The sequence below is a fragment of the Thermobia domestica genome, chromosome 10 (genome assembly GCF_964235325.1).
Source record: "Thermobia domestica chromosome 10, izTheDome1.hap1.1, whole genome shotgun sequence".
Lineage (NCBI taxonomy): Eukaryota > Metazoa > Arthropoda > Insecta > Zygentoma > Lepismatidae > Thermobia > Thermobia domestica.
In genome coordinates this window covers 208,057,395-208,129,483 of record NC_137463.1, presented here as the reverse complement: position 1 = coordinate 208,129,483, position 72,089 = coordinate 208,057,395, and the positions used below count along the sequence as shown (strand labels likewise).

The following is a 72,089-nucleotide window of genomic DNA, read 5'->3' as shown; positions in this document are numbered from 1 at the left end:
CACAGAAAGCGAAAAAATATTGATACCATCCGAGTGGGAACCCTAGCTGTCCGACTAATAGCAAATATAATTGCAGTCCATATCCTTCTAACACTGATTTAAAGTGCTGGATCTGTAGTATACAACGAAAGCATTAAACCATCTAAGATTAGTTTGCACATCTTCTTACGGTTGTTTAAAGTTTTTCGGTTCTACTATTGTCAACATACCATACTATCTTTCGTTGATCTGTTTAATCCATTTCTTAATGTTGGTACATGCACGCAAATTATGTCAATAATAGCGATAGCTGTGTATCGTTTCGCCTCATGATAGTAACACCAGATTTATGATAATTTACCCAGCAACACCAAACGGATAACATAACTTTACTGAACATTACTTATGGTACTTTATTATGTTAGCAATACAATTATTTTTGTTTAATATGTACAAATTCTAAAAGTTCAAATCTCTTACATTTACGAGTGCAGGGATCAATTAATACGATCAACAGGGTAAGTCAAAAGTCAAATGCCTAATGCATTTACATTAGTGCAAATATACCTCTTAATATACAGCATTTAGAGTATTGTGGAAGATTTTTTTATCTGTACATATTATTGATTTTTCACTTAAGAAACTTATTGTATTATTGTACTAACAGAATGAAATTTCACAAACTAGTGACCAAATGAAATGCTTATTTATCATTAACGGACGAAATGTAGTAATAGTATTTTTTCAACTTATTGTGGAGAACAACGTCGAGCAACTTATTTTCTTCTGAATATTTGACACTGTTTATTGTCCATGAACAGAACTTGTAACGTCCTATTACGATTCCTAGATAAAGGCTCATCAGAACATAGTCTTTGATTCCTAAATTCGACAAAAATCTAAAGTTGAATTCTGAAGTCTGACGTTATGTATTACTCATCCATCTCTCTTAAATTAAATAGCCCAAACACATGCCCTGTACGTGACTGGAATGTACCAAAAGTGCTGTGGAAGATATTCTCTTCTGCCAAGAACATACTAGGCACATTTCCCAGGTATACGTTAGGCATGTGTCGAGAGGCGGACATAGACTGTGACTATCACTTGCCATCCATGTGATTTCTCTCTCATAGGTACATAAGGCACATACTGGGCACATTTCCATGTACCTGAGGGAACATAAATGTCCGCTATGTAATTGTGCTGTTAGGGAACTGCGAGGATCACATTAGGCAGTTGTCAAATTAAGATTGAGAACTCTTTCTAGAGCATCAGATGATTGCGAAGGAAGAGAAAGATCTGGGATAGTAAGAATTTATAAAATAAATCTTTAGCTTCCGAGACGCGTTTCGAACCACGAACATTTTAGCTATTGAATCATGTATTTATCCATTCAGCCACGGAGACCTCCATGCAGTAATTCATATAGCTTAGGTACAGAGTGCACAATGAACTTTCCTCTTTTTAGAAACACGTTTTAAGACAGCAAAAGTTTGTTACTACTGAGTTAATTGAGTTATATTTGATAGAACCCTCTGATAAAGTAGTGTCAAATACTTAGACATAAGTCACCTTTTGCGAAGCTTTAGTGTAAAATGAAACAAATCGTCGTAAACTTGTTGGACTTTTGAAACATAAAAGTTTTAAAAAGCAATGGAAATGCGCAATAGTGTGCCATTTAGATGCGAACTTACAACTTTAAAAAGAAGCGTGTTTACTACATTGTTAGATGAATAGTTAACTCTAACATCACAAGATGTGCTAAGCATGTGCCATTTAGTGTCCCAGCTACTTTCTACGTGCTCGACACTTGGTACATATGGTATTCATGGATGCTAAGTATGTACTTCATCTACCTAAAGTTTTAGGTGCTTGTTACACCTAATGGATATTTGCGACTATGTACCATGAATGTAGCATTTATATACCTGGATCAGTTCCGCACTGTGATGGTCATTTGTTTTATGTCGTCGCTTGGGACATATATCTTCCATGTTCGAGGTACTTTTAGGTTGACAGTAATTATTTTACCTTGTAGAGATGGATCGTTTAGCAGTATACGTGATGTGTGAGGATTAGCAATCGTACACAACACACACTTAGTAAACGAGCTCTGGTAACGATAACGCGCATATAAGTGCAGTCATGCACACAGATTATAAGTGCTAATAAAAGAACGTAGGATTTACACGGGAATGTATTTAAATATTGTCAATATTGTAACATTGTTAGGGTCGTCAAGTCTAGGAGGCTTAGGTGGGCAGGTCATGTAGCTAGAATGGAAGAAAGTAGAAACGCTTTCAAAGTCTTGACTGGTAGACCCATAGGAAAACGACCATTAGGAAGACCTAGGCGCAGATGGGAGGATAATATTAAGATGGATCTCGCAGAGATAGGAATACAAAGTAGAAACTGGATCCAATTAGCTAAGGATAGAAGTCAGTGGAGAGCTTTTGTGAACGCGGTACTGAACCTCCGGGTTCCATAGGCCATAGAGTTAGTTAGTTAGTTAGTTATGTATTTAAATATATTTGGACTATGCAATATAACATAAGAACACTTAGAATACAGAATGACTTGTATTTTAGCCTATGACAATGGATACCTTTCGCCAATCACACATACTGTATAGCCATCCGTTTGTACTATTACAATTTCCAGTAATATATAACATCAATTGTATATTATAAACCATTAGGCACAATATATTCACACTTGGGTCTTGGATTATCACTTACTATGTCTGATGATAGTAGATAAATACAGCGCTACACTGAAAACAAATTCACTGCACCATATGTTTTCCGTGAATACTTCATGAATTATAACTGCTCATGTATAGTTATATCATAAAAATATATGCATATGTTAATAACCTTTGTAACTGAAGGAATACTATATCACACTCCTATAAACACTCGCTAATACGGATTGATCCAGATAACCAATATTTTATCTTCGCACATAAAGTTTCCCGGACGCAGCACATTTGTTTCTCTTCCATCATACACAGACTATTCGCTGTTTGCAGTGTTGCCAATTCGGAGACATCTTTGCAGAATGAGCAGCGTGACCAAAGTTGGTCACGACATGGCTTTTCAGCGTGGGCGAGTTTAATTAGGTCGATCATATAGATCACTAAGCTCCAGAACCCATTGTGGTATCATCTGTATGTTGATATCGTTTGTGTGAGCATGTTTACTAGGTTAGCAACACTGCTAGTTAGTCGCTCGTGTTTCACCTGCTGTGGCTAAGTTACTTCTTGAATTCTTGTTTAGGATCTCAACTTTCCATTTCCTACAATTTTTTGGAAATGTCTCGCTGAACAAATCTTGGTATTTCATTAGTAGGTCTTGGAGTTGGTTTTGCTCCAACCCGTTCAGAACATCCGCGCTCCTGGTCGCATCATGGATTCTTGCACATATGTGTTTGTCACCTTCCCCTTCCTAGGCACACACCCTACTGAGCTAGTTTATACAAGTTCCTTCCTGTCCTTTGCTCACCTCCATCTCTGGTGGAAGCGGTAGCATACAGAGAATTCTCCTTACTTTACCATCACCCCAACTCACCGTACGTGATTGGAAATCTATCAGGACTCCTAATTCGTTCAGCACGTCTATGCCTAATATCAACTCTTCTGACAAGTGCTCTACTATGTACACCTTAACAGAGCTCTCGACATAGCACATTATTAACAGAAGCACAGCACTGCCTCGAACTCCAGATGTCTTCCGTCCAGTAAAGTCAATCAGCACCACACCATCTGCCTTCTCAATTCTACAAATCAGGCGTGACTTTTCTCCATGTGTCATAACTTAGGAGGGACGCTTCACTTCCAGTGTCGAGTAGAGCCATTACCATTACGTCATTGGCGTGTATTTTAATTCTAGCGTGCGAATGCGTCAGTTTGCACTTTTCATTTCCAGCTTGGTTGTCATTGGTTGAGTGGTGTTCTTGGCAGGAAGTACTAGAAATTCCACACATTAAATATTCTTGAACAGGCCCCCCAGTTTGCTTTACTGGTCCAAGATGGGAGGTCTTGGCCAGGACCTGTTAGTTTTCCTGTCAAGGTGTGGACGTACAGACGTCATAACTATCGCGTGGTGAACATTGGTTTTCTCCTTAGTTCGGTTTACCTTTCTCCTCTTCTGCTTGTTTTGTTCTGGATCCACCATCTATCCCTAAGTCGTTCTCACTCCCTTCGTGGCACTCGCAATATTAAATCAGTGATAATTAATTTCTCCGGTACAGTCAGTAAAATTTCCTTCAGTCTGGAATTGTATTAACAAAATTTCACGCACACTACTATGTAGTGGAGGATCGAACACCGTATTCTTACAAGTTACCAGTCGGTTCGCGGTTATCCGACTCGAAAGTAGAAAGTAATGCAGTCTCAAAATCTGCAAAAGTTTTAAATGGTTGTGCTTGTAACTTTAGCCAACTATAAGCCGAGTGAGTTAACAGTATAGGTAATATTGGTAGTAAATAGTCGGTGGTAACACCAAATGCGTTAGCTTCATCTTTCAGATGTTGTAAAAATGTTGAAGCACTAATACTACTAGACTCATCTGAATACCTTGCAAATAATTGTGTCCTTAGGGTTTAGACTTACTGCATCACGACCTGACTTGCACTTTGAAGAATTTCCTAACCCGCGTATCCTACAGTGTGGTTTCTTTCCCCTAGGTAGGATGCTCTTCACTCCTTCCGTGCCCTGAAGAAGCTAACCTCTTTTTTTCGGTGTTTCTGAGGACCCTTGTTATAATCATCACCTACATCGCTGCTCCCTGAACCGATATGTTTATGTTTGTTGCAGGGCTTGCGTCTTTCTCTTCTTTTACATCCGTTCTCATTCTCCTTATCGGTTAGTTCACCTCTTGTTCTAGGCTTAAGAAGCTCGCTGTCTTCTGATAAGTCCTCTCGCATGCTGGACGACTGCGACGCCAAGTGATATACTCAGATGCTCATGCGTACGATTCGTTGCATCTTTGGTTCAAATTACTAGTTCCGTACCTGCTTGCCTGCACTGCTCTTTTGCGTGTTTTCACCTCTGCTGCTTGTCCCCTTATTTCTGCTTTCACGAGCTTCTTAACAGCTTTCGAGTTCTTCTTCATCATATAGAACTTGCACTCGATGGTATCTTGCTTTGCCTCTATATGTCCAAATTTGGTTTCACAGCTTTTCCATATCTTATATTAGCTCCTGTCGTACACCATTCGTTGCTACTTCTGTTTCCTGTCTTACCTCTCGCACTTCCTTATTGATGTAGAAAATGTCTGCTGTACTTCTTTTTTAAGCTGTCTCACTTCCTCAATAGCCTGGTTAAGGTTGTTCTTTATTGTTTGTATTTCTCCACACATTTCCGTGACATGTACCCACATATTTCCAATACTTTCTGTAAGTTTTTCCATCCGGGTATCTGCTTTCTTCTGCTGCGCCGTCATGGTTTCTTTGAGATCTTTCACACTTTTCAATAGTTCTAACATCACGTCTTGTCTGTCCATTGGTTCTACTGTGTATGACACCGACTCACTATCATTCATTTTGATGGATCCCATAAAGTATTCCTGACCGAACTGTGTTTTTTACTATTTCGTTTGTTCTTGTCTGCACTTGTAACTGCTTGTACTTTCAACTTAGTTTCTAAGTCTATATAATCTTGTATGTGACGGTAATTACTTTGCCTTGTAGAGATGGATCGTTTAGCAGTATATGTGATGTGTGAGGATTGGCAATCGTACACAACACACACTTAGTAAACGAGCTCTGGTAACGATAACGCGCATATAAGTGTAGTCATGCACACAGATTATAAGTGCTAATAAAAGAACATAGGATTTACACTGGAATGTATTTAAATATATTTGGACTATTCAAAAATATAACATAAGAACACTTAGAATACAGGATGACTTATATTTTGGCCTATGACAATGGATACCTTTTGCCAATCACACATACTGTATAGCCATCCGTTTGTACTATTACAATTTCCAGTAACATATAACATCAATTGTATATTATAAACTATTAGGCACAATATTTACACTTGAGTCTTGGATTATCACTTACTATGCCTGATGATAATAGATAAATACAGCGCTACACTAAAAACAAATTCACTGCACCATATGTTTTCCGTGAATACCTCAAGAATTATAACTGCTCATGTATAGTTATATGATAAAAATATATGCATATGTTAATAACCTTTGTAACTCAAGGAATACTATATCACACTCGTATAAACACTCGTTAATACAGATTGATCCGGATAACCAATATTCTATCTTCGCACATAAAGTTTCCCGGACGCAGCACATTTGTTTCTCTTCCATCATACACAGACTATTCGCTGTTTGCAGTGTTGCCAACTCGGAAATATCTTTGCGGGATGAGCAGCGTGACGAAGGTTGGTCACAAGGCGCATACTTTTTCAGATACTTATGACACATAATTGATATCTGCAGCGACTAAGGAATGACAGTCAGCTGTTTGTATTTGCTCATGCACAGTAACATGCAACGATTTCTCGCGCTTTCTGCTCCACTTTCTGTTCTTCTATTCCACAATCGCTTAAAAAAGAAGCAACAAATGCATCAAATTTTGGAGATTAATTTAGAAGAAATAAGATAACTGATGAATAAAAATTAAGATGAATCTTTCATACACGTGTGAACAGTTAATTATTTACGTAGTTAGGGATAAAAAATTGTATATTTTAGATGGCAACTGTCACCGATCATTTGAAAGTGAATATGGAAGAACCATGAAATAAAGTAAAAAACGCGCGTCATTTTGTTATAAAATTACATGGCGAGCGGATTTTATCTGATCCCAAACGGTTACCGTCGAATATGCAGGGCTACAAGAGCACTCTGATTAGCCAAATTAAAAAAAAATCAAGGATTTATCCCTCTACAAGTGACGTTTTCTTCATTGCCTTCGTGGCCAAGTAGGAGCACTGGTCTAGTAAGAAAAGGGTTAGTGGTTTGCGCCTACCCACGGGTACTTTTATTTACTTTTCTTAAGTGTTTTAGACTCATCTTAATGTAAACAAATTACGCATAAAAGAGATTTAACATATTTTGGGGGAGTAATTTTCGCTTATGGTATGGGGAAGAACATATCTAGCGCGTACTAGGTAAGTTTCCACGTACATGTCAGGCATGTGCCTAGGGGTGGACATAGACCGTGACTATCACTTTCCATTCATGTGATTTCTCTCTCATAAGTACATAAGGCACATACTGGGCACATTCTCATGTATCTGAAGGAACATGATAGGCATATGCCTGGTATGTAATTGTGCTGTTAGGGAATGTAATTGACTCCTACGTGGATGCTCGTAAAATCGAATCCTAGCTGTTCTTATTGTTTTTTTTCTTTTCGCTCTGATTGAATACCAAAAGTAACTAATCGATCGAGATATGTGTTTCTGAATGCAGGAAAAAGGGGAAAAGTTTGTTATTAGTTTGGACTTAGAATTTTTGTAACGATTTCTAAGCCGCGATCCGTAGCATGTGGAGGAGTTTGAGCGACTTTCTCAATAAATATTGAAACCGGTATGATAGCAGATTTAACAATTTCCGATGTTAGTATAGATATTAGAGTGGAGATTAAATATATTATGAGACGCTTACTAACACTATCCGCTTTCATTATCGTTGATACACTATAGTGATCAATGTTAAAACCGGAATTGCTTGATTTGTACCACTTCCGGTTTGAATAACATCTGCACCAACGAAGTCAAATTCGAATTGTTGACCTTTTACATCCTTGCTAAAATTGATGGTTATACATCGAGTAGTTCTTGATATTTTTTGTCTTCCGCACAGACAGATATTATGTTGTCTCCCGGATGTACAGATACAGCTAGAGACATGATAAATATGTAAAAGCAATTATTTAAATTATGAAAATATGTAAAAGAAACCAAACTCCTTAAAAAAATTAACTGTGCTTCTGCAAAAAAAAACTTATCCACCAACAATTAGAATAAAAATATCTTCGCCGGCTTATTGCAACAATAATTTATGCAATATAATTTGCCACTATAAATCTCCAAGCAACATATGAACGAATGAAGTGTAAATAGGTAAACGTGAAAATTTGTTGAGCGATAACTATAATGACCTCATGCACATCTAATTTATTCACTTCGGTGAAATTAAGACAATTAAAGATTCTCTTGGTCTCTCCCACATCAGCCTCTATGTGTTTGCCATCGAATCGATCTTTAACATCGTTGAAATACGAAGAAACCGCCGCCTCTTCTTAGCCATTGAATAGGGCTGGAACTGAACATAGAACAACACTCTTCTCTTGTCGCCGCTGCTTGCCACGGTTCACAACTTGGATACGAAGGTTGTTTTATCATCCAAGAACGGTTAATGAACCTATCAGTACAACAGCGTACGATCATGAAATGATTGCTTTTACATCAGAACAGTGCCATCTTCTACTAAACAGTAGCTTCATGACACAAAGTAAAAGAAGACTCTTCATGAAGATTGTGCAGCGTTTACGATATTCCTTTGTATATAAACTGTTATCCTCGAGTCAGTATTTCATGACTGTCCGTGGTGAAACATTACTGCATGGAATGGGAACGCTTTCTGTTTTGCCCACATTTTCAGCCGGCCAGTTTGAAGACCAAGGCATTCCTTTTGTGATCAGCAGTACGTTTATTACAACAAAAACGAACACTGTGTTGTTATACTTGGCAGCAACTGGAGTGGTATTTGATACCGTGTCCCTTTTTAATATACAGGATTTCAAAGTTACTATTGGATGCTCAATCGTCAACTGAAGTCTCGCTGCAGAAAACAATGTAAGTACCAAACACAGAACTTACTGTAACAGAGACAAAAGATTGTAAATTATGTCCAAGCGTCAGGAAAATAGAAAATACTATTGCTTAGAACTACAACCTAGCATATAACAAGTATGAAAATCTAATTAAGGAGTAAACGTATTCAAAAAATAAGTGAAACAATTTCAATGTGGCAATTACATTGTTTTCTACAGCGAGTCTTCAATTATGGGCCAGTTTCACTGTTTACTTTCATGGAGTGGTCAATATCCAATCAGCTGCTCGGAATCAAAATGCACCCAATCACTAGGGATTTTGATGAAATTTGTTACTGGACTGCTATTGTTCTAATTTTCAACTTGAAAACCAAAAGCTTGCTGAGATGTGGTTTAGTCAAGAAGCTATGGCTATTTAAAAACTGGACACGTCTGTTATCTGAAAAAAAAAAATAATCGCAGACATCTGAACGGAGGACATCTAAGATTCTTGATGATGCTGATTCTGAATACTTGAGCAGCAAATCTGATTTATCTATCAGTAAGCGTCAGAGTCGATTTTGTGTCAGAGGATTTCCTCGATGCAGGAAATGGATGCATACATGTCGAAAACTATTTGTGCCTCGAACTAATTTACCCATCCAAACAGAAGACATGGCATCTGAAGTGAATGATATGACGAAATGTATGCACATGACCAGAAGAAGAAAAAGACTGTTTCGTAAGATGATTGACGTCATGCGATGGACATGTACTTATAGATATGTTTTTTTTTTTTTTATCCATACACTGTTTGTTGTAAGAGCCGAAACGTTGTTAAATGGATTGGGTCAGCTCTTCATCTTGCCATCCTTTTCAGAGGAACAATTTAGCGATCAGGGACTTCCTTATGTTTCTTCTGATCGAATTCACATTTTATTGGATGGATCCAACAATGGTGTTATTGTTCTTTTAAGTCAGTGAGAGGAACAATGCCTCTTTCTGTAGCTATAGACCACATAGTGATTGTTAGTTGCAGCATCCTGGATTATGGTCCAGTTGCATTGTTCTCTTTCATACAGTGGACCGTCTCAAAACATCTACTAGGACTTAAGGTACAACCTATAACTAGATAATCAGACGATATTTGTCATTTGAAGTTATCGTTATTTTGAACTTGAGAACCAAAAAATTGGTGAAGTGTGGCGTAGCGAAGAAGGCGAATATATTCAAGAACTGGACAAATTTGTTGACAGATGATGGAGTGTTGGATACTTCTGAAGAGAGGAAATCCAAAACTAAGGAAAAATAAGTTTCAGAATATTTAGAAAGCTTTTCTGATTTGTATTTGAATGAACATCGACGACGATTCTCAATGAAAGAATGTTTTCCGTCTTGTGGATGTGGTTGGGAAGAAGATGTCAAAGATTTCTTCGGCGTCGGATCAGATGCTGTTGATGAATCTGGAACCAATCTCAAAACCAACAAACTGTATATGCTTATATACAACAATTTAGTGAGTCCTGGAGAAGAGAAGAGAAGAGAAATGTTACAGTGTCATTTTCTTCACATTGTATTTGAAGTTCAGTGAGCATTTGTGATTGAGTAACTAAATATTCTGCGCTGAGTAATGAATGGCAAATTGTAAAATGGAGATCGTGTGGCATTTTCAAGACACGAAATCCAGATTAGAACATTAGAAAATTAGGAAGCAAACACATAGGAAAAAAGATGGTTATAGCCTCACCACAAGTATTTGCTGCAATGGACTAACAAAGCAGGGGCGTCATTTAGGGGGGCAGGAGGGGGCAATTGCCCCCCCCCAAGAGTTTGAGGAATACATATACTTTAATCGATTGTCTACTAATATACTAGTACAAAACTTGAAAGTCTTATGTCGTTGGTGCTCTTGCCCCCCTCAAGCGAAGTCTGAAATGACGCCCATGTAACGAAGGCGCTAGCGCTGTGGTAAGAGCACTAAACATGAGATTATTCAGTGCCACTCTGTATCCTGTTTAAATATCAATATCATTCGTTTCCATCTTCCGTTATAAACTTGTTTTTCTTTCTTTCTTTCTTAATTTGGTCAGTTAATGGATCCACGTTTTGGAAGTAAGTACAATTCATTTCAAGAATTAAGAACAAGGATTGCAGTTTTGATCAGCTTTGAAGCTTAAAATTTTAAGTTCTTATGAAAAGAAGTATAAGGGTAGTATTAGTATTAGATTAGTATTAGTAGTATTAGTTGTTAGAAGACATACTGTACATTAAATAAACAATCCTGTTATCACATGTGCCAATCCAAATTCACTTAAAAATTCTCAGTTTCATTTGTTACTGATGTTTTTGTATATACCTTATTTCAGTTTGTAATTTTAATTCTATTGAATATTAATAAATTAAGAGTTTATTAAACTCATTTCATGTTTCTTTATTACGGTTAACACTTTAAGGAACAACTGTTGCTTACTACTAATAACAAAAAACAAACAAAAAAAATGCCCGTTCACCCGATTCATAATAAGGCGATGTGAAGATTACTTCGATATGAATTGGAAGTGAGTATAATGCATTCCGGTCGCCTCTTCAATCTCCGGGTTCCTCAGGAACCAGTTTTACAGCGACTGAGTCACTGACAAGAAATAATATACAGACAGGGCCGGATTTAGGGTGTGTGTGCAAAGGTGCACGTGCACTCCCCGCCCCTTCGTTGTAAATATACATTACCTAAAGTGAGACGCTTGCATTGTGTTTTGCAAAATCAATAGTTTAAGTCAATTTTCTGAAGGTTGAAGGAAAAGAATTCATCGAGAGAGCATTTCCAAAGGAATTCCTCATTCACATCACAGACATCTAAAGGCATTAAAAAAAAAAAAACTCAAATTCAATTCAAATGTACTGGTAGTTATTGGTGCTCCTCCTCAGAGAATCCTGGAGGCCCTGCATACCTGTTACCAAGCCCTTCGTTGAAATTGGAGCTCTGTTGGTTGAATAAGTACTAACCAATCAGAATGTCGTGAAAGAGTGACGCTAGCGTCGGTGTTATTCTTGACTTCATGAACAGACGAGGAAGGAAGTATGTTCTTTATCAGACTTTGCAACTTTAGAAGAGAAGAAATAAAGGAGAAAGTAGAAAATGTAAAAATATTGAGTTATTTAATTACTGTGCGATCAAGTGCTGGCTCCCTTTCCCTGAGGTCGCTAGTATCGCTTGTTTAAATAGTAGCAGATGGTGATTTTACAGAGTTGCCAACGGCTTAAAGCGCTAGGAAACTAAATGTGCTATAGACAAAACCAGAAAGTAATCGAGAGGGAGGGAGAGCCAGTATCGATAGCAGATAATACATGTTGTTAGTGATTGGTGTGTTATCCTTCTTAAACGATCGGCATACGAACAACACAAAGACATTATTTCATAAATAATAAAAACTTGTGCTTTCTTCTAATATTAAGCAAGACGGCATGACCATTTGAAAATAATAAAATAATTTATTATTATTATTATTATTATTATTATTATTATTATTATTATTATTATTATTATTATTATTATTATTATTATTATTATTATTATTATTATTATTTAATAGTTATGATGCATTTGTTGTGTCAGTGGCGTCGCAAGCGGTGAGCCAGGGCCTCACGGTTTTAGAGACCTCACAAACCCAAAGAGCCTAGATACAATTTGACACTGATTTTATAAAGACCCATTGATTCAATGTAAATGCAAACAATTATGAATTCGGATTTGTTTACATAAAACATTACACAATGGTGGCTTGAAACAAACTTATTATCTATTCTTGTAATATTAGGCCAACATAAGCGACAGGCAGTGAGCTTTCTTTAACATTGCAGCAATGAAGGTAAACAAATATTTCATTTCTTGAGCAATAATAACTTAGTTGAGATTAATTGATTCGAGAAGTTATTATTATTATTAGTTATTTGAAAAAAAAAACGCAAGCGTTACAAACTTTTCTTGCTCAGGGATTCGCGAAAATTTCTCGTCAAGGTCATCTTAAGAATTTACTAAGCCTCTAGCTATGTTGCCATAATAAATTATAATTAATTTCGTTATAATAAACAGCGTTCGAAAAATGCTTCTGTTCAACGCAACTGTAATGTTATACTGCAGTGTATCACTTTTGTAAACCTCTCAGATTTTAATATGATTTGACTGCCGACTAATTTTGTCCTCCTTTCTGGTTCTTTTGGAAACAAAGAAGATATCTGGGGTAGATAAGACATGAAGCAGAGGTTGGAAGGAATGTTCAAGTGAGAAGGTCAATGGATGCACCCCACAGATTTCGGCGAACTAGAAACACCTGACAATTCCTTGTCATACTTTTCGTAATAAAATTCGAAATTCCAGTACGATCAATCGGTGCGCACAATTGTAATACTAGTGAGAGAACTTGAAACTACGCGAGTGATTAAATCAGTGAACTCTGAATATATATATATATATATATATATATATATATATATATATATATATATATATATATATATATATATATATATATATATATAATGTCATGTCGAGCTTAGTTTCAAAACGTCTCTTGTCCACTATTCTAAATTTTTGGGAAATCAAGAAAAACGTTTAACGTCTTCGTTATGTCATTAAGTGAGCATTATATTACTCAGAAATTTTCTCGAGGCCAATAATATTTTATTTTCCTGCTAAATGTCTTGGTAATGATCACTATTAAAGAAAAATAAAGTGAATTTGTTTGAATAAGGGACATTTTGAAACTAAAGTCAGGACAAAGGACGGTTTGAAAACATTTAGTAATAAACATTTTTCGTTCAAATGCATGCAATGAAAAGAAAAGGGTTTATTTTTATCGGAAATGTGATATACATGTTTATTATTACTTTAAAACAGAATAATTCCACTGAAGAAAACATGATTCATTTCTAAAGAATGTCACTAAATATGTTAAAAATAAACAAATAAACAAACAAAAAACACCTTATACTTTAAGAATTCTCACGAATGTCCTGAGTAGTGGAGTATGAAACTAGAAAAATGTAATGGAGTGTATCTACTTTTGCACAAGATATCTTCCAATCTTCCCTCATTCGACTTCAAGTTCATCTTCAGAAGCCTCTTCTGTTGTTTCGCTACGAAGAGCCTTTCGCACCATCTGCTTCAATTCAATAGTAAGTAAAAACTTTATCTTTAGGCTGCTTCTCCTTTGATGTGCCTCCACAGATTGTAAAATTAAACATATAAACTTGGCAGCTATAATATGCAGCCTGATCCGGGATCGGCGGAAGAACTTGATTTTTCTGACAATCGAACGAAAAGGTAATTTCCCGATTCTTCTGGTATTTAAGCAATGTATAAAATGCCTTACTTACCCTTTTGTGAATTTGAAACTCTGTTTCAACTGAAGTGTCATTTGCTTGAAGCTTCAGTTCAAATTGAGTACACTTTGAACACTTGTCTACTGCCGGGCTTCCAAAACTAATGTTATAGTCCGTGAAGAAAACATGGTAGAAGTATGAGTAAGGCACTGTGAAATCTTTGTTGGTACTGTTATACATTGAATGAAGCTTGGCTACACTAAGATAGCTAGGAAGATATTGCTTGGAAACACTAGCTGCCCTGTAATAATGTTTCTCAACGAACGTAAACTTCTCGATAAAAGATTTAACTGCATTCATTTTAGCTTCGAAAAGGAGAGACTTGCGATCTCCTCTTTTTTCCACTGCCATCGTGCCAGTGCTAAAATAACGTTTACAAACACGCTGAGCCACTTTCTCACATACGCCCAGTATAGTACAAAATGTTTTCTTACAGTCCTGTATAAGTGATTTCTTACCTTCTGATTTGAGAACAAAATAGCGAATCCAGAGTTCATTAGTTTGCTTTGGTTCATTTCTTGCTCGTTTCCGTTTAAGTGATTTGCATATTGTATGTTTCAGTATGAAATTGTCTTGGACCACTTTGCTCTTCTCCTCATAATAACACTGGTGGAACTTACGCACATCTTGTAGTGAAAGTTCTTTACATTTAAAAGTCCTTCTCACATGGCTACAGTCAGATACTTGAGGTAAATCTCTAGACGAATACCATTGTCTCTTTGCTATGTTTCGTTGTTGATGTAGTAGTTATAGTCGACTAATAATAATATTGTTGTTGTAAACAATAACTTTATAAGGAAAATTTCTCTCCTTTTTACATCTTAGTTCCAACACTGTTGGTGAGAAATACAGGGTGTTTCAAAATGAATATCGAGGATTAAAGTCTTCGTAGTGCTTATTACATTTTACGTACAATTATAAGCAATGCATCATGTAAAAGAGCACTTCGAACAGTCTTTGCTACAAGTGTTGGATGTGAGATTCATTCGTCACATGGCACACATCTAGTCGATAGGCAAGAAAGGCCCATAAACTTTCCGCCTTATGGCACAAAACACATTCAATTTAGGGGAGTCTCGTTTCAACTGTGCCATTTCCTGAGGATTTGCTGACGGCCAGATGCAAACAATATGAGTGTTCACATTAGCTCTTAGGTAAAATGTCGATTTATCACTGAAGACGACACGATCCAGAAAATCTTCATTGTTATGCAGCAATATTTCACTTGCAAAATTGGCACGTAAACCGTAGTATGTAGGCTTTAGACCTGTATCAACTGCAAACGATAAGGACGTAGTTGCAAGCGTCTCCTTAATATTCTTCACACAGACGGCTGCACTGTACAGATTCAGTTGCAAAAACCTGCAACATGAACATGTAAGTTTATTGTGAAACTGTGCCTAACAGCCCAGGGAATTAACATAACGTCTAAATACGAATCACGCCAGGAGAAACCTCGAAGTCCTCCCCTGCACACTTACTTTGGAGCAAAAGACTTCGTTGTTTCACAATAAACTTACATGCTCATGTTGCAGTTTTTTTTTTTTTACTACAAACTGTACATGCGTGCGTACAAAACTGTCTGAGTTGTTCTTTCATTTGATATAATATTTATAATTGTAAGTTAATTGCAGGAGCGTCATTTCAGATTTTGCTTGGGGGGGGAAACCCCTTGATATAAGTAAATTTTCGCGTATTTCACTGATTTACTACTATTTATTGATAAAATCTATGGAAATCTCAAACTCAAGGGGGGCAATTGCCCCTCCCTGCCCCCCTAATGACGCCATTGGTTAATTGTAATAGATACTACAAAGTTTCAAACTCTAATATTAATTTTGAAACACCCTGCATTACTTCAAATTGCGTCATCCTATATTCATGGCTTGTATATACATATCATTAGGGCCGGTCCTAGTCAATTTGTCGCCCCGTGCAATGAGATAATTTGCTGCCTCCTCCTTTCTCCAGAAAGAACAAATCTTAAGTCATGATTTTAAGTATGCTACTCCAGCATGAACAACGAAGAGAAGGATAAGTGCAGTCGCATTCAAAAAGGCTTAAATACTTACTAAAAATCAGAGATGTTCACACTCGCGAGGGTGACCCTCTCGAGGGCATCCTCACCCTCAAGTTCCCTCGCCCACAGTGACGCGAGGGCGAGGGAGCGCGAGGGCGAGGACAAGTTTTCGCCGCGAGGGCGAGGGTGCGCGAGGGCGAGGACAAGCTTCGATGGCGAGGGTGAGGGTGCGCGAGGGCGAGGACAAGTTTTGGGCGCGAGGGCGAGGGTGCGCGAGGGTGAGGACAAGCTTCGATGGCGAGGGTGAGGGTGCGCGAGAGCGAGGACAAGTTTCGGCAGCGAGGGCGAGGGTGCGCGAGGGCGAGGACAAGCTTCGATGGCGAGGGTGAGGGTGTGCGAGGGCGAGGAAAAGCTTCGACGAAGAGGGCGAGGACAAGTTTCGGCAGCGAGGGCGATGGTGCGCGAGGGCGAGGACAAGCTTCGATGGCGAGGGTGAGGGTGCGCGAGGGCGAGGAAAAGCTTCGATGGCGGGGGTGAGGGTGCGCGAGGGCGAGGAAAAGCTTCGACGAAGAGGGCGAGGGTGAACGAGGGTGAGGGCCAAGTGTTACTGCGGGAGCGAGGGACTCGGGATTTTCCCGTTTCTTCATTCCACCTATTCTTTCATCATCATTCACTTGCAATTCCATCAGTCTCCTTCAGCCATCGATGGCATAACCGTTGGTTGTTAAACTAAAGATTTATTTTTTTATTTATTTTTTTAAAGATTGGTATCTTTGAAAGCGTTTTTAATATAGTGTAAGAATATGCAGCGCACAGTCTTGAAAAGGGAGACTATTTCGGGCGTCCAGTAGGCTTCTTTCTGTGATCTGTTTCCCTTCATTATCGACGTTTTTATTATTATTTTTTTTCGCTAAATAGGATATTAAAATAGAATGATTTGGTTCTATATCGCAAGTTTTAAAGCTTCCTGACAACTGATATTTAGTCAGCAAAGCATAGGAAAACTTAGAAATAAAGAAGCAAAACTACCTGAAGTATTCGGCTATGGTTCATCTAATCATGGGCGTCGTAACGAGGGGCTTGGGTGGTCGCGTTCCTCCCAGATTTTCGTCACACGTATGTAAGCAAACTAAGAAAATAAAAGCATATATTCAGGGGTGTAGTCGAGAGTATACGAAGGTGTATTGCTCAATCTTAGTCATTTGTGCATACTTTCTGCTTCAAGGCGTGTAGTACTATATTCAAAACTAGCATATATAACCTGTGAAATTTTTAAGACTAGCGTATACTCCGTGAAAATTTTAAGACTATGGTGTACGCCGTGTGAAATTTTAGGACTTGAGCAGGAAGTTTTTGATAGTCTATTATTGCAACACAGCCCCTGCCCACTGCAGCCCCTAGTTATTCGCCTCTACTTTCTAAACATTTTCTATATATTTTACATCCCTGGAGGTGGTGGCCCCTCATCGTGGAGGTTGTGGGGACATTATCTAAGCCTTTGGTCAAGTGACCTTACATTTGGACTTGTCAAGTGACCTTACATTTACATAGATTACTATTGAGATAAGTGGATAAAACTGCATTCAGGTTTACACCTATAATTTCATGATTCTTAGTGTTCATCCTCCAGAAGGGGAACTTTCGAAGATGTCCTCAACTCCAACTATAGAGAAACGTTCTCACACAACAGAATAAACATAATTTCAAACCGTTCATGATCTATATTTAGAAAAAAAATAGCACTCGACTAACGTAATTTGCTATTTTGGAAAATATAAGTTTTACTTATGAATATCTGGGAATCAGTCGATCTGTCTGTATTCTGACGTATTAGAGTTAATGTCCCTTTACAATTCATCACCGATGCCGATGCTAAATGGTACGTGAATCTATAGTTTATGGTAGGATCCGAACCACCATAATGCGTTCAAACTTCACTCAAGGGAATCGAACCTGAGACTTGCTGCAAAGCAGACATGCTTGCTAGACACTATACTAACTTCCTTTGTATATTTCAATATCATTAACTTTCAGTAATCACCGGTAATCGACCTATAACCAGAGTCGAAGTCTAAGAGGGAGTTATTGAAAATGTTTAATTATCCTAATTTTTATGTAAACATTTCACTTTAGAATATTAGCGTTTAAATACTCCTCTCCCCCATACAACCATTACACACGCTAATACTATGTAACAAGCAGTAACGACTACATATTATCAGGTGCAACATTTAATCAATCAACATATAACATAAGGAAGAGTAACCAAAAGCTTCCTGTAGTTTTTTTTCTATTATTTTTAACGCTGATCCTTCTTTTTCTCATTTCATTTTCTTTCATCCTTTTTTAACTTTTTTCATTTCTGGTCTCGAAGGGGAAGGCTCCGGACCCCCTTGGCTACGTGCCTATATGTTTAGTGGTAATAACACTATAGTTTATGTCCCATCTAAGCAGGATCAAAGTAGTGACTATCATTTCCCTTAGAGTGGGTAGACGTGTGATCACTGTGATTAATAAATATATAGCAGTTCACTAATTGTTGGTATGGTCGAGTATGTTGGTAATTAAAGTCGGTATTTATATTGACGTCACATCCAGTATTTGTAGTCTGTATTCTTTGAATTTCGATTTCAGTAGTTGGCGCCGGCGAATTTACTCTTTCTAATTATAATGATATATCTGGGCGTTTAAGGCTTTTGTTTGTATGACGGGACTTATAACAGATGAGGCACAAATAATTTATTACTATTATTAGAACCAAAGAAAGGAGAGTGATTGGCATTAGGATCTGGAACATTTTTTTTTTTGAAAAGGATAAGATAATATCAGTGTTGGTGTTTTTGTAAACGTTTGTATAGGAAGTGTAAAGTTATTGCTATACGAGGGTCACTACGGAAGTTTTGAGATACGCATTGTTGTCACACAATATTTGAATTCCAACAATTGCGTTCGTTAGTGGTATCCAGAGCGAAGAAGCGAAACAAGTTTCAACTCGCCTCGCTTATCGGCGTGGTCGTATCGCCTTCACTTGTTTGTTGATGTGAACAGCATTCGGTTGTCTATAATGGAGCTCGAAAGGGAACATTTTCGGGTAATAATCCTTTACGATTTCAAAAGTGGTTTGAACGAGACACAAAGCCTTGACCGTTTGCAGGGGGCATTTGGAGACTTTGCTCCTTCCCGTGCTACAATTTTTCGGTGGTTTGGTGAATTCAGAAGAGCACGGACATCGCTTAAAGATGAAGAGAGAGCTCAACGTTTGACAACAGCTGTGTCAGATGAAAACATTGCCGCTGTGGAACAAATGATTCGAGAAAATCCTCGAACAACTTTCAAGGACATTGAATGTATAGTGAACATTGGATCGCCAGCAGTAAGAAAAAATCTTCATGATCATCTTCGGCTCAGGAAGGTTTCATCTCGTTGGGTGCCTCACACTTTGACTGAACAGCAGAAGCGCATGCGTGTGGAATGGTGTGAAGAAATACTTGTAAGATTTGATGGAGGCAATTCTCGACGCGTCTCTGACATTGTTACTGATAATGAGACTTAGATCTATCAATTTGACCATGAAAATAAACGCCAGTCTACAGTTTGGATCTTTCCAGAAGAAAATCCACCCACGAAAGTGAAGTGACCGCGAAGTGTGGGGAAGAAGATGGTCGCAACTTTCTTCTCCAAATCTGGCCATGTTGCAACTGTTTCACTTGAAGAACAAAGGACTGTTACACAAAGTGCTCAGTGGTACACCACTGTTTGCCTAACAAAAGTGTTCCAGAAGCTTCGGGAACGGCGTCCAAGAAGTGGATTGCGTGGGATCCTGCTTCATCATGACAACGTGTCCGCATACACGGCCAACATCACAATTCAGTTTTTAGAATCTACGGATGTCAAACTTGTGACTCATCCGCCGTATATCCCTGACCTGGCCCCGTGTGATTTTTTCTGTTCCTCAGGATCAAAGATCGCATGCGTGGGAAGAGATTGTGCAGCCCTGAAGAAGCTATAGTGTAGAATGAACTTTCAACACTTGAAGAAAAAGACTGGCAACACTGCTTCCAAAAGAAAATGCAAAAGTGTGTACAGTGTAATGGTGAATACTTTGAGAAAATGTAAGTGTTAAATTGTTTTTAAGTATGTAAGTTATTTTGTATCTCAAAACTTTCGTAGTGACCCTCGTAGCAAGTAAAAGAATAAATAGAATGCAAGAAATAATAACAGTCCATAGAAAAGAGTGGTGCAAATGTAATTCAGAACGATGATTCGGTAGTTTGTTTCGTCCTCTGTGAAGTAAAGCATGAAGAGATGTCACTGTTTGTTGGACTGTTTATATCCAAATGCTATTATTTGAGGAACAATTTTGATGTGATTCGGAAGAGACACATGTTCCCTCATACGACCCTGACCTTGATCCAGGCAACTACGCAAGTGGGAGTTGCTCTAACCCAGCCCAGGCGACGAGAAGTTTACTTTAATTGTTTGTCTATTTCGAAATGTTGAACAATCTATATCCAGTATTTGAACTTCAAAAAGGAAGCCGAGTAAGTGCGAGCTTAGTTGAGAGCAAGCGCGAACCAAATTCAGACAGGTGAGCGCGATCCCGAGTGAATACGAGCCCAATCGAGAGAAGTGACCGCGAGTCCGAGTGAGTGCGAGCGCGAGCACAGTTAAGAAAGTGATCACGAGCGCTAGTCTAGATGAGACAGCTGAGCGCGAACCCAGTCGAGAGAGATGATCGGAGCCCGAGTCAGTGCGAGCTCAGCTAAGAGAAGTGAGCGCAAGCGCGAGCGCGAGCCCGATTGAGAGAGGTGAGCGCGATCCCGGGTGAGTACGAGCCCAGTAGAGAGAAATGAGCGCGAATCCGAGTGAGCATGAGCTCAACTGAGAGGAGTGATCGTGATCGCGAGTAAGCGCGAGCCCAGTGGAAAATGGTCATCTATGGTCTGAACACACAATGCACCGAACACTCCTAACGATGGATCTTTGCAGCCGATGACCCATCCATGTGCGAATGTTAATACTACGACATCGGTAACTACGACTGAAATGCAGACGTAACCATCGCCACTGGATCTTGGCGCAGTGGCAGAGCGTTGCATTGTCTGACCTTCTTCATCATGACGATGGGAGGATGTGAATCCATCGTGTTCCTTGACATTTGTACTGCTGGACGGAGACAAGCTTTCGGTGGCTTAATTAAGCTCTGGGAAACATTCACGTGAGCATCCATGTGTCTAAAGCGTTTTTCACAGTCCTTTGCACCTTTCAAAAACAAACCGCATAACTTGATGTTGTATCACTGCGCGCACGACTATTTGCTGATTGGTGAAGAGAAAATTGTTTCGTCTGTTTCCCGCAATATTTCTGCTGAGCACGTGCATGTATTTCTGCTACTGCAATGTGCATTACTCGTCTCACTCTCACACCATTGCCGTGATGTAGGGCAAAATATCCAATACTTTACAACCCCCCCTTCTTTAAGAGCAACTGAACATTGTTATTTTCCTTCATACTGTAATTATAGATGAAATTACAATGAGTTATGTCAAATTATCAACTGAACGATAAAGAGATGGTGCTGGTATGTTACAGCAAGCATATTTATTATTATGGGTGATTATTTCTTTTTCATCTATTACCTAAATCGTTACCCATATCCATGAAAAACAGATGGTACTTTTCCCCCTTAAGTTCAATTTATTGATGTGCTTTCTTACATTGTATAGCATGGGAATGTACAAATACTAACTTCAGTACTACCAAGTAAGTAAATAAATATTCTATGAGAACATGAAAATTAGCTATTATAGGTCTTAATTTTCTTCAAGTGAATTAAACAACGTTGATATCGTTTGGTAAAGTATTTGCTTTTCTTCTGCACTTATGGGTTTGTCTTTTTTATGTTTAATAGAATAACTCGGAGGCAGCATGTAATCTGCTGGCTTCCTTGGGCGACATCTTTTAATTGTGGTGCGTACTTCGAGTGTTTTGTCATTTGTTGTAACAGTTTTCCCTTACAAATTGGATTTTGGTTCAAGATTTCGATCCCATATAGATACATACTTTGAGTTGGATCCTAAATGTTCTTACTGTGCCTTAACAATGCATTAATTAGCATAATACATTGTGCATTTGTTGTGTACTATTTGCTCATGGAAGAATAAACTGTTATTAGTCTCATTTTCAATGTTGCTAACTCATAGTTATTTTTCAGTTTTTCACAAAGAATGGTTGTCAAACAGTTGTGTCATTTCATGAAAATGGGCTAAGAAAATGACAAAGAGAAATCAAGTGAACTCGCTGTTCTTATTGAAGATAATAAGTTCCTTATAGTATTTCAGATCTTTGTTTGACCTTTCATTAGAGATGAGGAAATAGTGAATTAAATAAAAAGAGAGAAAGAGAGTAAGGGGTATAGAGAGAAATTAAAGAGGATAAAACCTATTTTAGTGATTCATTACGAAGTAATATGAGGCTAATTTTTTCAGTTATAACTTGTATATCGCTATTTTAAAATGCGATCAGAATAAATGACCATATAAAAGATGCAAAAACCGAATATTCGGTGCCAGAAATGAAATAATGTACAAAGGAATCTTCAACATTTAAGAATTTTTATAATATTGGATAGGAATATTCATAACTTTTGAGTCTTAATTTTTTTCTATCTGCAGTGAAAGTAAGAGGAGGTACTATGTGCATGTTAAATAATATGTCTTTATCCCTATGTAGAAACTAAAAAGTTTCTTGGATGTCGATAGAGTCTTCATACTCTTATGACTGATATTAGTTTATGGCGTAACTTTTCTGTTAGATATCAAATGAAAGGATAAGTCACGAGGATTCAAAATATATTTTATAGGTATTTTATTGCATATAACAAAGGAAATAAAATAATAAATTCTCTATTCAATAAATAAGTAAACTCAGTAGTTTTCAAGTTCTTGCAGAATGAACAATTGCTTGTACCAAACACTCGCTCGCCTGTAATGGAAACGTATAAGGAGCTCAATTTTAAAATGAAATTAAATAAAATCTTTTGAGTTTTGCGTCCCACGATTATGCAGGCTAGGCTAAAGGAGACTGTGATGATTAAAACATGAATGAAGTGGTGGAATGAAGAAAGTGGGAAGAAACTGAAGGACATAGAGGAAACCCACGGTGTTTGCCCACCACACGGTTCACTTGGCGAGAGTTGGGATCGAACCAGAAACCCCATGTGCCAGAGATGAACGCTCTACCACTGAGCCACCGCGGCCCCCCCAAGACCTCAATTTTGAATAGAAGTCGTGAGTACAACTGCACATGTTTCTAAATCTGATAAGTAACTCCTGTTGCTATATGATCAGCGTACTCGTCGTCGGGCGGGAGACCCGCGTTCGATTTCCGGAGGAAATTCATGTAGTTCGAATCACTCGTTTGGCTGTAGGTCCAAATCTCATAGAACCTTATTGTTGAAGGGGACGATAAACTTTAATCCATCCATCCAACCATAGATCTGCTAGTAGGAACCCTAAGTCATCATGTAATAGTGGCTCTGAATCCTAACATTTTAGGCAGATTCTCAGCTAGAGGAAACGTTAGGAGTGGGGATAGTAAGTTTTAGTTGTAATTTACACTGGTAATTCAGCGTTCTGCCCTTCTTCCTCGTGGTGCGTGTATGCGTTTACATAGTAGTTCAAAGACTCAGGAGAGCAGTGCGTACGCCACTGCAAACGAGAGAAAATGGTTCCTGATTCTCCTATCACAAGCCCATGCCATTTTGTTTTTAATCTCATTGTTTTCCCCCTTCAGTTTGTTTATTCATTTCTTAGCACAAAATTGCATATAACATTTTTTGTTTAATTAGTTGGCAACATTTCTGCACTGCAGCCTGCATTGTTTACAAGGGGTGCAAAGCTTCGTGAAAATCAGATTAGTGGATCTCGAGCAAGGCATCATGACGGCCGAGGAGTATCGCACACTACTTGCAGACTTCGTACACCTTTCCATAACGACTATGTATTCCAACGTTAGTACCATTTTTCGACAAGATAGTGCACCATGTCACCAGGCCATGAATGTGATGGAGTAGTTCGAGGAACATAGGGGCGAGTTCCAAGTGGTGTGTTGGGCCCTCAACTCGCCGGACCTGAGCCCAATCGAACACATCTGGGACGTGATTGAACGTGACGTTAGAGTGCATCGCCCCCCTCCCCGGAATTTATTGGAATTAGGTGATTTGTGTGTGTACATATGGTGCCAATTCTCTAAAGTTTTATGCGCCCAATGTTAAATGAAAATAAAGCGTTGCCATTTACCTGGATCCACAACATAAGTGAATGAAGTTACTGTCTCTTATGCTAACGTGTTGAAGCCCCCATTTCAACATGCCCCTATTCTCCATACTCTTACAAAATATGTCTCCTTCCGTCCCGTCCTTCCCCCCAAACCCAAGGTAAATGGCAACGTTGCATTTTTATTTAGCATTGGGCGCATTAGAGTGTACAGCCCAAACGGCTGGTCCGATTAAAAAAATTCTTGCACTTTAGATTGAAAACGTTATATTTGGAGACGATTTTTCCTCCCCCTTCTTACATTTAATTGTAGCTCTGATAATAATAGAGTTACCCTATATCAAGGGACTTTTGAGACACTCTGTATATATCTATCTATCTATCTATCTATCTATCTATCTATCTATATATATATATATATATATATATATATATATATATATATATATATATATATATATATATATATATATATATATACTTCCATATCCTGTTTTAAGGGGATTACTACCTAGAAATTCCCTTCCCTACGCCACTGTATATAATATTATCGTTTAGTGATTTTCGAATTTTGATCTAGTACTAAACTGCAACAGGCTGTTGGCAACCCTGCTCACTATTTCAAGAAAGGCGGTAAGTGGGTGTCTTTACATTATTAATGAATCCTAGCATTAAGAATTCCATAAGGTTAAGCATAAATTTGAAATATTTCTTTCAAATGAATTTAGTTGCAGTTTAAATATTTCTTTATACCACGGTTCATATGAGCAACATTAAGAAAGAAATTTCACTATTTGTCGGATATACCTGTATTGACAAGTGTCCCACACGCATTATGTCAGTGCGAGAGAACGTATTTTGGTGTAAATTTACCAAAGGGTACAACTACAAATCCAGTGGATTTACTGCTTCTGTCATAAGTTTCACAGATTCCACACTGGAATGGCATAAAATATAGGCCAAGTTAGGGTAGGTGGAGTATGATATCGTAGGGTAGAACCTAATACTATACGTAGAGATGCCATATTTTTCTGTTATATAACTTGCCGGAACTTTTATTAGATTGTCGCAGCGGACAATGTTTAGCAGAAGGGGTTCAGCTATTGTTTCTAAAAATGTTAAAATCTCGGTAGTTGCTGCTCACATTAGGTCAATTTAGGTTAGGTTAATGTAGGAGTTCAGCATAATTCACGAAAAAATGATAAATTTCGCTTATTTCTATTATTATTATTATTAGATTAGGTTTGTAAGGTTTATGTACTTGCATGTTCCATTTTTTGGTAATAGTTAAGAACAGCTACTTCTCATCTCCCGTGCACGAGGATACATCTTACTGTTGCACTACCTAAACACGCTAAGTACAAGGGCAAGAACTCAGTCTATTACCTACTTTTTAACATCCTAGATAGTCAATGAATAATGCCTGAAAGTATGGCGTTTCTCGTCCTTCCCTAAATGGGAAGTACGGCTCCTTAACTATAACCCCATTTTTTTACGTATTTCCGGATCTTTACTGCTAAATATTTACCGCATACTCACCGTTGCTGACGTTTCTACTTAAACACAAACAAACTATTTGCTGAGCAAAACTATATATTCACATAAAAAATTACATACGTGTTACAGTTTCGCCAACTAACCCGTATGTGGTTTTTTATGTGAATATATTGTTTTGCTCAGCAAATAGTTTGTTTGTGTTTAAGTATATACAAAGCGAAGCTTCTACTTATGGAAAAATATAACGTTTCTACTCCTTACAAAAGGACATGCTCGCTGCCCTCAACTTCACCCTGCCCTGAAGCGGATTGAATGCAAAACATTTTGTAGCCACTACCGCATACAGGTTGACCTAGTGGTCTTCCACGCACTGAAGAGGTCTACGCTGGTGGAGAATATGCCAGCAGATTTTATGGTCATAAAGGTAGTAAGGGAATATTTAACAACTATTTTATACTTAAGATTACTAACTGAAAGTATATCAAACCTAACATAATCTCTATTTTGTATCTTTCGATCCTCTGCCATTTCCATTCTCATTCTTTACTTTACTAGGCTATTCTACTGTATTCACTTTATCGCACGCCATTCTACAGTACAAAACTCTAGCAATAATTCATGCATTCCCAGTTCAGATAAACATCAAATTTATGTTTACCTAAATTGGGCAGCACCCAGTTATTTATGCTTGTTTCCAGGAATATGACACGCACTTTGAACACTTAAAATAGTACTTCGTAATCTCATTAATGTAATTTGATTAAATTTGCTAGTGCATATCTTTGGATCTAGCTACACGGTGGCAATTGGATTTAAGGCACACGTCGACATCAAAGGTGGGAATTATGTAATTTCTTAGATATAAGATATTACAGAAGTTATTCTATGACTTTTCGTGCTTTAAATGACACCTTCAGACGTTCTGAACTGCTATTTTCCTGGAAGGCATGCGCATATAATTTCGTACACATTAATAATAACAGTCCCAATTGATGTGCCGTGAAATTGATTGATACCTATTATATACTGTTGTTTCATCACGAAATTCACTTGTAGTACCTTAGAAATTGTTTCCTAGGGCAGAAGTTACATTTATATGTGCAGGTTTACTTTACGAGGTCTTCTTTTTGAGGATATGAATACGCATCCAGACGTATTACATGAAAACAGTTTTGAAAAAACGAAATTCAGCTTGCTTGATCGCCGCTTAAATCGTTTTCTACATCGTGCAGAAATACTCTACCGGTGGATATTAGTATGTTCCACAGTCATCTTGGTAAATGTTCAGCAGAAGGGGTCCAGAAGTAGGTAAAAAATGGAAAATTTATGGGAGAAATGTCAGATGCAAGTACTTAGACCTAGCATACCCTTACCAAATCTAATGTAACCTGAACTAATTAATAATAATAAAAATAAGTGAATTTTTTTTTTTTTTTTTGAAGATTATGCTGGACCCCTATACTAACCTAACCTAAACTAACGTAATATGAACAGAAACTATGAAATTGTAACATTATTTAGAAAAATAGTTCGACCCCTTTTGCTAAACTTTATCTGTCATCTTAGATAAGTTCTTCATGCACTCACTTACTTTAATCCTAGTATGGCCCTTTAATATTTAACATTACGGTTGTATTGTTTTGCTGCATTGTTCAAGAATACTCCAACAGGGAAAATTAATATACTAGACAATCCTTTTATATGCATTTACTCATTTTATCTATAAAACTACTACCTTTATGACGGACAATTTCAAAGCAGTACTTGAAACATGCATACAGCAGCATACATACAGTCTTTTCTTTTGTATAGGCTCTTATAATATAAGACTTCCAACGTGGCTAAGCAGTTATGCGCCTCTGGCGTGGGAAAACCGGATTCGATGGAGCGCATGTTTTTGTGTGTGTGTGTGTGTGTGTTATTCACTGTAACTGTTATTCGGATCCTACGTTAAGCTGTAGGTCCATATCTCAAATAGACTCTGCTGAAGGCCATACTAAAGTCAAAAACATCCTATAGCTTTAGTAATCGGGGCTCTCCTGCTGTTCTGCTCCCTAAAGTATCACTTCAATTTGCCATTGAAAAGATTTGACATTTAAGGGCCTCATTTAGAAATACGCACATATCAATCGTCGCCAACGTTTTTAATTCTTTTTGATGCATTAACGCGCTGATCCGCCAGCTTTGCCCTGCCCTTACGCGCATTATTATAATTCTTGCGTATGGTCGGCACCTACAAAGGCTGGATTGCTTTTTTTTTTTTTTTTTTTTTTTTTTTTTAATAGCTGTCAGTTTTACGCAGAGTTCCTCCTGACTTAGGAAATCAGGAAATTTTCAGCACGGATCTTTACTTCTCAGAACTTTTTTCCCTTGTACCCTGTCGTGTGGAAGGATCTACATTAAAATATATAATGAATTATTTTTGCAGAATTTCTCCACCTACACCTACATACACTTCATATACATACAGTTTTATTTTGATAATCCTGGCCAACCATTTTGGGTTGAAACTACGTAAAAATTTCAAATCCTTCTGCTGCAAAATAAGATCTCAAATTGCGAAAGAAAATCTACTTGTTCGATGTATTTTCAACTGTTGGTAAGAGTACAGCAATTTCTAAAGAGAAGAGAGTTGCTAGGTATTAAAAAAAAGTCGTTCATAGTGGTTTAGGTACACCTACCAATAAAAGTATAGTTCCATTTTTACATTATATATTGTCATGGAAAGGCTGGAATGTCAAGGAATTCGTTCTCGCAGAATAAGTGGGAATGCTATTTTAGCCCACCAGGAAATTGTTGAATTTATATGGTACCCCTCTGGCAGTTAAGCCCTCCTGAAGTGAATCTGCGCGTAAAATGCAACTCTTCCGTAAGAAAGAACGGCTAAAGATATTAAAGTACATTTTTTGAAGGAAGAAGTATGTATGTAATTAATTTATGGGTTCTGTCTAAGTTTAGGAATCCATTGGGTTGTAAAATTTACAGGAGAAATATCGAATATACAAGAGAGAAAGGTATTTTACTAATCACAATATATAGGGCTCTATCATTCTTAGTATTGTTTAAGAACCTAATCTAAACTGTATCTTTTAAGGACGTAGTAGTCCATAGAGGATCCATAACAAACTGAATTCTTATGTCAATGCAGTGTGTAGTCATGATCCGTAACAAGAAATCTACTAACATAAGTAGCACAGTGTGTTTAAGCTATCCTTGCTTACGCACATAACTACCGTCACTGACGCGGCTGTTCACTAGAGACGCTCCACCGGGTGAAGCTATCAGCTTCCCCATGCCCTGACTCGTAGATAACATTCGTGTTTTTAGTAGCCATCTAACACAGGCTGGTTCGTGTTTTTGAACTCATTTTTACTGTAGATATCTCTACATCTGTTACATAATGGATAGGCCTTTCTAAAGTGAATCTACACCCGTACTTGCATAGTAGTCAATCTCCTGAAGAAAGAGGTCACAATTCATGAATTCAAGTATGGGTACCTATATTTGAATCCATGCTGAGGTTGTAACAGTTTATGTGGGGATTCACAAACTATATTTGCGCCTTCTTATGTTGGAATCAAAATAAGTAGAGTTCTGAATTGTTAAAAGAACTTTTGTTCCGCAATGACATAATTGTCCAGTTCTATCATTAGGGAAGAAGAAAAACAAATAGATGTGCATTATTATAAAATATAGATTTTCAAAATATGATTTCCCATATTATTATGTCATCAGGTTTAAAATACCATGATCTAAGTACTACTTTTATCAATGAAAGGAAGATAAAGTATCCTTTTAGTTTCATTTAGTAATTTAGAATAAACTTCTGTGATACCTGTTAAACTTCTTTTACTGTAATTATTAAAAGTAATTTCCACTAAATTATTTCATTTACCAGCAGAGCAATAGATGTATTCAAATTCACTAAATTCCATATATTTCAACTTGTTACCTCCTTCAAATACCTTTATTCTTTACAACTCGTGTATATATATATATATATATATATATATATATATATATATATATATATATATATATATATATATAAGTTACAAAAATGTTCAAAATATAACTGAAGATTTTCTAATGTGGAATATGTTCAAAATGTCCTCCATTGACAATAATACATCGTTGGCAACGCTGTGAAACAGACCGATTAATATGTAGTATGGTTTCCATTGAAATGGATTCACAGGCATTCCCAATCACCTCTCCCATGGCATCCAAAGTAGGTGCTTTTTGAGCGTAGGGATCTAAGTCTAACGGCTTAGATTGGGGGTTATGGGTAAATACTTGATACATCCTCGTCGGCCTATCCATCTCTCTACAAATGTTCCATCCAGGAATTACCGCTCGTCTCGATAGTAATGAGAAAGTGCGTCGTCATGTTGAAAGAAAGAAAAGTCACCTCACGAGACCAAACAATAAAATTAGTTAACTGTTTATTATTGCAAATCCAGTCACAAAATTAAGGGTGCCTATCCGATTCGTCCTCATTAATTGCTTGAAACAACCTGAGAATGTAGAATTTCCACTTCGCTTGCTTTAAAGTGCATTCAACACTTGAATTGCTTACACATGATTCACGCGAAGCTTCTGAGAGTATCTTATGAAAGTTTGTAATACTGCTTCCACCCGTCTTTCGTCCTGTACTGTTTTGTTCCTACCATGCCGTCCATTCTTCAGGTCGCGTACTTTTCCTTCCCTCAAATTAGTAGCGTAATTTCGTAATTGTTACATCTGACGATGACGCAGTATCAAATTCTACCCACCATCGTTTCAGAACTTCTTTTATGTTTTCTCATTTCCAGAAACACTTTAAAATCAACTTTCATTGTTCAAAGAAGAGCTTCCCAGCCATCTTGTCAATTAATTGTCGCTGCTGGCACATGAATGTTAAAGAAAACAGAAACACATGAATTGAGTACACACATTAACATGAGAGCGTCAATTGATGAGGTTATTTTAATACCTTCTCTGTTATTAACATTAAAACAGTGTAAACCCCTTTGTGGGACACTAGTTTCACTGTTAATATACTTACAGATATTGAAATAATAAAGGTATTTGAAAGAATTAAATAATGATTTATATATATATTTTTAAAATATTGAAATAATAGAGAGAGTCGACGTTTTAATTTTATCCTGCGTTAATGAATCCCTTATAACTTAGTTTACTGACTAGTAAAAGTTTATAATAGTCTTTCCAGGGATTCACTTGGAATTTTACCGGAAAAAGGGTGTGTATATATGCCATCAGCGCCACATGTATCAAACTATTCTTAAAGATAATAACGGTAATTTCTTGAAAAAGGTCAAAAATGTTCAATGAATTTATAGGTAGATCTATTGTAAAGCTACCCTCGTATCTCTAAAAACATATAATATTGTTGTACACTTCAGATTCATTAACTCATCGTATATGCAAGGTGCTTAATTCTGTTTATGTGTCATTAACTTGTTTCTAAGTTGACGCATATTAAAAAAAGGGTTTACCAAGAATTTTAAAATGTACAGCCAAAATTATAATAAATGAAGTCTAATGCTTAAAGAATTCAAGGTTACAAAAAATAATTTCAGGTAGTCCTATGGCAATCTAAGGTAAGCTAAGTTATTGTAAGCTAATTGAGCTTCGTAAACTAAATAAAATTAGTGTTTTTGGATTAAGTGAATCGTTAAACCCAATCAATCAGTCACCATTAATTGTAAGCAGAAATGTTTCCACATTTATATTTAAATGTTTTTTTATCCGTTGTTTTGAAGTTAATTGAATTTAAAAAAACGATATATTTTATGGAATCCATAGAGAATATGGGCTCCAAAGATTAAAATGAGAATATGAGAGAAAGTAAGACAATAAATAAATGCAAAGAAAAATAATAAAAATCAAAAACAAAAAGGTGGAATCCAATCATAATACTCTGCAGTAATTATGTAGTTGAGGAACTATGTCGTCTTTGTGGAATATAACGTGATAAGAAAATTCTATAGTATCCAGAATCCTTGGAATTACGTGTGATAATATTTGAAATGCAATTTTAGGTGAAAATTGGGTACTGATGCAGACTAATTCGCCGTAATGTTGGTAATTAAGCTTAAAATGAGGGTATATGATAAATTATAGTCTAGGATATTACTTTCCACTGTCGGACCATTTCTGCACAAATGTGGAAAACAGATATTTTGTGTTTACGAGTGTAATATTACTAGTGTCTAACGACTACACTAAAGTTAAATGAGTGAGTGCATGACATGGTGATTCTGTAAACATGCTAATTTCAACCGGCGGAGTATTTCTGCTGGATGTAGGAATATACCGATACAAGTGTAAAACCATTACAAATGCTCTAACCTATGGGATTTTATGCACTATTAAGTGTTTGTGCGAATTCCGTCTGTCGCTGACGCACCTGCTGTCTACGGACGCCCTCCCGCACGGGCTTCCCTGCTGCTTGTACCCCAGCTCGATTATATAGCATCCTCGCTCTTCAGGGCCACTTAGCGCAAGTTGTTTAGTTTTTTCTCTGCAGTTGTTTTTATAAGGTATGCCAGAATGCGTATTTATACCTGTAACGGCAAGCATATAACTTTGTACACATAAAATCAATCTGTACGCAATTATTTGGGCATTCAGCAAGGTAATGACAATTCAGAATATCTTAAGAAAACATTTGTAACAAGAAAAACGTTTTTGTGTGTGTGTGTGTGTAATTTGACGGACTATTCTGCATCTGCACCGAAAACTAAATACTACATACACTTTTACAATAAGATGAGCAATAACAGAGCTTCAATATTTTTTACTAAACATTATGCATAGAGCTTTAGAGGTCAAATTAAAAGTTATTGTTGAGTATTAATAGAAAGTAAAAAAAATGAAGAATAAACACAGAGAAAAGGATGACATATCCTTGGTACAGAATGGTTTTATCAATATACCGTATTTGATTATCTTAGTAAAATAGGGCATAATTCTGATTGAAATATATATATACACTCTATGAATCACAGAAGATACGGAGTTCTCAATGGAGGATGGGGGGATGAACATTTATTTATTTGTGTATATGTTAACTTCATTATGGTTTTGCGTGTTCACTGCAGTGAAATTATCACTTATTGCGAAGATTCAAGAAAGTTTAATGTTTTAAGATGAATGCGAATATCACTTACGAGCATGTGTACAAAATAAAAGTTTTAACTTATCTTGCATTGTTTGTTTGATTCGTGATTTTAGCCTTTCCCTTCCTTTAAGATCCTGGAAATTTACGAATTAAGTAAACAATAAATGCAAGTGAATAGTGAGGGAAAAACTGCACCCTTGCGTTTTGTGCCTCCTGCGCCTGTTTCTCCTTTTTCCTTTTCGCGAAACGATGGGACAGTGTGTCGGAACCTTAGCTCTATTTATTAATCTTTTTAGTATATTTGTATCTATAAATATCAAACACATTGATTCATGTTACAATTTTATTTATGTATTTCAATTCTATCGTATTCCAGACGAAACTAAAGTACGATGGAGGAGGACTTTACCATAACGCACCTCTGTCGTCTCTGTGCATGGATAATTAAGCTCGAAGAATCTTTCTACATTTTCGAAGAAAACATCGAAACTCAGGTGCGGAAATGTCTGCCAACTGTAAAGGTAAGTAACGTTGAAAACATTCTACATGAAAATGTCATCCCAACGATAATGAGTAAACTAGTAACATCATTAGTGATACAGTAGGCACACTTTAATCTGGCATGTGCCACGATCATACTGGACTAGTGATATTGCCGTATTATCGTACGTGAATATAGTTTTAGCGGGGAAATGAACGACAAATCACTAGAAAAAAGGCAAATGATTAAAACGCAATGTATTTACGCACATTCTAAACGTGTGCAGGATATTAATACCGTACTATAAGAACTATTTCGTCATTCTAGCAACTGTTACGTTAAAAATATTCTTATCTGTAATTCAATCGAGTGTAAAATTAAGTTCCATCATTGAATATTTAACAGTTTTGCGGCGTGATCGGTGCTGGATAACCATTAAGTGCCGGATTATAAAGCGCTTCTTGGACTATTAATTCTGTTGCGAATGTAATAATGGAAATCGTGGTTAAAATAGCTTACATTTTAACCGTACGGTATAAAGCAAACAGAACATCAGTCCCTTATATATATATATTATTGGAAAGCTAAGCGATTGCAGGGATTCAACAGATCTGAAAAATGAGGGAATTTGATTCTTGTCAGTTAAATTGCAAAGCCCTTTAATGTCAAGGAAATGATTAAAAAGTTCTTTACTGTCGGGGAAGCCAAGTAGTCGTTCTTGATAATGAAGGCAACTTTGAATATTCTTTGAAGTAATAAGTTTATTTGGGATTTAGAGATCATGGAATATAACAACATAGAATAATAGATAGCAGATGCATGAAGTTATATCAAGGGGTGTTGTGGCATGATACGTTGTTAGATTGTTAACTCTGAAATTAGTTGAACTACAGCATTTCGAATCCCTTAATTAGACAAGAGTGATCTGAACTGAGATGCATCCGTCCTTTTAACCGACTTCAAAAGTAGCACGAGGGTCTCACTTCGAGCCGTTTATATATATATATATATATTGTGCATATGCTCAAGCATAAGTCTTCGGCACAGGTGCACCGATTTTAAAGGTTCTTTCGTCTGAAAGGATATTCTTTACCGTTTTTTCCAAATAGATTTCATGAGGATCTAAACATAGTCTTCCAAGCTAGGCCGTGAAACATCTTAATGGCTGACATGCTCATACTATAATTGTTTATATGATCACACATAATTTCGATATAGGTGCACCAATTTTATTGATTCACTTCTCGTATGAGAAAGTATGTTCATGTAGTGGTTTCATATAAATTTCATTAAGATTTGATAATAGTTATCGGGCCTAGACCAGGAAACTCTTCGACGGTTGATTGATACATTTCACTAGGATCTGGTAATAGTCATCGAAGCTAGAGAAGAAAACTCCTCAACAGTTGATCATGTTAATAACGGAATCAAGCGACTTCATTTGGTTATCGATTTATAGTTTCAAAGATACTTTCTCGGAGATTTCATAAAACATTTTTCAGGATCTAATGACAGTCTTCAGAGTTGAACCGTGAGACTCGTCAACAGCTAATAGACTTAATGTCGTGTGTATGTTCACGTATAATTTCGTATTGCATGGACTAATTGACATTTGATCACGCATGTTTTCTAGACCCATCCATTTTATAGAAAGTTAGTGCGATGCCTTTAGTTTATGTATCTAACTAAATTAATGGGGTTATGAAAAAGTGGAAAAATTACCAAAGTTTTGTCAGGAATACAGTTTACAAAAATTTGTTGTAACCCTGGATTAGAAACAAGATAACAACTAGTAAATTGTCCAGGACACTACAGCATTTGAAAATTAAACTGTATAAATATGTTAGTAGCTGCTACTGCTGTGGCACAAGAAAGCGAATATTTTATATCGTTGGAGTTAGAACATACAATTAAGATTTTGTTAATTTTTGTATGACTTAAAATAACATTGCAGAATAAAATACTAAAGGAAAAACATCAAATTAAGACTCATTTCAGGTAGCTTTGAAGACAAACATGTTTGCTCTTTACGAGTCTTATTTTTGTTTTGTAATGTAAATATTAAGTTGATTTATTTTATTTACAGATAACTTATTCCTGGAGACAGCTTGCAGTTCCTAGCTTTCGGCTGCAATCTGAAGCCTTGGTCACAGGGGTTAAAAATAAGAGAAAATAACAACAAAAATGTCAGGAAAGGAAAAGGAACAGACTCACAAAGATCGACCTGTGCGAAAAAGCACTTTGTTCAAACTGCTGGTTACTCATCTAATGATGAAGTTAAACGCTGTAACATGGAGGATTTAATTTGTGTATTGTTTTGATTTGTAATGAACCTTTTTATTTTTCTTAAATTGATGATTAGGACGGTTAGTCCTAAATAAATTCTTTGTCTTCTGATTTTTACGGTGCTCATATTTACATAAATGTGGATTGCTGCAACTCAATCATATTTATACCGTTGATTTCGAGAAACAGTCTACACAGCATAAAAGTTGGTGCAATCAAGCTTACAAAAGTAATACATATGTTTTCATTCCAAAGGAAATGTACAAGGGAAAAAATATTCCAAAAGATTAGATCATACTTATTACTCCAAATTAACTTCCAATGCTTTATAAAAAATCACCACAAGCAGAGAGTGAAGATGCTAACTCTTGCAAATCCTATACTCATAATTTACGGCCTGCCTGAAATTCGCAAGACGGATGTCCCGTTAAGACCTAATGGGTTTTATGCAGAGTCGTTCTGACTCGTGATTAGGGCCATACTAAAGAGCTCGACTAATATGTTTCCTACAGTAGTCAGGTCTTTAGTATGACGCTAGTCATACAACGAAACGAATCTACATATGACGGATTATATCTGCATACAAAGTTACCAGATGGTTAGTTTATTACTTTAAAGATTTGAATATTTTGCACATTGCTTTAAAAAGTGTCCTGAAACAAAACACAAAGTTTTGATTTGTGAACGCTAACTACATTAAAGTAGCTTTAGTAGACGTAGTTACTATGTAGCTTTCGATTCCTTTAGAATTGGTCTGTGAGGCTACAACGTCTACCTTGTACTTCAAAAAAAATCAATGTATCTGAAGTAAATGAAACACTCAAATTTTTCGAATGGTGTGTATAATGCGATATGTTACCTTCTGAGAGAACATTTCCTATCAATTAAAAGATTTAGCCATGGGTAATGGTTTATCATATTTCCTAGTCAGTTCTCCATACTTTTGAAAGTAAGATCCTTGAGGATCAAATTTGGTGTAATACGGTATTATAGATACGTATATGAAGTGCTTTTTCTGTACAAGGGAAGTTCGCAGTTGGATTTTTTTATTAGGTCGATCCATAATAATTTCTAATTTACCGTAGGGGCCGCGGTGGCTCAGTGGTAGAGCGTCCACCTCTGGTGCTAGGGGTCTCGGGTTCAAACCCTGCTCCCGCCAAGTGAACTTTGTGGTGGACAAACACCGTGTGCGTGGGTTTTCTCGGGGTTCTCCCGTTTCCTCCCACTTTCTTCATTCCACCATTTCATTCATTACTCATTATCACCGTCTCCTTTAGCCTAACCGGCATAACCGTGGGACGTAAAACTCAAAATTTCATTTCATTTCATTTCTAATTTACCGTAGAACGTGAGAAAAATGGTAAACTTACCTCAGTAGAAACAATAACAAATTTGTTATCACCGTCCATTATATGGTATTTAGTCACACATTATATGCATTACAGATCTGCACATTTTACAGTTACCAAAACAAATATTTAGAAGAATATTTTGCTGCGTCCTATACAACTTATCTCATTGGAATTCGAATTACGGATGAGGTTGATTACTTGTTGAAGCTAAGTAGTATGAATGCATATCCAAAGTCTATCTTATTAAGTTGGCATAACAGGTTAAAAGGAATGTAGGTTCCAATAGTCGAAAAACCGAAACCACTGACATTAAATGTGTCGGACTACTACCTATATACCCCAGACAGATAACTGCACTAATAAGACGGTTTTGTATCCCATAGAAGCCCTCCAAAACTTAGGAAGAGAAAAAACACTTATTTCAAGAGTTACGACACTGATCCCGGTGAAAAGTCAGATATTTACGTGATGAAGGAAGTTGCCGGAAGGATTAGATACGTACGACAAAGTGAAAGTAAAAATAAGAGTGGAAAAATCGTAGGGATCCTAAAGCAGAATACACTGTTTCGGGACTGTGGAAACGTTTGTTAAAAACATTTATTTGGAGTCAAAAAGAAATCTCAGAAACTTTGTTTTAGAAAATTGGCGTATTTGCTTAATAAATCCAAAGTTGAATTTAGATAAAGAAATGCTTCAGCAATGAGAAGCAGCAATTGAGAGATACAAAAATTCTGGCATAAAAATAAAACACCAAGATGAGCTGGTAACCTTTCACTAGAAAACAATAGAAAATACAAATTGTGTCCGCCATGTTATACCATGGGGCCACGGTAGATCAGTTACAGAGCGTTCACCTCTAGTGCACAGCTCGCGCCAAGTGAGCTTTGTGGTGGACAAAAACACCGTGTGCGTGGATTTTCGTGGAGTTCTTCCGTTTCCTCGCACTATTTTCATTTCACCATTTCATTCATTTCTCCGTCATCGTCTCCTTCAGCCTAGCCGGCATAATCGTGGGACGAAATGTTGAGAGATTTCATTTCATTTTTCCATATTACATCGTGCTACTCCACCATTTGATAAGTGACCAGCAGGTTTTTTTTCCCCTCAAAAGCACTGCTCAACCTGTCTGTCTGAGTCTGTTCCTGTCTTTTTCCTGATATTTTTTCTTCTATTTTTAACCTCCCAAGACTAATGCTTCAGGAAAGAACGAAGAACTAGGAATTGCAAGATGTTTCCAGGAATTACAATTATCTACGAGAGTCATTTCATAAATAATACACAGCTTGGCAACACTGCGGAGTGGATGATGCAATCGAGGTAAACATTTCGTCAGTTGAAGCTGAGGTCTTGAGACAGCAAGACGTGTGCTTCTGCACTCTGGTGAACACGATATGGCTGTAACAAGTGTTGGAAGTAAAGGCGACAGGTATCTTAAGTAACGTGTCGATTGAAAACTAGAGGTCATACAGGGTGTCCACATGAAACATCCCTGATTACGGATATTAATTTCATGGAGACTTAGTGCCAGAGAATACGGTTTGCTGCATGCTGAAGAGCAACTCATTTTTTGTATTAATTGTTATTATTTGTTGCAGGTATTCATGAACGAAGATGACAACGGCGCAAGAGAGTGCAATGTGTGGTGTGGTTGGCTGAGAGTGAATCACCAATTACCGTGCAAAGGAACTTCAGACGGAAGTACCAAAGGGACCCACCAGACGTGAAGACCATTAAAACATGGTTTGAAAAGTTTTTAGCCACGGGAAGTGTCAACCGACAGCCTGGCTCGGGCAAAGCATGAACGACTGAGGAACTTGGGTGATGTCAAGGAACTCTTCACTATAAGCCCAACAGTCAGTTCGCAGAGCGTGACGCGAGATGAACATTCCAAGTTCAACGGTCCATAAGGTGTTCCATAAAAGGCAGCGTTTGTATACATACAAGATGCAAATCGTTCACGCACTTCAGCCCGGTGGCCTACCAAAACGAACCAGGTTTACAATGGAGATTCTAGAACAGATCGAGGATGTTCCCGATTGCTTGGAGAAGGTGATTTTCACTGATGAGGAAACCTTCCACAGATCAGGCAAGGTGAGTCGTCACAATGTGCGTATTTAAGATTCCGAATCTCCTTGCGTTGTTCGTGAATATGTCAGAGATAGCGAGAAAGTGAATGTGTGGTGTGCTTTAGGACGCGACAGATTTAAGAAACCATTTTTCGTCATGGAGCACACAATAACTGATCGCGTTTGTCTGGACATGCTTGAACTCGTTGCTTTTTCACAGCAACTCTCTTTGAAACCAAACATGATATTTTGTCCGTGATGGAGGTGCCCCACCGCACTGGTGTTGAGATGTTCGTAGGGCTTTAGACCGAACATTTCCTCAGCGATGGATTGGACGCGGAGGACCCATTCCTTGGCTAACACGATCTCCCGATATAACCCCTATGGATTTCTTCCTATGGGGCTATGTCAAAGATAGAGTCTACGCCGTATCTGTACGTGATATTCTTGTCCTTCATCACAAAATTGAAGAAGCTATCAATTCGATCACACCGGACATGCTGCACAACACATGGCAGGATATTAAATATCGACTGGACATTCTGAGAGCTATTAACGGACCCTATATAGAAGTGCATATTTAGACAAAAAAAAAAAAAAAAAAAGAGTTGCTTTTAAATGTGACGCAAACCGTTATTCTCTGACACTATTAGTTTCCATGCAATTAATATTTCTAATCAGGGAGGTTTCATGTGGACACCCTGTACATAATGGTTGAATCTTTACGTGGCAAATCCCCACAGAAATTTCACAATGCCGTACGTGAAGTTTGTGGTGAGTTAACAATGGACCTTAGTACAGTTTTTCGTTGGGCTACTTTTATCCGTAGTAGTCGTGTGAGCGTAAAGCATGATGCAAGATCAGGAAAGCCGAAATCATCAACCAATAAAAGAAGTGTTCAACTTGTGACAGATGAATAAGATCGCATTGTAACGTGTGAGTAAATTTTTGATATCAGAAGGATTCCATTTGCGCCAGTATACCAAGTTCTAACAAGTGATTTACAGAAGAGAAAATATCTGCCCGATAGTTCCCCCACTTCTTGAGTACCAAACAGCAGCAGACACGTCTGGACAATGCAATTTCACTGAAACAAAGATTCAGTGTTGAAGGTGAGGACTTGCTTTGTTACATTATTACTATTGATGAAACGTGGATCAAGAGAGTTGGGGGTGAAATCACAATCCAGCGAGTTGAGAGCTCCATCTTCTCCAAGACCAAAAAAGTGCTAATCAATTAATGGTTAAGCAAGTGAGATTTTTGCTTACGAATCACCAAGACATTATCATAACGGACAGTATATCATGTGGAAAAAGCGTCACAGTAGCATATTATTGTGAATTGCTGCTGAAACTGCGCAGAAAACTGCACAAAACGTAATAACCGCACTTGCTCAGGGCGTGTCCACTAATTGTTCACGACAACGCTCGCCCGCACATCGCCAAGGCTGTGCGTACAAAGCTTCTCAATTACGGTTGAGAATTGTTACCTCATACCTCCTACAGTCTGAACGTGAGTCCACCAGACTACGATTTGTTCTCAAAGTTGAAACTATGTTCATGGATAACTGTTTCCGCGTGTGGAAAAGGTTCCTGCAGCCGTTATCTGAACCATTTAAAAGCTTCACAAATATGGCGTCCTTGATGGAATACAGAAGCTACCCGGACTTGGCATTTCATCATTGCCAAGTGTGCAGATTATATTGAAGGCCTGTAAAGAGATCCTCTCCAAGCAAAAAGTTCAAACGATATTTCGGGTAAAGAAATAAGGAAAATAGTCCATAGATGCAAATGTCAACACATGTTGCTATTATAATAGAAAATAATATAAACCACATCGCTTCTTCGAAAATATTAATTATGGATAATAGGCGAATTCATTTAAATTGTAATAATTAAAACAATTTAAAAATTATTTGTTATTTATGTGATACCAATAATAAGCGAAACAGTGTATGAACAGATATGCCAACGTTCTAACCTACGAAAAGATGGAAATAGTTCTGAAGATAATAAGAAAGTAGGAATTGTACTTGTTTGTTATGTTGCGTAGGTTTTACTTTGTTACACTTACTGTTTATGTTTACGTGAATTCTGATTAAAAAAAAAAAGTTATTGGCGATAAGGCCCCAAGTCTGGATTCACTTGGATTTTCACCTGCGAAAGAAGAATATAATTAGAAAGACGTATTACCTGAGAAAATTGCAATAATTTAGAATTTCAGACCTAAGACAATCTCAAGAATTGTATTACTGAAAATGTTAAAAAAAAATAATACTGAAGCCGTTATATTGCAAGATATTGTGAGTTTTTTTTTTTTTTTTTTTTTTTAAATAATACTTGTGTGTGAAGCCGACATAAGCATCAGTTCATTGAGGCAATTATATTAAGTTACAACAACGAAGTGAAGCTAATTCTGTTGATATACTATTACCATGATGCATCAAATGATCAGAGTGCATTTGTAATATTCTGTCGGACTTGTTTGGCCTCTGTATTTTACCTATCACAACGATGTTTATCAAAATTATCGAAATGTCAGTTCAACTAGAATACTTAACGTCTAAATTCCAATAACGAGAAAACAATCGTATACGTTCTGATTACATGTTGTAAATGGTCTTCATCTTCTCCATAGTAGTTGCAAGTGGACTTGATCTATTCAATGCTGATAGTAGCTTCAATCTTTTTTGTTAATGAAGAGATTAGGAGTGATTTGCTCTCAATAAAAAAGAAAACATTTATTACATACATGAGATATAAAGCAACTAGTAAAACGATAAATCAAATAAGATTTGAATAAATGAGTAACGTGTAATAAAGTTACGTAAAACAGTCATTAATCTACTATGTTAAACAATCTAACTACCCGGAAAACGCATATAACCATCGGACAGGAACAGCTTTCGACGGCGAAGAAATTACTGAAATAAAACTCGTCAGTGTCAGGAGAAATCGGAAAAGCGACGGAAGTTGTTGACTAAGGAACACATGTATAGAATCAAGTACAAGTGAAAGACATAGAGAGACGGCCGTTCTCGATTCTGGAAGATCGGTCACAACTTCGTACATCCATGGAAACTAGAACTGCAACCAGATGTGGGGTTTAACAGTTATGACAGGAAGTTACTTCTCACGCGAATGAAGTGTTTTTATAACAACTTCCAGTATATAACCTTAATATAGGTATTTTCTTATATTACGGAAATTTGGTATTAAAACATTCAACTATGTTATTCAATCCTAAAGAAATTAATTGCAACACTGTGATGACTTATTGTAAACACTTACCTCAAATTTAGAAGCCAATAAAATACGGATTAAATCTCGTAACTTCTTGTTATTTGTTAAGAATCTGAAACAATTCAGCGGGTTGCTAATGGTATCGCAAACAATTGTTGACATGTTAGAAGAGAAAATCCACAGTAACAGACATTTCGGACAATGAAAGTGCTTACCATTTTGTAAATCAATTTTCTTTTCTACGGAAATTTGGTATTAAAACATTCAACTACGTTATTCAATCCAGAAGAAATTAATTGCAACACTGTGGTGACTTATTGTAAACACTTACCTCAAATTTAGAAGCTAATAAAATACGGATTAAATCTCGTAACTTCTTGTTATTTGTTAAGGATCTGAAACAATTCAGTGGGTTGCTAATGGTATCGCAAACAATTGTTGACATGTTAGAAGAGAAAATCCACAGCAACAGACATTTCGGACAACGAAAGTGCTTACCATTTTCTAAATCAATTTTCTTTTCTAGTGGAATGAAACGAAATGTGGAATTGTATTAACGCTTTTAGGATTTGTGGTAACAAAAGGCACCATAACGTAGTGTTGTACTAAACGCTTATAAAACTCATATAAGACGTATAACCCAATTTTTTATTGGTCAAGTCAAACATGGACCAAAAGCACCCCAGATGCCTTTTGGAACCGGAGATGAACATGGCAGCGCCAAGTGAGGGACGAAGGAGCGGAACATTTCTTTTTTGTTAAGGCAAATTTCAAAAATTTTTCACCCCCTTAGTTTTCGAGATATCAGATTAAAATTTTGCATACGGATTGTGTTCACCTCTGAGTATTTCTCAGTTATCTTTTGAGAGTAGTTCTCCGTGAATTCGGGTCCAGGCCCAAGGGGTACAGACGTTCCGAGGGGTGATTTTATAGAAAAATTTCCAATTTTTCTCGGATTTCCCGGTTCAGGTGTATGATACGGACATGTAAGTGCTACCGTTGGAAACGGCGCTTTATAATGAAGCAACGAACGTATAAACCATAATCCTAGGTCAAATAGTAATGCTGCAGGAAATGTTTATATTATGTACTATGAATATAAATCTATGAGTATATTTTTGACCTTCGGCCAAATTTCGAAAAATTCTCGTTGTTATTTTTCAAGGCATCAGATTGAAATTTTGTACACGCACTGTGTATACCACTATGTATTTCTCAGATAATTTTGAGACGTCTACGTCAACTCTAGTCCAGACCAGAGAGGTACAAAATTTCCGAAAGGAAGATTTTTGAAAAATTTCCCGTGTCTGGTGCATGATATAGACATGCAAGTGGTATCCGTTGAGAGGTTGCTTTATTCTGAAGAGAATAAGGTATGAACTATTATCCTACGATAAATAGTAATGTAGGATTTTTTTTGAATATATATGTATATATAAATGGATCACCTTTAGATTAAAAAAAAAAAATCCGCCCTTTATTTTCAAGATATAAGAATGAAATTTTGCAGTCACATCGTGTACATAGCTATGCGATTTTCAGATTCCCACGTGAACCCTAGTCCGGGCTAGAGGGGCGCAAAAGGTTTGAAAAACTCCCGGTCTTCCCCAATTTTCTCGCTTCTAGTGTATAATACGCACAAGCGAGTGGTACGTTGGAAAGGTTGCTGTATTCTGAAAAAAAAAAAAAAAAAAGGGGTGGACATAAACCATGATTCTACGATAATAAGGAAGCAGTGGCTGTGTGACTGACAGTCTAAAATTTACCTCAAAAGTGGAAATCCTAAAAGGGGTAAATGTGCGGAAACCAAATGCGCTATCAGAAAAACAGCGCGAGAGGAATACCGTACAACTTACCTTCGAAAGAAGTAAATAATTAGAAAGATACATCACTTGAGAGAATTGTAATGATTTAAAAGTTCAAAACTAAGGCAATTTGAGAAACTGATTATTGAAATAATTCTATGAAGTTGTTGCAACGAAGTGAAATTAACTCTATCGATGTGTATTAAATAATCAGAATGCAATTTTAATTTTTCATCGGACTTGTGTGGGCCTTCATATTTTACCTATAACAACTATGCTTATCAAAATTATGGAAACGTCAACTCAAGTAGAACACTTTTCGTCTGTATTCTAGTAACAAGGAAACAATCGTGTACGTTGTAAACGGTCTTCAGATAGTTTCAAGTGGACTTTATTCTGTGTTGAGGATAAGAGCTTCAATGGTATTAATGGAGAGTTAGGAATGGTGCTAAGTTATAAAGAAAAGAGAAGACATTTATTAGTTACATGAAATAATTAATCTATAAACATTTAAATAAGTTAGTAACGCATGAAAAAGTTGCATAAAGTATTAACCTCCTGTTTAAGTATTTCGGTACAATACTAACGTTAAAGCTAAATCTACATGTGTTTATATATAGTTAGTATAAACGAATTTAGTGCTTTGGTATATCTTACCTAAATTCGCTTACGTTACATGGTATTAGTTGAGATATGACATTAGCTAATATACAAAGTATGGGTAATTAATAACATACTTCGAATAACCTAATCACTATCTAATTCTACATTAACTATATCTAAAGCCCTACAGTAATAAGTACTTACCCGGAGTGAAATTGTCTTACCTACTACTTATTACTTATACTAAATATTTACCTCAAGATTTAACTACTTGTCGCTTATAATAAATACCTGGAGAGTACTTACCTTATGCACTGCCTATCTAGAAGGTAAACATGTGAAAAGAAAGAGGAAAATCTTAAATTCAGTAAACTTCATCCATAATTAATTCAAAATCTGCATTTTAATGTATTTGTTTGTAATACGTCAATAATATACAGTCAGTACTTACCTAAGGTCAGGGAAAGAATGTTTCATTGAGATTCAGTAATCATAGTTTCGTTGGAGGTGACTTCTTGTCACAAGAAAAAGGTCACGTTATCCGAAATCAGCGCATTTGTTACAGTGTGTCAGCTGTGTATTGCAACCATGGGCTTGTTGTAATATCTTACCTCGCATGTTCTAGTCTTTGGAACGTAGGTCAATTTGTAAGTCTAACTTAAAATGCACCCGTCTCCTATCCATTACAGCAACAGCAGGTATTCCAACGGCGAGCTGCGGACGTCGCTGGAAATGGGAATGTCTTTATGGTGAGGAGAAAGTAAGAGCTAGTGCACCAGTATGTTGTCTTCGTTGCGTTTTTATTATTTCTTTTCAAACTGGAGACGCGCAATTTTCAAATGTTAAAGCAAAAAGTAGTGTAAGTATTTCATCATTGATAAGTGTTGCAATTATTATTGTGTCAATAATCCAAATCTGATAACCGTGATTTCTGAAGGAATTGTGCTGTTTCTGTTAATTTAAAATATACTAATCTAAACTGGACAATTATCTTCAATGAAATATGTTTTAACATATTAATAGTTTCTTATATATATGTGTATATATTTGTTTTTATTTAAATTTTATAGATTGCGAAGAACGACCCTTTGCCGAAGAACATCTGTAAGCAGTGCAAGTATAAGTTAAATCAGTTCAGTATATTCAGCAACCAGTGCGAGGAAGCTCAAATAGTTTTGTCACAGTACGCGGAAGGAAATATAGGACCAATTCAACTGGAGGTGAGAAAAATGTTCAATTTACAGCTAGGTTTGTTTGCAAGTTGAAGCACCTTACTTTTAAATTTTAGATATGACCTGAAGTTTTTATTGTATAACGCTATCAAATGAATGGCACTGAAATCATATCGTGCTTAAAAGAATCTATTCGAAAAGAAATTGCAATTGAGCAGGCCTTGCGTAGGAAGTTTCTGATTCCCGAAAAGTACAATTTTCTGTGAGTATCGCAATACAACAAAATATATCGGTATGTTGCATCTGTTCAAGTCAGTGGCAATCATTTCAAACACTTATCAGGCGAGTTCTTGTAAATCAGTTATCGATTGTTTCTTTCTGTACATTCAAGGAGGATTCTCGAACATGTCTAAGATGCACTTGCACATACTGCCCTAACACCTATTTGTTTTCCGTCAGTTTTTTGTGTATGATTTACTCACTTGCAGCTGCATTGATACGTTAGTTTTATTCCTTTTTCTTTATTTTTTTTAAGTCGTGTTGTATGGTTCTTTCAAGTGTTGATGATTGTAAGAAATGTCGTTTTCTATTGCAAGTAATGCACCATATTTTGTACGTGAGAGCTTGGGGTATTTTTAATATTTAAAAGTTTATTGAATATAATACGTTTGAATTCAAGCATAACAATACGGAACCTTCAAATTTAAAGTTTAATTCACTGATAGTATATATGGTTATTAAGTATGTATAGTTCAGGCAAGAGAATTTTGAAGCAGGTATAGAAAACAAATCACCAGAAAATTTTGAAAACATATGCTACAATACCAAAGATACATGTTTTATTAAACGCTTTTATCAGATTCCAATATGGTGCTTAGAACTACTTTTTCTCCTATTTCCCATTTCTACGGAAAAAAAAAAAAAAACCGTGTTTACAAGCTTTATATGTCTAAAATCATCTTTTCATTCGTTTCTTCTGAAATGCCGTTTTAGAACCTGAATAAAAAAATGTCACAAAATGTTCTCATAGTTTCATGAACGATTTTATTTGCATTCTTTCCTTCTTCAAGGACTGCATATTACATCAAGCTAGAAAGATGCTCCTTGTGAAATCAATGATAATTGTCAAACACGGCAGTAGAATTTTATGCTTCCCAAACTCTGTAATGCGGGCGCACAACTCTAAAAACTACTCACAGAAATGAGCTATATTCAATGATTAATTTCATTTATTTTCATTAATTGCAAGCAAATGTTCCAGGGGCGTCATTTGGGCAGGAAAGCAATGGCAATTCCTTCTCCTTTCATTGTGATAAACACATACTGTTTGACCAAATGTCTAGTAAAACAGTCATATAAAAAGTGAAACTGTTATGCCGGCAGAGAATTTCGACACTTTTAGCAACAAATTTATGGAGTTATGATAGCAGATTGCTAGAACGCTTACATTTGTTTCAAGAGTCGAAGGAGTGATCCCAAGCCATATGAGTTCATAGTGGACGACATTAAGATAGAGAGATATAAATATGCAAGACAGAGAGAGAGCGGTGATTTACAAATGCACGTTTAGAATTGGAGAAGAAATGACCAGACAACATCCATATTATGATGAAATTTGTGATTTTTTGAAACAAAACAAGGAAAGTTTTTCGAATTGCGAGGATCACTTCAGGCAGTTGTCGAATTAAGATGGAGAACTCTTTTTACAGCATCAGATGACTGCGAAGGGAGAGAAAGATCTAAAGACCTGGGGAATTAAGGTAAGAAAATCTTCAGCTTTCGAGACGGGTTTCGAATCATAAACCTCTTTAGCTATCGAAGCATAACTCTCCATTCAGCCATGGAGAACTCTACGTAGTTACTCATATACTTTTCCTTTAGCTACGTTGAGAAAGTAATAGAATGAAATATTCTAAAAGTTGACTCGGTGGAGGGGGCGCGGTGGCTCAGTGATAGAGCGTTCACCTCCGGTGCTTGGGGTCCCTGGCTCGATCTCAGCTCGCGCCGTGTGGACTTTGTGGTGAATAAACACCGCGCTCGTGGGTTTTCTCGGGTTCTCCCGTTTCCTCCCACTTTCTTCATTCCACCATTTCACTCATCTCTCATCATCACCGTCTCCTTTAGCCTAACCGGCATAATCGTGGGACGTAAAACTTAGATTTTTGACTCGGTGGATACGCCGGTTACATTAAACGTATACCTCTTGTAGCTTAATTACAGGATGCGTAATGAGGAAACAACAGGTTAAAAATAAGCAATGGAGATGCTCTTAAGTGTGTCACTTGGATGCGAACCGATAACTTTAAAAAAACACCGCGTTTATGTGATTATGTGTTAGATGAATGGTTGATATAATGGGTTCCTATCTGGATGGTCCTAGGTTCGAATCCCTATCGTTAGTTTTTTTTCTTTCAGCTACGCTCGACTGTACATTCCAGGAGATTAATTTTGAATTAAATGTAGTTGCAGGTACTTTGGAACCGAAATTATTTTAAAATATGAGATTTGTTATGCTTTTCTTTAACTTGCGATGTTTCAACTTTGATATTAAATCTTACAACCTTAATTTAACTCGTTTCCTTACGTCATATCATGATAAAGTTCTGCACGACGACGACAGTCGGGCAGCAATAAAATATTTCATTGTTACTGTAATATACAGGGTGTTTCAAAACAAGACCGAAAACGTTTGGTAGGTGATTCCTGACACTTAAGACAAAAAGTATAGGTCAACCTGGATGCACAGATGCTTCCTTTCGGAGTTATAGGCTGCCGAAAACATGAAAAAAATGACCTTTAAAGATCCCTAGCTCCAATACTATGGGACCTACCGTAGTCGGGTCAAGACTTCTCCTGGGAAGTAATATGTGCACTATTCAAAACTACATATTTCAGAATCCTAAGGCACTTACGCAACAATTTTTATAGAGGGAGTTTGACTACGGGCATATAAACTGAAGATCTCAATAACTACCTTTATAAAAATTGTTGCGGAAGTACCGCAGGATTCTGAAACTTGGATATTTGGATAGGGCATGTACTAGTTCCTAAGTTAACTCTTGACCCGACTACGGTAGGTCCCATAGTATTGGACCTATGGACTTGTAAAGTTCATTTTTTCATGTTTTCGGCAGCCTATAACCCCGAAAGGAAGCATTTGTGCACCCAGATTGGTCTATACTTTTTGTCTTATCTTAGTGTCAGGAATCACCTCCCAAACATTGTCAGTGTTGTTTTGAAACACCCCTATATCTTTAGAAATTTTTCACTCAGAAAAAAACGTACAGTGGATCGTAGGATGTGTCACGGACTCCTGGAGGAATTTCAAACTAATTTAGTATACGTTTAAATTACCATCTGAAAAATATATTGTGGAGAGAGAAAACAGAGAAACCTATCCTAGGAGGAGAAGGAATGGCATAAAAGTAATGGAATGAGAACGATATTAGTGTCGGATTAATAGTTGTCGTGGTCGCAAAGATGAATAGTAACACTGTCGATGCTGTGTAAGTTAAGACTCGGTTGGCATGGAGGTCAGAATGGTAGGGTGACAGGAAAAACGAATGGAAAGCATCTTATATTTGTTTAGAATGTAAATTTTTGGGGTTCACTGAAATAAATAGTGATATTCCAGATGTTATACGTCCAAGGTTGGCCGCATTGTCATGGGGGTTAGAGGGGAGAACTACTGAAGATTTCAGACCAATTCCTTTGGAGCAAGCGTCAATACACTAAGAGTGAAAAGTGGTAATGCACAAATACTGGTATCACATCGGGAACTATCAGAGGTACGACTTCTGGGTTTTGTCATTGCTCCAGAGAGGCATTACGCCGTGATCACCTCCTGTAGCTTATCCAGAGTGAACTGTTGGTCTTATGGGAACAGCGATGCCAAGTTGAGCATTAAAAACAGATACAGAGCAGATCGCGTTTCTATTATACTGCCGACTGATGTTACCAACTCACGTAGTAAAAAAGAAAAAAAAAAGAAAAAGAAAGAAAGAAAGAAAAAAAGAAATCCACACCACAACGATTAATAAATAATAATAGTAATAATATACAACTTACCACATTGAATCAATCGCACCCAAAGAATCAATTCCTTTCCTATCATCATCCCAACGTAATAGTTATACTTTTACCCGGGTTTTTCTGCTTTAAATACACGTTAATAACGATAACCCTTTCTTTGCTCTTCAGCACTTGACCACTCTTACGCTTAAAAGAGGTGCTGGCTCTAATTTCTTCCATTTTGGTATATTAACACTCACGCATCTATGCACACACAGAGGGCGCGATTTTGTTCCAGAACAGCACAGTAAGTAAATGAACACAATCAAGAAAATGCCGAATGTTCAGAAACTACACTCCGCCACACACTGCACAATAGCAAAGACACAACAGAGAAGAATTTCGTCTGGAATCTGACATGAGTCATCTAGCGCGACAATAAACGATACAATAGGTAAGCTATTGACCCCATCCACCGCACCAAACTGTCTCACTATTTCCTGGTGTAGTTTCTGAAACCAGTGCTATTATAAAACCCAACAGAAATCACAGTCAGTTATGAACTCCCAAAGAAATTTCAATGCACGAAAGATAAAAGAAATATGAAATATAGTGGTTTTCGAAGCTAAACCAAGTTTTCTTATCAGCAGTAAAACTGTCATATGGTTGTTAGCGGCCACGTGTGGTTTGTCAACCAGTTGGATGTTGCCGGTATTACAAAAGCTTAGCCGCTCTCCCTGTCGCCAGGGTAAACAATGAAGTCTCGAACTATTCTTTCTGAGTGTTGCAAATCAATAAGCAGATACATAAAACCAGAATAACCATTTAAAATAGGGACAAAATACGTACACGTCATTCAACAAGTAATTTTATCTCCTATTAATATAATAATAATAATAATAATAATAATAATATGATAGTTTTTACGTCCGAGCCGTTTCGGGCTACTGTGCATTTTCGGTAATGCTCGGAAAATAGAATAGATCGTGGACCGCACGTTGGACCGATATTGTATTTTTACCCGTATGAATCGGGTTTGCCCGATTGAACCGTATTAATAGGGATGACCTGATAATCCCGTGTGTCATTATTGTAAATGATGTGTTGTTTCACTTTATTATCATAACACAAATTGTTGTAATTATCATGTACGAACTCATAACGAGTCTATCGGGTCAAACGGTCCAAACAGGCCAAACACGGGTCAAACGAGTTTATCAGGTTTAAGAATCGAGTAAACCAAACGTAATGGGTATCGGGCGGGTACAGCTTACCCGAAAAGTTCAAGCACTAATTATAGGTTAAAGTCAATACTTAAGAGCTCTAATTGTTTGCATTCACTTTTTCTTTTTTAAGTTAACCGACTAACGAACTTGCGGATACATAAATATAAATGTTCAAATCTAAATTATTGCATTATATTATTGCAATGAGCATCAACGTGATTTACTATTAGGAGTTAGCGTGATGCACTAATGTTAGTCTTTTATAAATTGCATTATTATTATTATTATTATTATTATTCGACAGACCGTCTGTCTATAATGACAATTTAAAACTTTTTTCTTTAAAAAAAGAAATGATTAAAAACCATTCTATTAAGTACCTAAATCCTCACATGTATTAATGTATGCAGGTTAATATCTGAGTAATAAAGCTATCATTATTAATTTCCTGTGTATAGTATCCTAATTTGTAGTTTGTCCAGTTTTTATACACGTGAAGAATCAGATTAGAAAGAAACTGATCAATTATATATTGACCTGTATAACTATATCTTAAAGTTAGAAATAATATACTTACAAGCAGAGCAGATAAACAGACAGAATCTTTATTAAGCCTATTACTAATATTACATATTATTATTAGCAATAATAATAATGATAACTAAATTTCTGACGCAACAGCCTTTAGAAGGCCTGGACTTATTTCTGTGGGGTAATGTGTTTAGAAATCTGCATGGATTCGGGCTACTATGATAACCGTAATGGGGTTAGCCATACTGAGAGCTTTATACAGTTCTACCTGAGTTGGTGCGGCAACGCCGAAATCTAGTTACAATGAAGGATTTATGGTAGGGACAAGTAAACCCTTAGATCTTGACTTTCGAGGAAAAAATTGGTTATGTTTTGTCGCGATGTATACGTCCTGCAGCAATTCTCGCTGAAATTTCCTTCCCGACGAGGAATACATAGGCCTATATATAATTAATAATCGAACTCAGATGTTCCGAGAAACACTTCATGAATCAGTGTTTGGCCTAAGAAATTTTATACTTAGCGTTTATATTTAATACAAATAAGTTAATAGTTTTGGAAAGATATGGATTATGGCTGTAGCTTGGTTAAATAATAATAATAGACCTTATAAAACTGAAGTACTTGAAGAAAACATCCCGCGGACCATCCCCTGAAATTATTACTGCCTTTTTATTCAGAGTGCCTCCGTGGATGAGTGGTTACGCTCGCCGCCTTGTAATCAAAAGGTCCTAGGTTCGATTTTCGTTGGGGACACAAGTTGTTCGAATCTCGCGTTAAGCTGCAACAACATTTCCGCTATCTTTCTTTTTTGATTAAATTATTTTCTTTGGTTGAGATAAAAAAAAAGGAAGAAAAGGAGATTGAAGTAAAATCTTACTTAAAATCAGAAAGATTTCATTCAATTCTTTCTGGCCGTACTTTTATTCCTTTTTAGCTACCTTTTTTCGTACTTGAAATCAGTGGAAGTAACAATACTAATTAGCGCACGAATGTAGGTTGACACTACGGTGAAATTTCTCGTCAGTTGGCAACGATATCTTTGAGCAGACAGTTTTAGTCACGTGAAAATGCACCGGCAACGTTTTAGCAGCCGTTAAGCTTATCGTGTCTTTCCCCTTCGAGTTTAAAAAACAAAAAAACTAGCCATTAAAAGCTAATTAAATACTTTATAAGGAAAAGAGAAGTTACGAAAATTATTTTTTTATAGTCGTTAAATATTTAACATTCTTTAAGATAAACTACAGTAGTGAAATCTGTTCTGTTTAAGGGGGTAAGTACGCAGAAGTAAAATCCCATAAGCAACCATAGTACAGACTTAACTCTGGACGAGCTATAAAATCGTCACTGCTTTGCATGAGCGTAGGCAGGAATTTATTTCAGGGATCGAAAACTTTTTGAGGGGTTTAAATTCAATATGAGGACATACTGTATTAAAATCTCTTAACATCACCTGTAAAATTTGGTAAAATTTACAGAAAAGTGGTGATTTCGGGTGGGTGTGGACCTGGACCGCAGAACCTATGTCATACGAGTGTCTTCTACTGCTCAGAATTGTCATAAACTGTTCTTCAAATGTGAGACATCGAATGTAAATAATAAATGTATAACATAAAATATAAAAGAAACAATGTGTAATTTTAACTACTGTAAGTAGAAAATAATTAAAAGTAAGGTTGAAGGCCAGGTTTTTAAACAGATCATTGTTGAAAGGAAAAATATTATTTTAAAACCATTTTCCATTTATGCATGACTTAAAAAAAAAAAAAAAAAAAAAAAAATGAGGAGCGCTCACCTGGAGTGCTTCTATTTTTCTCTTCGAACCCGAAAATTATGAATTCGTCGCCAATATCTTTCGTATTCTATTACTTCCACATATCACCCATTCTCTCCTAGGAATGGTTTCAGTGTATTACCTCCTCACAATATATTTTTTGGATGATAATTTATACGTATACTAAATTCGTTTGAAATTCCTCCAGGAGTCAATGTTGCGTCATAGGTCCACTATACGTTTTCTTCTGAGTCAAATATTTCTAAAGATATATAAATATATTACAGTAACAATGGAATATTGTATTCCAGCCTGACTGTCGTCGTCGTGCAAAACTTGATCACAATATAACCTAGGGAAGTGAGTTAAGGTTGTAAGATTTAATATCAAGAAAGCATATCAAGGATAAAACATCGCAAGTTAAAGAGAGCAAGTAATAACAAATATCATATTTGAAAATAATTTCGGCTTAAACTACCTGCGACAACATTAAGGTCAAAATTAAACTTCTGGAATGCACAATATGAGCATAGCTAGAAGAAGAAAAAATACTAAGAACAACCGGAATTCAAACCAAGGACCATCCAGATGGGAATCCCTTACACCAACCATTTATCTAATACATGATCACGTAAACGCACTGTTTTTTTAAAGTTATCGATTCGCATCCAAGTGACACACTTATGTGCATTTCAATTGCTTTTATTAAGTGGTTTTTAACAGTCTAACATGTTGACGACAATTTGTTTCATTTTCCGCTAGAGCTTTTCAAAAGGTGATTTATGTCTTAGTATTCGGCACTAGTTTATCAGACGGTTCGATCAAATACAGCTCAATTAACACAGCAGTTAAAAACTTTTACTGCCTTAAAAAGTGTTTCTGAACAAGGGGAAGTTCGTTATGCACCCGGTAACAAAGCTACAAGAGGTCTACGTTCAATGTAACCGGCGCATCCACCAAGACAACTTTTAGAATATTCCATTCTATTACTTTCTCAACATAGCTAAAGGAAAGTATACGAATGACTGAGTTGAGTCCTCCATGGCTGAATGCACAGTCCTAGTTCGTGGTTCGAAAGCCACCTGAAAAGCTGCATATTTTTAAAATTTTTAATTCCTCAGGTCTTAAGATCTTTCTTTTCCTTCACAATCATCCGATGCTCTAGAAAGAATTCTCCATCTTAATTCGACAGCTGCCTGATATGATCTTCGCAGTTCGAAAACCTTTCCTTGTTCTGTTTCACAAAATCACAAATTTCGTCATAATATGGATGTTGTTCGATCATTTCTTCTCCAATTTTAAACGTGCATTTGTAAATAATAACTCTATCTCTGTCTTGCATATTTGAATCTCTCGTAATGTCGTCCACTATGAACTCAGATGGCTTGGGATCAAACCTTCGACTCTTGAAACCAAATCCACGCGCTCTAGCAATGTGCTGTCGTAACACTATAGGTTTGTTGTTGAAAGCAGTGTCATTTTAGAGTTTGCTCGTGCGGAGAGGAGAGGGGAGTGAGAAAATGAAAGAAGTTTCACTTTTTTTTATTAGTGTATTACTGTACATTTGATCAAATAATATATAGTTATCAAGCTCAAGGGAGAGGGGGAATTACACCCTTCTGTCCTGCCCAGGGTGTAATTACGCCCCTGGAACATTTGCTTGCAATTACTGAAAAAAAATGAAATTACTCATTGAATATAACTTATTTGTCAGTAGTTTTTAGAGCTGTGCGCCCGCATTATAGACTTCATGAAGCACAAAAGCTACTGCCGTGATTGTCAATTTCCATGGATTTCACAAGGACCATCTTCGTAGCTTGATGAGGTATGCAGTCTTTGAAGATGGGAAAGAATGCAAATCAAGGCATTCATAAAGTTATGGAAACATTTTTTGACTTTTTTTTATTCAGGCTCTAAAAAAGTTATTTCAGAAGAAACGAACTAAAGAGACGGTTTTAGATATGAAGCTTGTAAACATGGTTGTTTTCTCCGTCTAACTTAAAAGAGTATATTATGTCACACAGACTACTTTAGACAAGAAGAAGAGAGGAAGGAGAAAGAGTTCGATTGAATACCAGGAGGAGGTAATCGATCGAGAGGTACATTTCTGAATGCATAAGCACATGGCGCGTTCGTAGTAAGTAGGGCTTATAATTTTTGTAATATTTTCTATGCTGCGAAGTGTACACTCATGTCCAAAATTATTGTCGCATGTCTATAAATATGTTGTTGTAGGAATATAATTTGACAGCGAATTCGCCCGGTATTTCTTATAATGTTAGTATGTGTATAATCGGCAAAGACATGGATGTGGCAAATTTCATGTCAAAAAAGCAGTGAATAAGAACAATAAATTGAAAATAAAACTTTATTGTCTATTTAGCAAAATTTTGTTTTACTCATTCTAATTTTCGTATTTGTAATTCTTTTCCTATAAAATTTACCACAAATATGCATTTCTCGATTATACACATAGTATCAGTATTAAAAGTATCCTGGAAAATCATTATCAAATTATATTTTTACAAGAAGACAGTTACAGATATGCGACAATCATTTTGGACATGAGTGTACATTATAGAGTCCTTTACTCTGACTGCTTCATTGTTCTTGTGTTCTCTTCTACTAAATTTGATATATTTAATGATCAAAATATTATGTCGTATTCTTAACAGAAGTCTGCCATTTTTTTTATCCTAATAATGACATCACCTACAATAACTACATCAATATGTGTACTGAATGCTTTTTGCTACCAAGTGGTTTACGACATCTATTTATCCACAGACAGACTTTGGCCAAGTGAATTTCCGGGAATGAATAACTTTGTCTCCTATGTACAAAGTTTCTGAGAGCTCCTTTCACAAGATGTCTATCGGTCACGAATGTCACGAAAAAGTCACGAAATCAGAAAATGGTCATGAAAGTCACGAAATTTAGCTTTTGGGTCACGATTTTTTTTAACTGCTCAAATGTAAGTACAGATTGTAAAATTTTGTTCTATAAAACATCAAAATTCACCACCAAAAATGTCTGATCAGCTTTAGACACTACCAAATCGCAAGGAAAGTACGTTTCTATCGCATGGATGAAAGTTCGGCCTAATTCGCACCCGAATTCGATCTTGAAAATATTAGGAAATTTTATGATTTGGTAAAGAAAAGGTCACGAAAAAGTCACGAAATTTCATTTTGGGATTTTAGTAGACACCCTGTTTCAGAACAGCTGTCTCGAAACAAGATAATTCAAATGTACACATCGATCCATGAATGGAAGTTGTATTATGCTTGATACTGGATAAAATTTGGATTGTGGTAAATGATTCTACAAGTGGATAATTAGATGGATCAGTTACAAAGGAACTTAATGTAAGACAAGCGACTCAGAGAGAGTAAAGGACCGCAGTGGCTTAGTGGTGCAACATTCACCTATGGTGCTTGGGGTCATTGATTTGATCCCAGCTCGCGCCAAGTGAAGTCTGTAGTGGACTAACACCGTGTGCGTAGGTTTTCTGGGGGTATCCCGTTTCCTCCCACTTTCTTCATTTCACTCATTTCTCATCATCACCGTCTGCTTTAGCCTAGCCAGCATGAGCGTAGGACGTAAAACTCAAAAAATTCATTTTCAAAGAGAGTAATACATTTTCAGTGCAGTATTTTCTTTTTGCCTAAAGTAAAGTTTGTCAGAAATCAATTTTAAGTCCTGTAGGACTTCAGAATTTCAACTAATCTGAGAAAGTTGTGGAAAGACGAAGGCAGTGATTAATATTTTATTTAGTACTTTACTAGGTACGTATAAAATAATAGAAGAAAGGGAAAAGTTTCCTTATTTGTTTTCAGAGTTGAATTATTTTTGCCCTAATTAGATTTTTAACTCTTCTACTATTATTTTGTTATTATTGCACATTCGAATTTCGAATTTTTTAGAAACTAACCAAATTCTTTTTTAACCTAGCCAAATTCGTTTTTTTTTTAAAAAAAAACACTGAGTTATCGCATTTGCTTGCTTTCAGGACGAAATATTAATAAAGGAGGAGGTTGAAGATGTTTACATGGAAGGTGAAAATACTAGTCCAGGCAAATATGAGCAAGTATTAACAGAAGCAGTACCCGAGTCGTCAGTTAAAGATGCTACGTTAGACGAAAGAGTGGATACTGTGGACAGCACTTTTACTGAGTAAGAATTCTCGTTAGCGAAGCGCACACAATTGTAAACTTAGGTGCAATATTGGTCTAAACGACAATGATAGAAAAGTGAGTAACGCAGTCTTGGAGTATTCGATCATCATCTCCAAATTATTCTACAGAACTTATATTTCGCAGTTAAAACAACGAAACTAATATATGCTGCATTGTAGATTTGTCCTAGGAGTTGAGATTTGTTTTGCAATTTGACTTATTTATTTTGTGAACTTAGTTTGGTTTGACCACTATTGCATCTAGGTCCACAATTTTATTGAAATATTTAATGCTTCGTTTATCACAGTACCCATCTTCAATGTTAATCCAATAAAAATGATTGAGTAGCTGTTTTATTCCATACTTGCAAATTAAACATTTTATTTTTTCGATCTGAGACTGTTTAGTTGGTTGTCAATTTTATAGACACATTTTAAAGTTAATTATGTATTTATATCTAGTATTTATTTCAAGTCAGTCTTTCTTATTGCATCCTTTTGTGCTATAACTATGTGCAATATGAATACATCACGAATAACTTACTAAGACATTATTTTGAATGGTTACAGTATTTCAAGTGCATATCTATGCTTAATCTTCATGAGTAAATATATATCCTCTTTTTTTTCTTAACTTTCTAACTTAATAACTGTAGCTTCCCTTATAAAGCATGGAGTCCATTGAGATATGAAACTTTCTTCTACCAAAATGGACGTCTCAGTTACTTCCTGTCTTCCATTTTATCCATGGAATTTATTATGTTTTACTTATAGTGAGTATTGCAATTTCGCTTGTTTCGGCCGGTATTTGAGACTTCTTTAGTTTTGGTGCACGTGGTCCCAAGTTCGATTCACGGTGGAACAACACAAAATGATTTCACAATTATTTACTTTCTTTAATTATCTGTCTCCTTTAACCTAGATATCACCGTGAGAAATGAAACTGAATAAATAAATAAACATTTTTCCTTTTCAGTATATTACTCGAGAAACATTTCGTTTTCTCTTTTTATGTTTATCAAGAAATGATCCTTTCGGTTCCTTTTCTGTGTTTAAACTGTAAAAGTCTCTTACTGGAATTCTAGTTTATATTGAATTTTTACGTCAATGTAAGAAAAATAATATAACGGTAACCTGGTTTTGTTTGAGAACTTCGGAGAATTTAAAAGTATTAAAATTAATTTTGTGATATAAAAGGGGTTAAAGATTTTATTTACACTATTTTCAAACCGCTAAAAATAAGCCAAAAAATAAAAACAAATGAACAGGTGACAGTGTTGCTAGTAACTCAGTTGTAGAACAGCAACGAAAGACCCAGTGTTTGAGATCATCAATCCGCTCACCGTGTATTTTTCTATTAATGATCATTCCATACTTCCTGACATTAAGTTCTTATATGATAATTATAATACTTGAATGTGGTCGCGGTTAAAGCAATCAAAATATCCACTGTTATGGATTTCTTCAATAAATGATAGTTAATAGATAGCTTGCCACTTTTTCAGGAGGAAAGCGTCAAGAATACAAAAGACTGGTTATGTAGCTGATAGTTTAATTGGTAGAACATCCTTTCAGCATGTGGGAAGTTCGAATCTTTAAGAATCTACTTTAGTTCTCAAATGACAGAAATGCAATTTTTCAGCATTTTTCTTGTTGCACACTTATTAGAATTAAGTAAAATGTTCGTACGGAATAAAACAGAAGTAATTTATTATGTTTAAACTGATGCAGCTGAATAAAGAAATAAATATGCAAAATACTTCTAAAGTACATGTATTGCTAAATAACGACGAAATAGTTTTTTTTTTTTTTAACATAATCACGCGTTTCACCAAAAGTATCGATACATACAAACGACGTGATTCATTGGGATGTTATTGAATTTCCCATGATCGCTTGATTCAAATCTCCGTTTATTGAAATGTAATGATACCAAACTGTATTCTAAGTATTGCCCAGAGGAAGAACTCTGCTACTCCTGAGGCAGAAAATCTGTCTGACCAATTCACTATCCTGATCTTCGTATTCAACATCTGGAAAAGGCGTGTTTGACGACTTAAAACCAAGGGGTATAATGAGTCGTGGTTTTTCGTGCTGCCACAAAATGTCCTCATAAAATATATCACAATGCTGGATAATTGATACTTTTGTTTCCTTCTGTTACAGATCCTTCGAAAAATAATGCATTTATCATTCGTGAATGGTTATTCCAAACATACAATATGCTGCTTGGTTCGTTCCACAACACAGGACTTTTCCCGTCAACACAGTTTTAAAGTTTATCAAAGCCTGTTTCAGTAGATTTAACATGTTCGAAACATTGCTTAACTTTCTAGTTGAACAGGATGACATAGACGAAAGTGTATCGATTTCTTAATCCTTTGTAGTAATCGCCGTGAAATGTTCAACAGTCTACTAATCATCGTGCAGGTTTTGATTTCTCTCTCAAACTATTGTCTACATGCTGCACTTATTTATTTTCATTCGTTACCAGCTATTTAGTTCTGGCCACTTTCTATTTTATCAAAGTGTTTGTTCAATTTAGCAATTGTTACGTGTCCTAACGAAGTTCCTGCAGTTCAAATTCACCTGTAATTTGCTTTGTAATTTCCCTATAATTACTGATTATAAAACCAGGCACATTGCACACACTTTCCAGAGTTAACTGGGTAGACAATTGACTCTGTAGTGACAGCTCTTTAAATATGATAACTACTTTAGCACCACTTTGCAGAAGTTACATTTTATATGCCATAACCAAGTAAAAGGTCTAATGAAAATCATGTTTTAAGGACTGAACGTGTAACTTCGAAATGATTGGTGACTATTGTAGATTTAGTGTTACCTATGAAACGCTTTCTACTTACGTACGTTTTCTTTTATTTATTTTACAGACATCAGTCTACAAATGTGTCTAAAACTTACCCCGCTCATGAAAGTCCAGTAAGTTCGACAGTTTCAGATTTTGTACAACCAGAACTCTTTGATTGTGATAATTGTGGCGAAACTTTTTTTTCACGTGCATTACTCTCTAAACATAAACTCCAACATGTGGATAATTGTGTCGAAATTCTGGAAGACACTTTAGAAGATGGGAATGGATACCCTTGTCATAGTTGTAGCAAAATTTTTGAGACTGAGAACACATTGCTAAAACATCTTAAAAGCTTCCATACTAACAAAAAGTATACCGCTTATAAAAAGCAACAGGTAAGTTCACTTTCCCGAAAACCTAAACAGCAAGACAATGAAAGAATGCACCAAAACCGCGGATCCTCTGACGATTGTACAGACATGTGCTTTCGTTGTGATTTGTGTGAAGCTGAATTTTCAAGTGAATCATTGTTACATGAACATACGGATGAGCACAACGGAAAGAAAATCAACCGGTACACATGTAGTAAATGTAATAAAACATTTTCTTCCTCTGAAATTATTTTGTCACATTCATGTCAGAGAATTCGTGAAATCGAGGATGTTAAGCCTAGAATTAAACATGCAGAAGTTCAATTGCGAGATATACGCACCGAGTTGCACGAATGCAAAGTCTGTGCTGAATTTTTTGAATGGGAGGACTTATTAAAACATTGTCAGCAGGGTACTTGTATTACTCCGAAAGTTGAAAATAATCTCATGTCCGATAAAACAATTGAGAGCAAGTCGGCAGAACAGAACGACCAGGCGTCAGTATTGAAAGGAGACAACCAATCAGGTAGTAAAACAAGAATGAGAAAAAGCGTCTGTCATTGCATACAGAAACATTTACCAGGGCAAGAGTGTTCGGGAAAGCCTAAAGGGTTTAAATGCAATATGTGTTCAAAATCATATGAATCTCGTAGTGCATTATACGTGCATAAGAAGAGAGTGCATGAAAATCCTAAAAGATATAGATGTAAATGCGGACTGGCATATGATGATCTTCTGCATCACATGCGGCAGTATCATAAGAACAGTTACACGTGTGATGATTGCGGAAAAACTTGTTTTTATGGAGCATCCTACGCTATGCACGTCAAAGTTCACATGGCGAAATCAAGTCTCCGTGGCAACAACTTCAGCTCATCTGGAATTCTTTACAAAGATTATGTGTAAGTTGCAGGTAAGTTTTCAAACATTTGCATTTTTAATGAATTGGAAGTAGTATGCCATAAATATTTTAAAGTTTTGACTCTGGAAATGGTAATCGATAATTGCTTAAGATGTTCCTACTTCTGTTCATACCAATAGCATCATATATGGTTAACATATTTCATAAAAATAGTTCCTTTACACTGCAAGAACTCATTACTTATTTACTACTTATTTATTTTTACCTTTTTTATTACTTGTTACATTGTAGCACTGAACTACTAGAATCAATATTGTGATATACTGTATAGTCAAAGGTTTTACTTTATAAAATGTCAAAGCGTGATTTTACATTTTATACACTTATTTATATGCTAGGTATATATATATATATGTTCATGTACATTTCATATTTTCATTTAACACTTTTTCTAGCTGCGTTAAATCATTGTTTCGTTTTTTTTTTTTCGTAGAAATTGTCTTAACCAGGAATACTGGAGCTTATGTAAATTTCACTAAGTACAGTTTTAGTTAAAAGATACAAGATTGGATTTCATGAAATAATACTAATTGAATTAGATCTTTTCAACAATTCGTGTATTAAGTAAAATACTAGCTTAACAACTTAGTAATATTCAAATATGGCATAATTATTCATTTAGAAGACACTACTGTAAAACAGACATTCTCAGTGTTTCATGATAACAAATTCTAAAAACGTAATAATTCATATTAGTTCCTTATAGACACTTAACTAAGAAAATTGATCAGTATTTGTTCTCCAAGTGAAGCCTGCAGAATACCAGAATTTGATAATTCTAAACACTCTTTGTGTTCAAAAATCAATCAGCTTTACATTGTAAAATCCTATTAGGAGGTCCATTATTATGTTTAAATAATGGGAGACTATTTGTTATTCCATTCTTCTGAGAGAGGAATATTGCCTTATGTAGCATGTAATATTCCTCGCTGAGAATGAACGAAGTAGCAGTAGCTAGTTGCCTAATTGCATTATTATGATGGTAAAATAGAAAACTCTTCAATCTGTATTGCATATCAAGTCAGAATGGATTTGCTACTTGAATTACATGAATAACACCTTACTATTGTGGTTTTTATACACTTATACTATCTAACCTGCCAATTATTAATGTATCCACCACACTATTATCCACGTTTCTGTATTATAGCTCATTTTGTTAGTTTGAGTTTGTTCCTAATACGTGTCTTTCTATTATAAGATCCAACAATTTGTATTACTAAGAATTCATGCCTTCCTTTTTAATGTGATGTTTCTACATATTTCTGGAAAAGCTTATTATAGGATTGTAGAAACTAGTAATCTTATGTTTACGTCTTGTTTAGAGTGTAAAATATTTTATGTCAGAACGCGCTTAAGTGTAAATTCCTTTTATAATTATGTTTAATGGAGGACATTTTATGTTAATTGGTAAGAAACTACTATGTTTTCGGCATTAGCAAAAAGTTCCATATATAAAAATAAGATATTACTCGATAGATTTCATTAACACGGAACAGGATAATGTAAAAGTGAAACCTCATGCGAAATTGTCGATTAAAAAAAAAAAAAAGTATTTGATTGTAAACCTAAGAATTGATGTTCTACGAAAACGCCATCATGGCCTTGATTATAACATGAGCAAGATGAAATTACATAATTTTAATGGAATGTACCCAAACATTATCACTAAATCTTCAACTTTGATTTCTGTTCAACGCAAATAGTGTCCTATTTAGTACGTATTTCAGTCGATAGATGATATCTAAGTGAATAAACTGACGTGTCTGAGGATAAATCCCATGTGTAGTTTTCGAAGAAAAACTAATTTTTGTGACGTTAGAAACTACATCGTTCGTTGCCAATAATAGTTGGCAATATTTACTCAACAAAACATCGTCTGTATACTATTTATGTACTAATTGTACTGTTAACTAGTAAACTGTTTCTATTGCTGTTTATCTTCTAACTGTGAAATACAATCTGGAAGCAATTACTCCTAACAATTTATATTCAGTATAATGATAGTTATTGTCAAATGTTCTTTTAAATGAGCTTAAGAGAACCATTATCGAATGGGGTAGAAAAAAGACTTTTAACTCTTCTACTGCTTTCAGAATAAATATGTATCTCTTCTGAACAGCTGTATTTAAAGCCTTGAAATTTGATATATTTATGTTTTTGAGACGAGGAATAGCAATCTTATTTACTCAGACTATTGATAACTTTATTCCCGAAGGGATGGAAGATAACTTCAATGTGAATGGCGCCAGAGAAGAAAGAAAAAAATCTGAACCGCTGCGTATAAATATAACTTTGATATATAATTGTTCTGTGAGACAAAGTAATATTTTTACGTGAATCTAATGCAGACAAGAAATTTTAAATTTAAAAGCTCTCCTTACTGGTCTAGTGGCAAGTACGAGCAACTTATATGTACGAAGTCCTGGTGGAAAAACATTGACTTTTTAACACATTCCGGTGGCGGTTGGGATTTCGCCTTAAACAAGATTTACGCTCCATAAACTCGGCGCTGAACAAGATCAACTTCAACAAACATATACAAATTTGAATGAAGTTACATGTGAAGTACGGATTCAAATTGTACTCAAATGTAATGCATTTCATAATTTCTATACTACATCTGAAAAAAAAAAGTGTGCATTAGGTTCGTGTAAATATATTATATAAATATTACATTCATTTACGCGAATTTAGAAAACTATGAGCAAGATGAACCGGGATGTGAGAAATTTAATTATTGTATTTTTTGCTTCACTGTTGCACATAAACACGAAATTTTTATTTAGGTTCTTTCTGATACACAGTATAGTAATATCTTAGCTGCATGAATGTTGGAATTTTCCTTCCTGAGAAATGGAAGGCAAATTCAATATGACAGACGTAAAAGGAGAAATGAAAGTCTGAATCGTCGAATGTAGAGAAAGAAAATGGCACAAATACCTTATTATTATTCATATTTCTGTACAAAACTCCATTTTGTTGGTTTGAGTGTGTTAACACGTTCTTCACTTTTTCTATTGTAAGACCTAGACAATTATGAATTCATGGCTACCTTTTTAATGATATTTTTCTGTATATTGTTTACAAAAGAGATTATTTTTTGATTGTAAAAGCTAGTAATCATATTCTTACTAGTACTCATGTTACACTTTTATAATCCTAAAAGCTAGTAATATATACAGGGTGTTTAGAATTGTAAAATATCTCACAACATACGTACCTTAAATAATAAATGAGAAAACCTATTATTATTTAAATCATGGTCTGATAACAAAAGATGTATTTATTTTTAAAATTGCCAATGTGAAGTTCCGAAAGTGACGAGCTCTCTTTGTTTAAGTGTTCTTATTTTGATGTCGCAGTATGAAGAAACGAAATCATGAATAAATTATTATAGAATTAAGAGTAGTACCTGTGTTATAATATACCCTTTGCTACACACTGCCTTAAAAAAAAAGTCATGCAAAGTATACTTCATAAAGTGTGTTTCCGTTGTTACTTTATAAATATGAATATTGTTTTATATTGTTTGTATTTTGACACTTTTTTTTTTAAACATTTGGGCAGTGCAATGACTGTCGCATTCTTTGTGTTTACTATAAACGAAAATAAAGTAAAAATTATACAACCAGTGTTTTCTTTCTTTATTCCTTTACAAGTATTTTAAACTACGTTACAGAGTTACACTTTATAGGAAAGAAAATGATATCCCAAATGTAACTTACTTCAGTGAAATGTTATAATTTCTGTTCGTAATTAACATTTGCAGTCACACATTAAATTCGATTCCTGAGAGAAAAAGAAAATTCCACACTCACTGTGTATGATAGAGGAAAATGAAAATGAAACAAAAAAGAATGTACAGTAAATAAATAATTGGAGATCCGGCTGCCTCCATTTTTTCCAAGTTTCACAATATTTCAAGATCAAGCCTACGTAATTTCGCTGTAAAATTGCCAGCGTACGAAATACCATGAAATTCGTTAGTTTCTAACTTACAGTTTTCAGGCTTCGTTGAGTAACAATTTGAATTGGTAGTCCATACACTTAAAAAAATGTATTGCCTTGATGGACTTGATCAGTTACCTCGAAATTTCTCATTATTGTATTTCATATATGCAACACAAATTATGGGGATCATTGGTGGATTATTTATCTGGTATGAAGGGTCTGGTTCGATTCTGGGCTATGCAAAATAAAATCTTTCATTTGTACGTTACAATGTTATGCTAAGATAATCGAGACATTAGAATAGAGGAGGTGGCAACAGATGGGGAACTCCGAGAAATCCCCCACACACTTTGTTCAACCACAAACCCGGGAACGCGGTAGCTCAGTAGTAGAGCTCATCCCTGATGCGCAGGGTCCCTGGTTCGATCCCGGCTAAGTAACTTTGTGGTGGACAACGTCGTATGCACGGGTTTTCTCGAAATAATCTCACATTCTCAATCCGCCAATTCTTTCATAATCATTCACTTGTCAAGTAGCGTCGAAAGTCGATGGAACAATCTCTCCCCAACATTAACCCATCAATCTCTGGCAGTCGGATACAGAAAAATATAGCTACGCTGTTGACTATTCGAATCAATATCTCTCTCTCTTGGAGGTTGAAATACAACTTACCTATCAGCGGTCCGATCAAGTTACTACATAAAGAATTTGTAAGCAGTCTTTGGCCCGAAAGCGCCGGCTGCCAATGGCCCATAGCACATTCTTATTTGGCAAACGGTTTCTTCGATTCAAACGTTAACAAAAATGTGCTTGATATGCAAACTTACGTTGCCAAATGTAGATATGCTAAACTATTTTGGAGTAAGCTATTTGGTGTGAAGAAGTATTTCCGCTGTTACAGGTTTTTAGGTTATGAGAGTAGAAAAGAATAGTATGCATAAATATGAGAAGTGTGCACTTACCACGGCAGGTTCAACACAAGAAAATGATTCCGTTCATGAATTAAATACGTAAATATGTGCCAGAATTTAGAGCAAGATTAATTGTTTTGACGTAATTATAATGTAGCAAACAGTAGGTAATTATTTCTAAGCCTATAAATTTGGCAGTACACAAATATCTTGTCTAGTGCTTAGCGCGCGCATATATAATGTACAGTCCGCAGCAAAAAAACTTGCAACATGAGCATGTAAGTTTATTGAAAAACGACGAAGCCTTTTGCTCCAAAATAAGTGTACAAGGTAGGAGGCCGATGTCTCTTCTGGTGTGATTCGTGCCATTTAGACATTATGTTGATTCCCTGGGCTGTTAGGCGTAGTTTCACAATAAACTTACATGCTCATATTGCAGGTTTTTTGCTGCGGACTGTACAAGGTCTCGGGTTCGACTTCAAATGTAGGTCCAAGTTTCAGTGCTGGATAAAAAAAAGAAACTTAAGCAAACATAACAAGATGTTTTAATACGTTAGCAATTCCAGCAAACATTAGTTTTGCACTGTTTTGTTAGAAATTAACCATAAAATGATGTAATAAAATGTTTCTAAACCTTTATCAGCCAGCAGTCCACAAAGGTATATAGAGACATCCCGACGCATCAATCATTTATCACTTTTCTATATGCTAAACCATAAACTATGCCAAAAACTGTGATAGGTAACTATATATATATACATACATACATACATACATACATATATATATATATATATATATATATATATATATATATATATATATATATATATATATATATATATATATTGAAAATTAATACACATTGAAATTCTTTACTTGCTGTAAATGTACACGTATAATACACATTTGAAGGAATATCTCTAATCCACGAAATCGGATGACTGAAATCCCACTATATGATGTGAAACATTACGTAAGATACGCGGGCAAAGTAATGAGAATTCTTGAAAAAAAAACTTCACTTACATTTTTAACCAACCACAATGTGATCACTTTCAAAGTACTCTCCTTGTGCCTGCACACATTTACTCCATCGATATTTCCATTGTTGGTCGCATTTCTGGAAGTCATATTTTGTGATGCCTTCCAAAGCCCTTGTTACAGCTGTTTGAATCTATTTCTGCTTTAAAATGGTATCCTCCAAGAACTGCTTTCACCTTTGCCCTAACAGCACAAGATGTGCAAGGCATGTGCCATTTAGATGTCCCAGCTACTTTTTAGGTACGCGACATTTGGTACATATGGTATCCATGTGCTAAGTATGTACTTCAGCTACCTAAAGTTTTAGGTGCTTGTTATACCTAATTGATATTTGCAACTATGTACCACAAATATAGCATTTATATACCTGGCTCAGTTTCGCACTGTGATAATCATTTGTTTTTATGTCGTCACTTCGGACATATCTTTCATGTTCAAGGTTCGAGGTACTTCCTTTAGGTGCATACTTATTCAGATACTTATGACACATAATTGATATCTGCAGCGACGCACAAATGGCAGCTGTTTGCATTTGCTCATGCGGAGTAACATGCAACGGTTTCCCGCGCTTTCTGCTCAAATTTCTATCCTAGTCAATAATGGAAATTTTCCGATTCATACCACTTATACCTCATCGTTGTTTAGCCGTGATGTGAGATGGAAAATTTTCTTCTATATTTTTCCGAAAAATTTTCCGTTCTAAACAAATTGTTAAAAAGTGAAAGATCGTTTAAAGAATCTGAAAATTTTCATGACTCAAACAATTTTCAGAACTATGTAGGAAGAAGCGAAACAATTTTTCATGGATCGAAATATTTTCGGTCTTCTACGGAAAAATTGAAAAACTTTTTATGAGTCGAAAAACTTTCATCATTTTGAAGCAAAAAGTGAAAACTTTTTGTGAACCGGAAAGTTTTATTGCTCTGTAGAAACAAGTGAAAGGAAATTTCATGGATCGGAAAAAAATTCATTGCTATGTAGAAACAAGTGGTAAAACTTTCATAAGCCGGACAGTTTTGGATATTATGTATAGTGATGTTAGGTGGAAAATTTTCCACTATATTTAACTGCACATTGAGTTACAAAATTGAATTTCTGTAGAGGAAAGTTAGTCAGCAACAAATTATAATTTTCCAATTAGCTTTCGGAAACCGGAAAATTTTCTAATATTTCAAGTTTGGAAGTAAAAATTTAGACAGTGTTTCTCTCTCTCTCTCTCTCTCTCTCTGTGTGTGTGTGTGTGTGCGTGTGTGTGTGTGTGAAGTGCAGGGAACATACATCGAGTTCGTAGAGAACAAATATCTCATTTCAATATTTAAAATTTAACAAGAAATCGAAAACAAACCTTTGTGAATTTATCTATTTGAAAAACTGAAAATTCCACTTTTTCTTTACATATAAGGCTGCCTATGTAACTAAATAACTACATAAAAGTCCCGTATGAAGATTATTTTTGTAACAGAAAATAAGAAGAAATGCTTTGATTTTATTGTGTTTAACACTCGTAAATCATAATTTCAATATTGGAATTTTGTATAATCAACATAATAGAACAGATATTTGTATTGTAAAATTACCATTATTATGTATAAAATGTACTGGAAATAATGACGATTCGATAGAACAAGTACATACATATATGAAAAAAAAATGTTTTTTATTTTGTAAATTAAAATGAAATTACTTATTGCTTTCAGAACGCAGCGCTAATAGTGCAGCTTTTTACGTTTCTTTAATTATTATATTGGAAGAATAACTACACAAATTAGCTTCCTTATTAGTTATATTTCATTTTCTCTTCTGAATGATTATATGAATAAATAAATGTTTATTTCCAGAAAATGGTCAGTATTTGATTTCATGATTTACTTAAACTCGAATTTTGGATAGTTAAAAATTTACAGTAGGCACTTTATATTATCTCTACTTATTTATAAATGTTGCAGTATGTAATTCTAGAAAAGTAGTAAAGCTATGAGAAAACTTCGTCTTACGCGTATTAAACTGACGAAATATAATTTTGTGAGATCAAAGGTGGATTCTGAAGGAAGAACGCATTGAAGTTTTTGAAACATTTTTGAAGAAATGAAGAATCGTTAGATTTTCATTTCATGAAACTTTTTAAGACAATGTATTTTACCAATAAATTTTACGGCTAATTAATGATGTACGAATAAGTGAAGTATGTTTTTATGAATCGGAAAATATTCATCACTTTTAATAAATTTAAATTTTAAATAATAGAATGGGATATTTGTACTCTACGAACTCGATGTATATTCTTGGCACCTTACATATATACACACGCACACACACACAGAGAGAGAGGGAGAGTTGAATTGAGTTGATTTTGAGTTTAACGTCCCTTTCAGCAGCGAGGCTATGAGACGGGACCAACTGACTAACGTGGATTCCGAACTACACGTGCTTCCGCCGGGAATCGAAGCAGGTCTCCCATACCAAAGGCGCATATGCTAACCTTTTAGCAAAGAAGGAGGTTGCAGAGGGAAAGAGAGAGAGAGAGAGAGAGAGAGAAACGCTATGTAAATTTTTACTTCCCAACTTGAAATATTAGAAAATTTTTCGGTTCCCGAAAGCTAATTGGAAAATTATAATTTGTTGCTGACTAACTTTCCTCTACAGAAATTCAATTTTGTAGCTCAATGTGCAGTTAAATATAGTGGAAAATTTTCCACCTAACATCACTATATATAGTATCTAAAATTGTCCGGCTTATGAAAAGCTTTTTCCACATGTTTCTACATCGTAATGAAAATTTTCCGATCTGTGAATATTCCTTTCACTTGTTTCTACAGAGCAATAAAACTTTCCGATTCACAAAAAGTTGTTTTACTTTTTGCTTCAAAATGATTAATATTTTGCGACTCATAAATAGTTCTTCAATTTTTCCATAGAAGACAGAAAAATATTTCGATTCATGAAAAATTGTTTCGCTTGTTCCTACATAGTACTGAAAATTGTGAGAGCCATGAAAACTTTCATATTCTTTAAACAATCTTTTACTTTTTAACATTTCTATTTATGAATTCAATCAATTTTATGATTACTGAGGAATTATTACTTGATTACTGATATTTTTTAGAACGGAAAATTTTCCACCTCACATAACTACTTCTTAGAAAATCGCTTAGAAAAAAGAAGCAAAAATCCATCAAATTTGGAAGATAAATTTAGAAAAAATAAATGACATAACTAAGGAATAAAAATTAAGATGAATCTTTCACTCATATATGAACAGTTAATTATTTACGTAGTTAGGGATAAAGAATTGTGTTTTTTAAATGCTAACTGTCGCCGATCATTTGAAAGTTAATATGGAAGAACCATCAAATAAAATAAAGAGACGCGCGTCATTTTGTTATAAAATTACATGGCGAACAAATTTTATCTGATCCCAAACGGTTATCGTCAAATATACAGGGTTACAAGAGCATTCTGATTAGCCAAATTAAAAAGTCCCCAAGTATTTATCCCTCTATAAGCGACGCTTTCTTCATCGCCTCCGTGGCCAAGTCGGAAGAGCACGTGCCTCATAGTCAAACGGTTTGGTGACTCGCGCCAAAAGTGTGTACCTTTTTTTTTTTTTTAAAGTACTTTTTAGACACTTTAATGTAAACAAATTACGCATAAAGGCGATTTAACATTTTTGGGGAGTAATTTTCGCTTACGGTATGGAGAAGAACATACTAGGTAAGTTCCTCAGGTATATGTCAGGCATGTGCCTAGGGGCGGACTGTGACTACCACTTGCTGTCCATGAGATTTCTCTCACAGGGACATAAGGCACATTCCCATGTACCTGAGGAAACATCATAGGCATATGCCTGCTATGTAATTGTGCTGTTAGGGTGGGAACAGAAAAAATCACACGGGGCGATGTCCGGTAAATAAGGAGAGTGTGGAAGCACTGTAATGGATTTTGATGCCAAATCCAGGTTAGGTTCCACTTGGTCCAATAAATCAGCCGCCACAGTCCTCCGGTCATCTTTTTGTTGCTCGGTGAGATTTTTCGGAACCAGATTGGCACACAGTTTTCGCATTCCCAAATTTTCAGTTAATATCAGACGCACTATTTCTCGATTCATGTTCAGTTCATTTGCAATCATTTTCACGGTTAATCGTCTATCCGCTCGCACAAGTTCCCTCACCCTGTGTATGTTTTCCGTTCGTGTTGTTGTGGGTCGCCCACTGCGGTGTTCATCTTCGATTTTTGTCCTGCCTTCCGCATTTCTGCTGAAATTTGCGGAACGTTA

General features: G+C 35.9%; 1 protein-coding gene across 4 annotated transcripts; it reads left to right on the top strand.

The window, feature by feature from the left end:
* The first annotated feature begins 25,031 nt into the window (after positions 1-25,031).
* Positions 25,032-65,538, top strand: LOC145662954 (uncharacterized). Of its 4 annotated transcripts, none has more exons than XM_081729015.1 (6): positions 25,032-25,080; positions 33,450-33,594; positions 45,598-45,767; positions 45,979-46,128; positions 57,635-57,798; positions 60,694-65,538. In XM_081729015.1, exons 2-6 carry the CDS (start codon positions 33,576-33,578, stop codon positions 61,889-61,891), a joined length of 1,701 nt encoding a protein of 566 aa, XP_081585141.1. In that variant the 5' UTR covers positions 25,032-25,080; positions 33,450-33,575; the 3' UTR covers positions 61,892-65,538. The 4 variants fall into 4 exon arrangements, with proteins under 4 accessions (XP_081585141.1, XP_081585143.1, XP_081585139.1 ...); XM_081729013.1 differs by lacking the exon at positions 25,032-25,080 and adding an exon at positions 25,146-25,416; XM_081729017.1 differs by lacking the exon at positions 45,598-45,767.
* Positions 65,539-72,089: the final 6,551 nt, after the last annotated feature.

Bases quoted from the DNA above. Each gene is read 5' to 3' on its own strand.
- LOC145662954 (XM_081729015.1), top strand. The intron at 46,129-57,634 runs GTGAGAAAAATG...GCTTGCTTTCAG, and splicing joins TAGGACCAATTCAACTGGAG to GACGAAATATTAATAAAGGA. The intron at 57,799-60,693 runs GTAAGAATTCTC...TTTATTTTACAG, and splicing joins GTGGACAGCACTTTTACTGA to ACATCAGTCTACAAATGTGT.